At 36.6% G+C, this 72,089-nt stretch overlaps 4 protein-coding genes across 5 annotated transcripts; 2 read left to right on the top strand and 2 right to left on the bottom strand.

The window, feature by feature from the left end:
• The first annotated feature begins 29,506 nt into the window (after positions 1 to 29,506).
• On the top strand, positions 29,507 to 37,243 carry LOC110899478 (cellulose synthase-like protein G3). The gene is made up of 6 exons (XM_022146369.2): positions 29,507 to 30,132; positions 31,270 to 31,422; positions 33,082 to 33,207; positions 35,017 to 35,460; positions 35,924 to 36,271; positions 36,595 to 37,243. Exons 1-6 carry the CDS (start codon positions 29,551 to 29,553, stop codon positions 37,135 to 37,137), a joined length of 2,196 nt encoding a protein of 731 aa, XP_022002061.1. The 5' UTR covers positions 29,507 to 29,550; the 3' UTR covers positions 37,138 to 37,243.
• Positions 37,244 to 41,182: 3,939 nt separating this feature from the next.
• Positions 41,183 to 47,806, top strand: LOC110899479 (cellulose synthase-like protein G3). The gene is made up of 6 exons (XM_022146370.2): positions 41,183 to 41,786; positions 43,015 to 43,167; positions 44,018 to 44,143; positions 44,765 to 45,208; positions 45,800 to 46,147; positions 47,114 to 47,806. Exons 1-6 carry the CDS (start codon positions 41,205 to 41,207, stop codon positions 47,654 to 47,656), a joined length of 2,196 nt encoding a protein of 731 aa, XP_022002062.1. The 5' UTR covers positions 41,183 to 41,204; the 3' UTR covers positions 47,657 to 47,806.
• LOC110899481 (cytochrome c oxidase subunit 5C-2-like) lies at positions 47,789 to 51,154 on the bottom strand. 2 transcript variants are annotated; one of them, XM_035981587.1, is made up of 2 exons: positions 50,107 to 50,249; positions 47,789 to 48,291 (listed from the first exon to the last, which is right to left on the bottom strand). In XM_035981587.1, exon 2 carries the CDS (start codon positions 48,270 to 48,272, stop codon positions 48,075 to 48,077), a length of 198 nt encoding a protein of 65 aa, XP_035837480.1. In that variant the 5' UTR covers positions 48,273 to 48,291; positions 50,107 to 50,249; the 3' UTR covers positions 47,789 to 48,074. The 2 variants fall into 2 exon arrangements, with proteins under 2 accessions (XP_035837480.1, XP_022002063.1); XM_022146371.2 differs by lacking the exon at positions 50,107 to 50,249 and adding an exon at positions 51,034 to 51,154 and having other exon boundaries at positions 47,796 to 48,291.
• Positions 51,155 to 52,413: 1,259 nt separating this feature from the next.
• Positions 52,414 to 55,274, bottom strand: LOC110899482 (bidirectional sugar transporter SWEET4). The gene is made up of 5 exons (XM_022146372.2): positions 55,183 to 55,274; positions 54,944 to 54,980; positions 53,281 to 53,659; positions 53,068 to 53,187; positions 52,414 to 52,736 (listed from the first exon to the last, which is right to left on the bottom strand). Exons 1-5 carry the CDS (start codon positions 55,223 to 55,225, stop codon positions 52,578 to 52,580), a joined length of 738 nt encoding a protein of 245 aa, XP_022002064.1. The 5' UTR covers positions 55,226 to 55,274; the 3' UTR covers positions 52,414 to 52,577.
• Between the last annotated feature and the right edge of the window lie 16,815 nt (positions 55,275 to 72,089).

The raw sequence follows: 72,089 nt of genomic DNA, 5'->3' as shown, positions 1-72,089 counted from the left end.
AATGGTGATTTTAATTGTTGATGCACGGAATGTCTGTTGACTGCGTCTTCAAGAAGTCTGAAGTCAATATTGGTCAACAGGGGGTCAAAGTGTAAATATTGTGTTAAATAGGTGTTGGTCCGCTTATTTGTCAATGTTTCATTGTGGATCGCTTATGTGTCATAGTTAGGATCGCTTATGTGTCATAGTTAGGATCGCTTATGTGTCAGTATTGTACCAGGTCCGCTTATATGACCTGTCATATAAGCGAACCACTGAGTCTATATATAGGGGGTCATTTGAAGCGGTTCGTGTGTGTGTATGTGTGTGCTTAGGAGCCGAAACTCTGTCAAAATCTCATCAGAAAGCAATAAAAAGATAGGAATTGAAAGGATAAGCTGTTGTAACTTCATATATGTTGATTCCACCTTCATACATGAAGATGAGCTACTCTGACTGACTTTTCGGGTCAAAGAACGGTCCAACAAGTGGTATCAGAGCACAGGACGAGGAGTTCATACTACTACAGCATAGATCTACAGAAATTTCTCTTTTCTACTCACTTTCTCTCATACTTTTTCAGTTTCTAGTGGTTCCTACGGTTGAAATTGTCTGAAATTTGAGTATGACGTATAAAACACACTAATAACAAACCCTAGAAAGTTTTAGAGTGAAATTCGGACTAAAAATGGGTAAAACAGGCTAAAAACTAAGGTTCGCGTTTTCGAACATTCAGGATCGCTTTTCTAGACAAAATCTGTTAGGTTCGCTCGAAATTTAGCTTTAGGTTCGCTCGTAATAACCCAACTGATTCGCTCTTTTGGACAATTTTACAATCAGGATCGCTCGAACGGACACTATCTGGTCCGCTCGAAAGAAAACTTCTGGTTCGCTCATTCAACATTGATTGGTTCGCTCGAACGGACACTGTCTGGTCCGCTCGAACGATCATTATTGGGTTCGCTCATTGTGACAATTTCTGGTTCGCCTGTACGGTAGTTTGTGTTTTGGGTTCGCTTATTTGAACCTAATCAGTTCGCTTTTCTGTCATTTGTACAGATAGATCCGTTTTTGTGGTTTTGTTTTTCAAAAATCTCGAAAATTTTTCTAAGTGTTGGTTGATTTTGCAGGTACGATCAAAATGGATGATATGTTCTTGAATCCGTTCAGCGACATGTACGCATTCACGGGAAGTTCAGGAAACAATGATACGTCATCGAGCAGTACGAAAGAGAATCAACCAAAAGAGAAAAAGAAAGATGCTTGGGAGTCCGAAAGCGCATTTGGAATGTTTAACAAACCTCCTAAGTTGATGGCTATAGAAGATTACAGCAGGTGGGCAACAAAGTTCGAAGATTGGTTAATGGCATTCGCTTTTCCCAGCTGGAAGAGTATGAAAAACGGTTATGCTGAGGGAAAGAGGAATGGTGAAGCATTAAGAAATGCTGAAGAAATTGAAACTTTTGTAGCTGAACAAAAGTGTGTAGCTTTGTTGTTTCAATCAGTTCGGGAGGATATTATTTCTTTGATAGACTATGCCAATGCTAAAGATTTATGGGGAAAACTCGAAAAGAAGTGTCTTGGAAGCAAAGAGATTGTAAAAAACAAAACGAAACTGCTTAGGAAAGAGTTTGGCTGTCTTAAAAATGAATCAGTTTGCAAAATGATTGAAAGATTCGGTCATCTGAAGTTGGAGCTTGCACGACATAAGATCACGTATTCTGATGAAGAAATTGTTGATAAACTGTTTGATTCATTACCGGATGAAGTGGATTGGAGATATTATGCATTGATGTTGAAAAACACTATTGCTCCGGAAAATCTGACTCCAGATGTGGTGATTGAAAGACTTGAAAGCCATGAGCTAGAGTTGAAGAAAACATACAAAGTTAATCACTCATCTTATCAGCAAAATCTAGATCTGTACTATCCGAAAAGCTTGATGCCGAAAGCTACTTCTCCAAAAACTGCATTTTCTGCTGAGAATGTTTCTCTAGCAAGCAAAGAGGGTCAAAGCAGTCCAAGTAGCGGAAGCCACAGTGGTTACCACAGTGGATCTACGTCTTCTGCAAATCGTTCTGATGCGAAGTTTTCTTGCAATATTGCGATAGATCTGAAGAACGCACAGAATTTTGATGAAGAGTCGGCCAAGCAACAAATGGTTTTTCTGGCATCTGTGCTAGAGTCTTATGAAGGGTTGGTGGCTGGTAAAATCGGGAATACAAATCTGACAAAAGAAGATTACGATCAGATAGACCCCGAAGAAATGGAACTGATCGACATTCGTTGGGCAAGGGCAAGTGCAGTTCGACGTGCACAACGCTTCATGGAGATTACTGGGAGAAAAACAATCGGTGGTCCATCTACAAAGTTAGGGTTCGATAAATCCAATGTGACGTGCTTCAAGTGTAAGCAGAAGGGTCACTTCAAGCGTGAATGTAGAAACGCGTACGCTGATGAGTCCGAGAATCCGTTTAGAGACGATTATTACAAAAAGGCAATCTACCATCAAAATAAATCTGAGCCGCCTAGATTGAAGCAGTTTGAAGATAACAAAGAAAAATCAAGGGCTCTGGCTGTGATTTATGACGATGAGGGGTACGATTGGAGTAAAGAAGTTCTACCAGAAGATGATGCGGTGGGTTACGCATTCATGGCAAGTCATGATGAACCCATTCCGTGGAAAGATGATCGTACTGAGGAACAGAAGTATAAATATCGGAAGATGATTGCTGAAGCCAAGATCATCAGACTTTCTGGTATCTTTCTGGAGGCTAGAAGAGCAAACAGATGGGATCCAGATAGAGAGTGTTATCTTGATAGATATGGCAACATCGCGATTGATGACAAAACACTAGATATCGAAGCCATCATCAAGGAGTACAAAGAAGACGATGAATATTGGTAGCACAAGTGGTGGGGAACACCAACGTCAAAGATGATTGAAGAAGAAAAAGAGAAAGAGAGAAAGGAGAAAGAAGAGAAAGAGATGAAAGAAAAAGAAGAAATTGAGAAAGTAAAGCAGGTTGATACAGGCTTGATCGATACTACGCAGGAGTTGACATCTGAGAACCTGGGAAAGATGGCTGACAAAGTGCTGGCTGCAAAAGCACTCGAGGTAGATCCTATTTCTGTTACTAAGTCAAAGGATCAGGTCAGTCAAAAGACGTCAACGAATATGTCAGGTAACAAATTCGAGGGTAATGCTGACTGCAAAAATTGCACCAAGCAATGCAACTTTTGTAGCACTGTCACGTATCTAAACAGTGAGAAAATCAAGAATCTGACAACAAAGGTTAGAAAGGTTGAGGATCAGATTCTTGATCGTGACACAAACTTAAAAGTTTCAACTGAACGGGTAAATGAATTAACTACTGAATGTAAGAAAATTAAAGCTGAAAATGACAAGTTATTTCTTGAGAACCGTCAAATTTCTGAAAAAATTTGAAAAACTGAAAAGCATTGTCAAAGACAGTGATGATCGAAATGGAAAAACGTTTAAAGAAAATGAACATCTAAGAGCTGTTTTGAGACTAAAAGAAGAATCAATTAACAAACAATTGGATGAAATTGCTAAACTAAAACTTAAAGTTCAAGAAACTGAAATTGAAAATGAAAGAATTCAGTTAAAATTAAACAGCTATAGCTCAGCAAGCTTTGTTTTGCAGCATATTGTTCCCAAACCTATAGGGAAAAACAAAGCTGGTGAGGATGTGTTTTCTGATGGAACGGGTGTAGGGTTTCACAAAGTTCCACCGCCAATCTTAGACAATTACACGAAAAAGCAGTCTAGTTTGGTGGAAATTGAGGAAGAAAGTGATGTTAAACTTCCTGAGAACATTGATGTCATGTTTTCGTCTTCCAATGAAGAGGGTGTCCAAAATGATGTGGTGAAAAGTGTGGTAGACAAAGTGCTTAAACCGGATTGTGACACTTCTGAGGAGGATGGGTGTTTTCTAGACAAATACATTCCGAAGCAAAAGTCCAAAAACAACTTACATGATGAATCTGATCTTGTCATGTACAAGATGTCGGGATCGGATAAGTTGTTTTCGGATTCTGAGTTTCCATTAGAGAATGTTAATTTGAACAAATTGACAAATGTTTTCAAACTGGTCGAAGTCGAGTTGTCAGTAGTGAACGATCTAAGTCGAAAGAAAGAGAGGGTTTACAACAAGAAAACTGTTTATCCACCATGTTTTAACAATAATAACAGAAACAACTGGTTGAGTGGTTATCAGGGGGGTAAACCATATCAAAAAAGGAATGTTCCAAATAAAAAGTTTGTAGTAAAGAAAAAATTTGTGAACAGTTCAAGTTCACTTGCTGATGAAGAAAAGGAAATTTTTTCAAAATCAAACAAAGAATTTTTTGAGAAGCGAGCTTCGTAGGCTCAGTCTGAAGGCACGAGTCGGGTAACTGATACTCGTACTTGTTTTAGATGTGAACAGGTTGGTCATATTGCACGAAAGTGTACATATGTGAAGCCTAAGACTGAAGCTGTGAAGATTCAACAAAAGAAAGTTGATGAGAAGGGTAAAGCACTGATGAATGTTGAGAAGAAAGTTGTTGAGAAGAAAAATGTTAAAATTGACAACTTGAAAGTGAAAACTGAACCTGTAAAGAAGTCGGTAACTAAAAATGACACATTTTATAAAAAGGTTGCAGTAACTCAACAGATGTGGAAACCTAAAATTGAATCAAAAGTTGAGAAGAAAGTTTCAACTCCTGAGGTGAAAAAGGCTGAAGAATCAATTACGGTTGACTATGATGCAAATTTTCCACCTCTCAAGGCTGAAAATTTCAAAATTCAAATTTCAAAAGTCACGGTTACACCTAAGGCTGGTGAGGCCTGGGTGGACACCATGTTTGACTAATCAGTTTGAATTGCCGGAGCTTCCTGGTTCGCGAAGCATGAATCGGCATCTTTCTTGAAGTTGTTTAAATGATGATTTGTTATGTGCAGGATCTTCCAAAACTTGTATCCAGGTGGATAATGGATAGTGGAGCGTCAAGGCATATGACAGGGAAGACCGCATTGCTGTATGATGTGAATAACATTAATGGTGGTTACGTGGGTTTTGCGGGTAATCAAGGAGGAAGGATCATAGGTGAAGGAACGTTATCGAATGGCGTCATAACGTTTGAGAGAGTTAACTACATCGCTGAGTTGGAGAACAATCTACTGAGTATTTCTCAGATTTGTGACAGGATGTACACTACTCATTTCACCGACAAGGAATGTTTGATCTTGAAACCTGGGTTTGTGATACCTGAGGAATGGATCATCATGAGGGCACCAAGGGTCAACGATCTGTACGTGTTGGATATGAGTGTTGCTACAACTACCATAGGCCAGGCTCATTGCTTTGTGTCCAGAGCAACAGAGAAAGAATCAAGGTTATGGCACCGAAAGATGGGGCATATTCACTTAAGGAAAATGAATCATTTGGTGCATAACGATCTAGTGATAGGGGTGAATATTAAAGGTTTTCATCTGGAAGGGGAGTGCATAAGTTGTGTCAAAGGCAAACAGAAGAAAAAGTCACACCCTACAAAGCAAGTCAATTCAGTTTCGAGACCATTGGAACGACTTCATATGGATTTATTTGGTCCAGTGAACGTCAAGAGTATAACAGGAGATTCATACTGTCTGGTTGTGACTGATGACTACTCCAGATTTTCGTGGGTTATGTTTTTGAAATCAAAAGATGAAACATTTGATAGTTTGATGGTATTGTTTAAGAAGATTGAGAATCTGTACCAGAGACCGATTTGTAGAATTCAAAGTGACAATGGTACTGAGTTCAAAACAGTAAGATGGAAGAATACTGTGATGAAAGAGGTATACTGCATGAGTTTAGTGCTCCGTACACTCCTCAGCAGAATGGAGTTGCAGAACGCAAGAACCGGACGCTAATTGAGACAGCCAGAACGATGCTTGCAGATTCTAAATTACCAATTAATTTCTGGGGTGAAGCTGTTTCTGCTGCATGCTATACTCTTAACAGAGTTCTTACTGTAAAGAAGTTCAACAAGACGTGTTTTGAGCTACTCAATAAACGCAAGCCGAATTTGAAGTACCTAGAACCGTTTGGGTCACCCTGTACGGTGATAGAGTCTAATGGCAAGTTTGGTTCAAAGAGCTTTGAAGGAATATTTGTTGGATATTCAGGTCCTACTCGGCGTGTCTTTGTTCCAAGTGAAAAGCGTATTATTGAAGCAGCGAATGTTGAATGTCAGGGGTACACTATGCCGCCTCAGAATCCTGGTGATTCATGGCGTTATCATTATGACAAACTTTGGGAATCGTTTGACATGAGAGAAGAATCAGAGGAAGAGGAAGATTTCTTTGATGAGCTGGATATTTTACGAGAGTATGAATCGACACTCAGGTTTCCAGCAGAGTATTCTAGAAGACCTCGGGAGATTTCAAATGATGATGAAGCAGGTCCTAGCAATGCTGGTGAACATGATGATGAAGTTGCTCCTGGTAATCAGTCGGTGGTGAATGATGATCAAGTAGCTGAAAATATGCCAGTATTTGACCATGGTGATTCAGACCTTGAGGGGGAGCAAATCCAGTTGTCAAGTCAAACAAACCAAGTTGGTGAACAGGATGCAGAGCAGAATGTTACTAATCTGGAAGGAAATGTAGATGTTCCAGGCGAAGTGATGCCGCGAACTCTTTCGTATCATCTAGAGGAGTTGATTATAGGAGAATTGCAATCGGGCGTTCGTACAAGACGTTAAATTGACCAGGGCTTAACATGTTTTTATTCTACAGTAGCACCTTTACAAACTGAATTTTCATTAAGTTGCTTTATTTCGCAGGTCGAACCGAGAACCTACAAAGAGGCGCTTACTGAAGACTCTTGGGTCATAGCAATGCAAGAAGAGTTAGGACAGTTTGAGAAGTTAGGTGTGTGGAAGTTCGTGGATTTGCCGGAGGGTCAACAAAAAATCAATACAAAATGGGTTTTTAAATGTAAGAGGGACGACAGAGGAGTGGTTGTAAGGAACAAAGCTCGACTCTGTCACACCCCCAAAATCCACACGCGGAGTACTACCGCTTGGGAGCGTGACTGACCAGGATCAAGCCACCAATCATATTGAACAATATAAATAATTAAAGAAATTCATAAACCCAATTCAATACAATTGATGTTCCAACAAAACATAGTTTAAGTAGCGGAAGCATGTAAGTAACCCAACATAGTTATTAGTTTTAAATGTCATAATAGTTCAACATAGTAATCACGATCCTTGACCACAACGACCGCACCTCCAGTGCAAGCTCCATAAGTACCTAAGGACCTGCAAGGCATGTAACAGAGGATCAACAACTAGTTGAGCGAGTTCACAGTTAACAGTTCAGTAATAGTATAGTGTGAGTAGTAGTATGTTCGTTCGTTATGTCATGTATCGTATTAGTTTCCATCGCGGCCTCCCAGGCAGGTATGCGAAGATATTAGGGGATGTTCATCCCGAGTATCCTAGACTAGGTTTATCTGTATCGCGGCCTACCAGGCAGGTGTGCGAAGATTAGTAAATTCAGTTCGCGGCCTTCCAAAGGCAGGTGTGCGAAGTCAGTCATAATATCGCGGCCAACCCTTGGCAGGTGTGCGAAGATCAGTTCAATAAGTGTTACTAGTCTAGTCGTAGTTCTATCAGCGGAGTATGTACAATAGTTCATCAAATCCCATTCCCACCCGGGAACCCCATGCCTTGGCTGTGTGAACTCACCTTGGTTTGCTCGGTATGCTAGGTTATGCACTCACAAGTAATCAGTCAAGTCCTATTGTATGCACATGTAATAAATCAGTTTTTCGTTCGTAACAAATCTTGCACACAAATCTAATGTCACATTGTGTTTGGCAATTATTCATCATGCGGCATTTAAGTAGTCAGTCAAATCCATATAATTTCATACTTGACAGGATAAACAGGCAGTTAACATGCTCTACCAGGTTAACACATTAAACAGGGTTACAGGCATATCTTAACAGATGAAATCATGAGTTAACGTACAATGCATGGCCTCATATTAATCATACGCAAAATAGACAGGGCCTTGCCCTTCTTAAAACTCAGACAAGTGTGGGGGGGCTTCCCCTGTTTACAAGTCGGACAAAGAGATGGGCTCACAAAACTCGGACATGAGCTCCTCTTTGAAATCCGCACAAGTTAACACATTAATAAAGCTCGGACATGTTATCACATTAACAAAGCTCGGACATGAGGGGGTTTCCTCATGAAACTCGGACTAAGGCATCCTATACTACAAAACTCGGACTTCTCACATTCTTAAACAAAGTCGGACTTTACCCCCTATTTAATGAAACTCGGACCATGTGTTTTCTTTGCTTAAAATTCGGACAAAGGGGATGGGAGCATAAAACTCGGACCCTAAGGTAAAAACTCGGACCCCCTTTTGTTTGTTTTAAAGTTCGGACCACCCTTTCCAAGGGTTTAAGGTCGGACATGATGAATATGTATCAAAACTCGGACAAGTTACTAAATATAATACTCGGACTCTATGCTCCATTAATCAAACTTCGGACAAGGTTAAACACTTACAACTTCGGACCTCATGATTTGTTAAAGAGTTCGGACCATATTACATGTTAATAGTCGGACATATATCATTTAAAAGGAAACTCGGACCTTAAGTGTTTAACATAAAGTTCGGACATCTTGATGTTTAAGAAACTCGGACCATAAAGTCCTTTTAAAGGTCGGGCATGTTATTATATACCAAAGGTCGGACCCTGTAATGTGATACAAAGCTCGGACTATAGCATTTTTCACAAACTCAGACGGGCAAAAGTCATACAACAGATTATTCTAGTTCAACGTGATTGTATCAGTTACGTTTTCTACGTTCGTGCAACCCTAATTTCATTCATATCGATAACAGATTCTTAACAAATCAACCATTGCTTAAAAACAACAATCATCACAAGCATAATCTACCAAGTATACAACTAATCATCATCATAATCACAATTATCCAGAATTGAATCAAAATCACAGATCATTATATGAGGAACTAGGGTTTTTGTGAACACATAATCAAGAATCAAGAATTCATAACAATCAAACAATCAATTAGAGTTTACAAGTATTACAATGATCAATAACAATTACCTTGAATGATTTTAGAGAAGGAGAGGAATCAAGAGTGATGAATGCCTTGTGTCAATGATGGTGGTGATGAAGATTGCTAGGGGATTAGAGAATTGCAAGTACGTTTTTTTGTTTTGTGTAGTGATTAGTGAAAAGAGATTAGGGTTTAGTATCTCTAGGATTTCACTAATTACCCTCTACCTCCCTAAGTATCATATTTTACACATGTACACCATCTCATAACCATTTCCTAGTTTCACCACCAAGTTCACAATTAACAAACAACCATGCACAATCACACAATACGATTCATCGCATCCAAAACGTATACAATTTCATAGCAATCAATTGTGCACATAAACAGCTAAACAATACATGAACGTGCAATAAATGCGAAATAGAAATCTTGGAAATTCGAGTTGTCACATTATCCCCAACTTAAAAGAAATTTCGTCCCGAAATTTGGTACGCACTCACTGAGCTAGGTAAGCTGTATTGTTCACTGGTTTTCCTGGGGTGTCACAGACTCGTTGTTCAGGGCTTTAGTCAACAGGAGGGGATTGATTTTACCGAAGTCTATGCTCCTGTCGCACGACTAGAGGCTATCAGAATTTTCCTAGCATTTGCGTCCTGGAAAAATTTCAAAGTATATCAGTTGGATGTAAAATCAGCGTTTCTTTATGGGAAGGTCAAAGAGGAGGTTTATGTTGGTCAGCCGCCGGGCTTTACTGACCCAATCCACAAGAACAAAGTTTATCTGCTGGACAAAGCGTTGTGTGGTCTACATCAGGCGCCGAGAGCCTGGTACGAGACTTTGTCTCAACACCTACTCGCTAACCAGTTTTTATGCGGAAAAGTGGATACCACTCTCTTCACTAAAGTCGTTGATGGTCATCTTCTGATAGTACAGATTTATGTAGATGATATTATTTTTGGGTCAACAAATGAGAAATTGTGCAAAGATTTCAAACAGGTGATGAAGCAGAAATTTGAAATGTCATCAATGGGGGAGATGAAATTCTTTCTGGGTTTACAAGTTGAACAACTTCCTGAGGGAATTTTCATTCATCAAACGAAGTACGTACATGATATTCTAGAGAAATTTGGAATGTCAAGTTCTACTCCAGCTGCTACCCCACTTGCAACTAATCATGGGATTCACCCAGATCTCACTGGAGACAGGGTTGATGAGACACTTTATCGATCCATGATAGGTTCTTTAATGTACCTGACTGCTTCACGTCCTGACATTATGTACCCAACGTGCCTCGCAGCAAGATATCAGTCTAACCCGAGAGCATCGCATATGATTATTGTCAAAAGGATATTGCGTTACTTGAAGGGCACACCCACATTGGGGTTGTGGTATCCTCGCAAAGGCGATTTTATGCTCGAAGGGTATTCCGATTCGGATTTCGGATGCTGCAAAGTTAACACGAAATCAACGACAGCTGGATGCCAGTTCTTTGGTTCTAGATTGGTTACCTGGCAGTGTAAGAAACAAACGTCTGTGGCGTTATCTACATGTGAAGCGGAGTATGTTTCTGCTAGCAGTTGCTGCTCTCAGATCTTGTGGATACAGCAACAGATGCGCGACTACGGTTTGCAGTTTCTTAACACACCTCTGTTTGTTGATAATGAGGCCGCAATTAATATAACTAAGAATCCAGTACATCACGCTAAAACTAAACATATTGAAATTCGTCAACACTTTATTCGCGATTGCTTCGAGAAAAAGTTGATACGAATTGAGAAAATCCACACTGACGAACAAAAAGCTGATTTGCATACCAAAGCTTTTGATAAAAATCGATTTCAATATTTGTTAAAACTTAATGGTATGAAATTGCTTTCGGTGTCGGATGGAATTATGAGCGTTGATGAGAATACTGTTGCGGATGATGACGAGAAACAATCTGCAATGGTTTGTCGAATTTTTAGTTGTTTTGGTATTTAGGGGGAGTAGATATCTGTAAATTGATATGTTTCAGAAAATACAAAAACATGATAAAAATTCAAAATCAAAAAACAATATAAAATATGAAAAAGAGCTTGTGTATATAGGGAAAATGATAGTACATCAGTTTGACAGTTATCGTACGCTAAAGATTTGTATAGTATAAAGAGTTAAACAGTTTTACTGATGATTGGTTAATAAATTTTTTACACATTTAGTAGATTTATTTGGGATATAAACCTAAAATTTCAAACTTGCGAAATTTGTGGGAACACTACTTGGATATATAGGTAACCCCTAAAATCTCGTTTGAAAGGTTTCATATTCAGATATACTAGATTTTTCTACTATTTGATGTTTGGGGTATTATTCCAGGACTTCTGCTGAACGGTGGTTCTGACCTAGTCCTTGGATAATGCTTTGCCTGAAATGCTTGAAACAAAGCATTATAGCCCTCAGATTGATTAGACAATAAAATTGATGATCATCTGTGTTAGGACCGGTTTGACTCCGAAACGATTGCGTATGACACGTTCGACGTGCGGAAACCGTGAACGTGAATAACCGAAACACACGAGACGTACTATTAACGTGATTCTTTGATAGATCTGAAAAGATACAAGAACCGTGAATCACCTTTTGCCTTTCTCTCTCTACTTTCTCTCTCTAGCTTCTCTCTCTAACCTCTAAGCTCCAAAGATCAAAATGGCAAAAGTCCTAAACTAAAAGCCTAAGGCTTCTATTTATAGGCCAAAGGTGATAAGGAATCTTTCCTTATTTACAATAATGCCACCTTGCCTTTAGTAACAAGATATTACATTGTAAACACTATAGTTCTTCTGTTTCAGCTACGAACTGAGATGACGGAGGCGATAGACATTAATGTACCAACAGACTCCCCCTTGGATATTGCCGTAGTCAATCTCAAACATTCAGACTCGTAGCTTCTTTTCTTTCTCTCTCTTTAGCTTGAATAGAATCCCGATGGATCTATCTTCAGCTTCAGCTCCCCCTTTCAGTAAACTCTTCAGGCTCCCCCTTTCGTCAAGCTTTCGTGCTTTGGGATCGACACCTGGCTTTCCAGATACAAGCTCTTCCAGGAACGATACCTGGCTCCTTACACGCTTCCGTTGGAATTGAGCTCGTCTTCAGACTCCCCCTCAGACTCAGCTGTCAGGATCGTAGTCTGGTATAACATCTGCAACACTCATACGTTTATAAGTGACAATGTTTCGAAATTGTTCAGAAATCGTAATCTGGCTCTTTAAACTTTCTAAATCAAGATTCTGGCTTTAAGATATAATAATATGAATATATCCAGGATTATCTTGACACTCTCCCCCTATCAAAATGCTTTATAGATTTGACAGTGTTAAAGAATCCAAATCGAAAAACTGACTCTTTTAAGATTTTAACAATATGAGCATCCAAATCTTTCACGATTGATCATCCAAGTCCAAATTAATGACCTTGGAGATATCACAAACTGTTTTTGAATTTTGATTTTAATTTTAAAAACTTCAAGTTTCAAATTAATGAACTTGATTTATTTCCAGAAACATGATTAGCATACTTAGATCTTGAAACTTAGCACTCAGACATCGGTTGTCGAAAATAAAGCAGAAATCAAAATCTTTTTGTATTTTCCTGAAAGTATAAAGCAGTAAAGAAATATGTACAAACATATTTACAGACAATATTTTTGTTTGAGTTTGTGTAAGAAGATCATATCAGTTTTTTTTAAAACAAATCACTAGCACCGTTAAGCTTTAATCATTTTAAGTTCTAAACGATTCACCTCGATTAACGATATAGTTGTCCTCTTAAATTTTCACACAATTTTCAATCTATTCAGGATATGCTTTAGATGTTTTAGGAACTTAGCTCGATTTATGTGTCCCACCTCTTGAATATACTCCCGTATCCAGAATCTCAATATTCAGTCTTACAGGCAAGAGTACTACAATGATGTCTGTACATAAATTAGGGGTTTAATGCGAGAATTGAGGGATCTCAGGTCAGAACTTCCGTTCAGCAGAGAGATATCAATTTCGACTTTGCGGTGTGTCCCCTTCAGAGGATCTTTTAGCTTCAACAGATGATTATCAATTTTATTGTCTAATCACTGAGGGCTAGAATGCTATGTTTCAAGCATTTACTGCAAAGCATTATCCAAGGACTAGGTCAGAACTACCGTTCAGCAGAAGTCCCGGAATAATACCCCAGACATCATAGAGTATAAACACCTAGTATATCAGAATACGAGACCTTTCAAACGAGATTTCAGGGGTTACCTATATATCCAAGTAGTGTTCCCCACAAATTTCGCAAGCTTGAAATTTTAGGTTTATATCCCGAATAAATCTACTAAATGTACGAAAACCTATCGTCACATCATCAGTGAGACCATTTATCACATTTGACATTACATTTCTTTAGCGTGCTGTGATAGTCCACTGATGTACTATCATTTCCTCTTTTATCAACAAAAACTCAAATTTTTTGAATTTTATCATGTTTTTGGCTTTTCAAATTTTCTAATGTTTTTGGATTTTCTGACAATAATATCTCTTACTCCCCCTAAAATTCAAAACCATTTAAAGAAAATTTGACAACCTGATACTGATAGCTTTGTCTCGCCATCCATTTTCTGCTTCTCATACACTGATTTACAGAAAACATATTGTACCCCCATGATTTACAACACATTGATCTTTTACAGTTTGAAAACCGTTTTTCAATCTTGTGAAATTAATCATGTTTGTTCAGCCGTGAGGGTTTCGGCGTATTCAATCAGAACTTCCCCTGATAACAAACTATTTTCCCATTATGATTTCAAAACACTTAAGTTTGTTTTAATCAAAATGGTTTTTCCAGAAAATAAATTTTGTTTAATTCAGACACGGGGTTTATTCATCACCTTGTTCTTTCATTAATTAATTCGAAAGTTAAATCAAGTACAACTTAATGTCCTTGATAAAACATTTCTCAAGAAAGATGCCGATTCCTACTCCTCAATTACCAACCTGGGAGTTCCGGCAAATTCAAGTAACATATTTTTGAATTTTTGCATTTTTGACAAATTTAAAAACAAACATATTTTTTTGATTTTCAAATTTTTGACAAAATGAAAACATATTTTTGGTTTTTAAATTTTTAAATTTTTAGGGTTTATGAAAATATTGTTTATTTATGTACAGAAATCAAACAAACTCCCTGTTTAACCGTTACAGGGATCAGCAGCCTCCGGTGCCAGGCTGCTTCGTTTCTCCTTTGGTTGACATTCAGTTTTCTTCAGAAACACCTGCACATTCAAATTTTATCAAATACGACCCAATAATTTTTTTTTTTTTTTATTAAAGATGGATGCCGATTCATGCTTCGCGATAAAGGAAGCTCCGGCAGATCAAATTGTTCAATCAAACATTGTATCCACCCAAGCCTCATCAGCCTTGGGTGTAACCTTGACTCTAGCAATCTGAATTTTAAAGTTTTCAGCCTTAAGTGGTGGAAAATTTGCATCATAATCAATCGAAATTGACTCCTCAGCCTTTTTCACCTCATAAGTTGATCTTTCTGTTTCTGTTTTCGATTTCCAGATTTGTTTTTGTTTCTCATTTTTAACCAAATCAACATGTTTCTTAACACTCCATGTTTGACCTTTTGGAGTCCCACGTTTGTAAAAATGTGACTCTTTTTGAACATTTGGACTCTGAACAACATCTTTTGGTTTCCAAAATTGGTTTGGTTTTGTTGCATCAACAGTTGTTTTCCAACTTTGTGTTGTTCTAAGTTCGGGTGTCATTGGTTTCCAAGTTTGCTGTGAGTCAGCCTTTGACAATTTTGGCTTCCAAGTTTGCTTTGATTCAAACTTGGTTGACTTTTGATTCACAACTTCATATTTCTGTTTTTGAACATAAACAGACTTCTTTTTCGTCTCAACACCAACAGGTTTCAGATTTGGACATTTGCGAGCAAGATGTCCTGTTTGATCACATTTAAAACATGTTCTCTTTGAAACATCTTTGACCTGTTGTTGTTGCTTTTTCTGGGCCTGAAACTCTTCATTTGACTGTTGTCTAAATTTGAGTTCTTTCTCTTCTTCTGAACTTGTTCCGTGAACGAAGTTCATTTTTGCCTGAAAATTCGGAGTTTTATTTTTATTCCAATTTTGTTTCTTCTTATAACCCAACCCAGCCTTCATGTTTTTCTTCTTGTAACCAGGTTTGTTATAAAAAGTTTTGTGACCTTTACCAACAAATTTTGGAATTTCAGATTTTTCAATCTCAACCATCTTGAAAACTTTGTCAATCTTTTCTGAAATCACATTCTGAATCGGGAATACAACGTCTAAGAATAATTTGTCCGATCCAATCATGGTATAAACCAATCCCTTTGAATCATCATTCAAACTTTTCTCAGATTTTGTGTTCTTCAGATATGCATCATGAAGATTTCCTTCATCTTCATCATGTGATTCAGATTTACCTGTATGAACCGACTCTTCGGTCAAGACGCTTTCAACGACTTTACCTACCACCTCTGAATCATGAATATCATCAGATTTGGAATAGGTTATGTCAATGTTGTCTGGCAATTTGTCTACCATGTTAAAAGCTTTTTCGACCTTTTCCTCATCATAAAATGCAAACTTTTCCGGTGGTGGAACTTGATGAAACTCTGAGCCAATGCCTTTCTTGTTCTGCTCAGACTCACCATCACCCGGTTTTATATTGAAAATTCGTTCCAGCACATATGACGACACATGGTAACTTTTTAACTTGTTGTTTTCCTGTTCTAAATCAACAATCTGTTGCTTTAGCTTAGCAATATCTTCAATATATGAATTAACAACATCTTGTTTTATAGCATACATTCGTTTTAGCTCTTTTGTTGTTTCAGACATATAATTCATTCTAGATTGAGCATATTTCATTTCGTCTTTCACCTTTTCATATGACTCTTTTATAACCTCATATGATAATTTCATTGAATCATATTCCTTTTTCATTTCTTGACAAGCAATCTCTTTTTGTTCACATTTATTTGTCATTTTCAAAACGTTTTCTTTCAAAACCTCATTTTCCTTTTCTAATTTGTTACATTTTTCTGAAAGTTTTTCATCATTTTCTTGTAAAACTTTTTCTTTTTCTAACATTTCTTTGCATTTAATTTTGAAAATGTTTTCGAATTTTGTGAATTCAAGTTCTTTTATTCTGAACTGCTCATCTTTTTCTGTACAAGCTCTGCACGGTTCCATGCATTTCTTGCACTGTTCAAATGGTTTTAAGAATTCAGAATCAGAATGTACCTCAGTGTTTGGCACTTCGGTGTTTTCAGCTTCCTCTGGCTGCTTCATCTCATCATCATTCAACTTTTGTTCAACACTGACTTCTTCGCCAACATCACCAGCATCTAACTTGACATCCTTCATTTCTTCTTCTTCAATTTGCTGTTCTTCAACTTCTTTCACAGCTTCAACTTTTACAGCTTCTGTTTCGACTTCTTCAGCAACCTTCTTCAGATTAACTACCATCTCTTCAACACTCTTCTTCATTTTCTCTTCATCCCTTTTTCTCAAGCATGACAGCATAGCATATCGGATATCTTTCTCGTATTGTTTAACATATGCATCATCTTTCGTCACTCTTCTGTAATATTCAGCTCTCAACGGAACAGCAAAAAGAACATCATCAAAGATTATATCTTTCTTTGGAACAACTGGTTCTCCTTCTCTGTTGTAATAACACTCTCTCTTCTTGTCCCATCGTTTGTTGCTGACAGCATTCTCATATTCTTCCTGCATCTCATCCATTCTTCTGTAAACCACATCTCTTTCTTTATGTGTTTTCTCACTCAAGATCTCTTCTCGAGTTTTCTCTTTGTTCTCAATCTTTTCTTCATGATTTTTAGCAGGTTCTTTTTCTTCTTTAATTTCAGCAACATTCGCAAACTTTCTTGGTGCTGTCGTAGCTTTCCCATGAGCTGTTTTGCGAACAATATCATTTCGATCTTCTTCTGGACAAATTTGAGACCAATCATATCCTTCATCAGGATATATGACAGGACAAGCTCTTGAAGTTGTTTTTGGTCTATCTTCAATCAACTTTGGCTCTTCTCTGCTTCGATGGTAGATCGCCTTTTGATAATAATCATCATTGAAAGGACGTTCATTTCTTTCAGCAACTTCTGCATTCTTACACTCTCTTTTGAAATGACCCTTTTGCTTGCATTTGAAACAGGTCACTTTTGACTTGTCAAAACCGAGCTTTGTTGATGGACCACCAAGAGATTGTTTCCCAGTAATTTCCATGTATCTTTGAGCTCTCCGAATGCAGCTTGCTAAACACCAACGAATATCAATAAGCTCCATCTCCTCTGGATCAATCTGGTCGTAGTCTTCTTTCGTCAGTTCAGAATTACCAATTTTTCCAGCTATCAGACCTTCATATGATTCCAGGACAGATGCAAGAAAGCTCATTTGCTGCTTCGCTGCATTGATACTCATTGCTGGAGAATTTTTCAGTTTAAGAGCAATGTTGCATAAAATTTCATCTGTGTCTTCTGAATTTGTTTGTGAAGATGAATGATATCCAGAATGATGACTTGTTGACGTTGTTTGAGATTCATTCATCTTTTCACCAACGAATGCTGTTTTTGGTGAACCAACGCCCTTCTCTGAAAGTACACTACTTTTGTAATACAAGCCGACATTCTGTTGACGTGAAGACTCTGTCATCTTGCTTTGTTTCTGCAGCTCTAGATCATGACTCTCAATCTTTTCAAACAATGCATCAAGAGAAATTGTATCATATGAATCATCATTTTTCAAAATAAACACAAACATTTGCCACTGATCAACTCGTGGTAACGCTTCAATCACTTTATCGATGATTTCTTCTCTTGTTTTAGCAATTTCAAATCTTTCGAGTTCGATTTTTAGGTGACAGAATCTTTCTATCATTTGTCTCACCGATTCTCCTTTTAAACTATCAAAAAGATCAAATTCTTTTTTAATTAGCGCGATTTTGTTCTTTTTAATTTGTTTGCCACCCTCAGCTTTAATACGTAGAGCTTCCCAAACCGATTTGGATGTCCCGCTATGATTTAGTAATGCAAATATATCGTTTCTAATTGCTGACTGTATCAATGCGATCATCCTTTGTTCGGCGGCAAATTCTGCTCTGTCGTCTCTGGAGAATTTTTTGAACTGTAGATCTTCACCTTTATCATCTTTTGGCTTTTCGTATCCGTATTCTAGACAAAACCAACTTTCATGTGCATACGCTTTTGCCCAATTAATAAATCTTTCTTTCCACCAAGTGTAATCTTCAATGCTTTCAAGCGTTGGTGGTTTAGAATGCGTTCCGTAAAAGTTATCATGCTTGATGTTTTCATTGATTGCCTTCGTAATTGTTTTTGGTGTAACAGTTGTAACTTCGGATGATTCAGATGTGAATGCGTTGAAAAACGTGTTATAAAATTCCTCAGCCATGGTTCGAACTTTTTGAATTTCCTCGAATCACCTGAATGAATTACGTAAACAATCGATTAGTTCAAAGACTTTTAACAAACTTGATTTTGGAAACTAATTGATTTGATATGATTTAAAAAATTTTTATGATTCAAATCAATTCTAAAATATTTATTCAATTTGATTTTTGTCAACCGAATGGATGGGGATGGTTACTAGCCGATCGAGTAGTAATGGATGCTAGCCGATCGAGTAGGGAGGGATGCTAGCCGATCGAGTGGGAGGTGTTGCTAGCCGATCGGATAGAAAAGGTTACTGTTCGATCGAGTAGGAAGATATTGCTGTTCGAATGGGACTTTGCTAGCCGATCGAACAGCTGTTCGATCGAGTTACCTACTCGATTCACACAACCTTCTGTTCGATCGAGTAGGAAGTAGTGTTCACTCGGTTAGGGACAAATGCTGGCCGTTCGGTTAGCACTTGCTAGCCGATCGGTTAGGATTATTACTAAAAGCTTTAACACTTCTCAAAGACCTGCTATTCGATCGAATAGCTGTTCGAACCAATTTTAACCAGCTGTTCGATTGAATGACTTTCTAGCCGATCGAACAGCTGTTCGATTGAAGTGCACTAATATGCTGTTCGATCAAGAGTTTCTAGCCGATCGGATAACACTTTGCTAGCCGATCGGTTGGGAATGGATGCTGTTCGATCGAACAAAAAGGAGGTGAGTCCTATTCGTTCGGCTAGGTCAACAAGTCAACGTTTTAATGAATGTCTGAGGTTTCTATTCGATCGAACAGGAGGTGCTAGCCGTTCGATTAGGCCAACCGATCGAACAGCTGTTCGATTCAAAATTCCTGTTCGATCCAAAATTCCTGTTCGAGTGATAACTTCCTGTTCGAACCAAAATTCCTGTTCGAGTGATAACTTCCTGTTCGAACCAAAATTCCTGTTCGAGTGATAACTTCCTGTTCGAACCAAAATTCCTGTTCGAGTGATAACTTCCTGTTCGAACGGTTAGCACTTTGCTAGCCGTTCGACTAGCCTAACCGAACGGTTGGTCTACTCGATTCAAGTAGGACTTCTGCTGTTCGATCGAACAGAGTTTGACATCAACATGACGAACAGTTTCAGCTCAAACGAACACAAAATCACTGATTTCTCTCAAACGGCTTGGAATTTTGACCTGAAAATTTGTAGGATCATAGATCAGATATAGGCGCACAATCATATCAAAATTTCATCCAATTTCAACCGTAAAAACACTGTTAATTTTGCGATTTTCAGATAAAAACGTGAAGAACAAGAAAGTATGAAGAAATTTGACAAATCTGAGTAAATTCGACTCTGAATCTGAAGGATTTCTGTGCGTATTCGTGCGTTTGATCTGTGTAATCGAGCTCCTGCTCTGATACCACTTGTTAGGACCGGTTTGACTCCGAAACGATTGCGTATGACACGTTCGACGTGCGGAAACCGTGAACGTGAATAACCGAAACACACGAGACGTACTATTAACGTGATTCTTTGATAGATCTGAAAAGATACAAGAACCGTGAATCACCTTTTGCCTTTCTCTCTCTACTTTCTCTCTCTAGCTTCTCTCTCTAACCTCTAAGCTCCAAAGATCAAAATGGCAAAAGTCCTAAACTAAAAGCCTAAGGCTTCTATTTATAGGCCAAAGGTGATAAGGAATCTTTCCTTATTTACAATAATGCCACCTTGCCTTTAGTAACAAGATATTACATTGTAAACACTATAGTTCTTCTGTTTCAGCTACGAACTGAGATGACGGAGGCGATAGACATTAATGTACCAACAATCTGTTGTAGCTAAAAGATCCTCTAAAGGGGACACACTGCAAAGTCGAAACTGATATCTCTCTGCTGAACGGAAGTTCTGACCTGAGATCCCTTAGTTCTCGCATTCCCTAAATTATATACAGACATCATTTTAGTACAATTATCTGTAGATCTGAAGCTTGAAATTCTGGATACGGGAGTATATTCAAGAGGTGGGACACATAAATGAGCTAAGTTCTCTAAAACACTTAAATCGTATCCTGAATAGATTGAAAATTGTGTTGAGAATTTAGAGACTATCTCCGTAAAATGTTTAAGTCTGAGTATGAATTAAAGCTTAACGGTACTGATAACTTGCCAAATAACTGATATGATTCCCTGAGACGCTCATCAAAAATAAGTTTGTAAATAGTTTATTTTCTGCAATTTAAGTTTTCTGTTATTTTATTTCTTAGTTTAGATCATTTTAAAATCCAAAAAGATTTTATTTCTGCTTTATTTTAGACAAACCAAAGTAGAAAGTTGATTGTCTGATTCTAGAAAGATCAAGCAGATGCAGGAGATTCTGAGCTGAAGATTGAGGAGAGCTTACATTGTTTGAAAGTTTGTTTGTTTTCAATGTCACAAACAAGTTCATTAAGTTGATACTTGTTATTTTTAGAAAAAGTTTGAAATAATTTTACTATATCAGTGTGATTCGTCAAACAGATCAACCGGGGTCATTAAATTGAACTTGGTAGATTAATCAAGTATTCAGGGTCATTAACTTGAACTTGAAAACTTGAGTGGATTTCTAAAGCTGATTGAATTAGTGTTTATTGCTAGTAAAAGATAAATTGTAATGTTATTGGTTGAGTAACAGGTTTGGACTTTATTTCCCAACGGAGGCAAATTGTCAAAGCTTGAACCAGATATCTCAAGATTCCAGCATACTGAGAGGGAGAGTCTGTGAAAGGGGGAGTCTGGATCAACTGCTAAAGGGAAGATGGAAGTTAGAGCCAGGTGTTAATACTGGAACATGTGAAGAATGCTTATGAAGAAAAAAACAGAGTTGATGAAAAGACAAAGACTGAAGACTATGGATCTGATGTTATTAAAAGACTACGTCAACATCCAAGGGGGAGTCTGTTGATGCACGGAATGTCTGTTGACTGCGTCTTCAAGAAGTCTGAAGTCAATATTGGTCAACAGGGGGTCAAAGTGTAAATATTGTGTTAAATAGGTGTTGGTCCGCTTATTTGTCAATGTTTCATTGTGGATCGCTTATATGTCATAGTTAGGATCGCTTATGTGTCAGTATTGTACCAGGTCCGCTTATATGACCTGTCATATAAGCGAACCACTGAGTCTATATATAGGGGGTCATTTGAAGCGGTTCGTGTGTGTGTATGTGTGTGCTTAGGAGCCGAAACTCTGTCAAAATCTCATCAGAAAGCAATAAAAAATAGGAATTGAAAGGATAAGCTGTTGTAACTTCATATATGTTGATTCCGCCTTCATACATGAAGATGAGCTACTCTGACTGACTTTTCGGGTCAAAGAACGGTCCAACATTAATTCGCGAGGATTTTTCGAGGTTTCAAAGGTTAGGATTCGGATTTCAAAACGGATAGAATTTCTGGATACTCATTTTTGACGGATGTTACAGAGCTCGGTACTGACCGGTACCGGAACCGAAAGTACCGATACCGAAAATCCTCAAAAGTAGGTACCGGTACCGAATATACTCGGTACAGTATGGTTCGGTACCGGTACGGTACCGGTATTTGAGGGTAAAAACCAGTAAATACCAGTACCGAAAATGTCCAAAGTCGGTACCGATGTCGCAACCCCCGTCCCCTAACAAGCCAGGAATGGGCGGCCGCGACCAGTTTTAGTGGTATCGGTGTTTATCAGTTTGGCGGCGGAAATTACATCAGGACCGAAGTTAGGAAATATTTTATCAGAGTAAAATACCACACTTTTATAATATTAAACACGTGGGAATTCCCAAGTTTTCAGTACACACATTTTCATAGGAGGATTACAGTATAGTAACAAATTTTGTATACAAAACCCCAACATACCGACGATAATTGTAGAATACAAATACTCAATCACTGTTAAATACAATGTATAACATTTGAGGTTTTGTAAAACAGTTTGCAAAAAGGAGGATTACTCACATTGCTATCTTAGGGTTTTCCTTTGTAATTTCCTTGTGATTATCTATTAATTACAAAATGCACACGCATTAATATAATAACCCAATACTTACATTAGTAATACCCTCCACGAGACGGTATTCCAACGACTACATCGGGCAGAACCTCGACAGCCGTTACGGAACCCTAGATCAATGGGGCAGTGTATCTAATACCTAACCGGGGGTTATGATACTTACAACGAGGCAGAACTTCGCTAATTAGGGGTTATAATTCCCGGGAATTAATTTAGCTATACAGAATATTGAGAGGGAGAATGAAAATTTTGAACGATTTCAACTGAAACCGATCGACCCTATTTATAGTGTTGATAGAACACTTCCTCGTGCCCTGTGACGGACGAAGACAGGGTCTTCGCGGCCCGCGACATAGGTCGGATAGGCCCTAGCCTTGTCTGGTCACATGCATAGGCTCGACACGACGCTTCCACGTGGCAGCTCAGGGTGCTGCCTCGTCTATGAGCGCTCGCGGCCTGCGTAAGCCTCTGAAGGCTCTGTCGCGGCCCGCCAGGGACCAATAAAAATTGTTTTTAGTTAATTTAAATAAAAATAAAGGTATTTTGGGTCCTTTCTCGTATATGAGGTGTATTTAGGACGTATAGGGATATTTTAAATATATTAAGGGTGTTAGAAATATTTTGAGGGTTGTTATATCCTCCCCACATTGTTTTAGAACTCGTCCTCGAGGTCTACTGGAATAAGTGTGGATAATTCCTTTGCATCTCTGGTTCAAGCTCCCAAGTGTATTCTGGTCCTCTTTTGGAGTCCCATTTTACTTTGACCAGAACTAATCTCTTGTGTTTGAGATTCTTGACTTTTCTGTCTTCGATTTGTAGTGGTCTTTCTACAAACTTAAGCTTTTCATTTACCTCTATGTCCTTAAGAGGAACTACCAGTGATTCATCAGCTAAACACTTTTTGAGATTAGATACATGAAATACATCATGTATTCATGCCATTTCCTCTGGCAGTTGCAGCTGATAGGCTACAGATCCTATTCTTCTAATAATCTCAAAAGGTCCAACATACATGGGGCTTAGCTTTCCCCTCTTGATGAATCTTACCACTCATTTCCAAGGAGAGACTTTCAATAACACCTTGTCTCCTACCTGAAATTCTAACGGCTTTCGCCTGTTATCCACATAGCTCTTTTATCGATCACGTGCTGCTTTCAGTCGTTCTTTGACTTGAACAAACTTATCCGTTGTTTCTTGTACTATTTCAGGTCCAGATAGTTGCTTTTCTCCAATTTCTGCCCAACAGACTGGAGTTCGGCACTTTCGTCCATAAAGTGCTTCGAGTGGTGCAACATTGATACTAGTATGATAGCTATTGTTATAAGAAAATTCTATTAATGGCAGATGATCGTCCCAATTACTTCCGAAATCAATTACACAAGCTCTAAGCATATCTTCCATTGTCTGAACTGTCCTTTCGCTTTGCCTGTCCGTTTGAGGATGATAAGCGGTGCTTAGATTCAACTTAGTTCCAATTTCTTTTTGGAAACTTGTCCAAAAATGAGAGGTAAAACGGCTATCTCTATCAGAAACAATTGATAAAGGAATTCCGTGTAATGAAACTATTTCATTCGCATACAATTTAACTAATTGCTCCATACTGAAAGTTTCCTTCATTGGTAGGAAATGAGCTGACTTAGTTAGTCTGTCTACAATCACCCAGATTGTATCATTACCTTTTCTTGTTTTGGGTAATTTGGTAACAAAATCCATTGCTATCAATTCCCATTTCCACACCAGCATTTCTAATTGTTGCAATAAACCTGAAGGTTTCTGATGTTCAGCTTTAACTTGTGAACAAGTTAAACATTTAGAAACATATGATGCTATATCCTTCTTCATTCCTATCCACCAAAAATTCTTTCTCAAGTCCTGATACATCTTATCACTTCCAGGATGCATCGTATACTTAGACTTATGGGCTTCTTCTAATATACGATGGCGTAGGTCTCCTAATACATCTTATCACATCCTTTTCTTATGGAATCTCCAAATTCCATCAGTTCCTTGTTCTAATTCTTTAATCATTCCTTTCAACTTTTCAGTATCATCCTTGATTACTTATTCTTGTGCCTTTCTGACCTGTTCATTTAAATCTACCTGTAGGTTTAACTTAAGAGAACGCACTCTTTTTGGCTTTTCGTGATACTTTCGACTTAAAGCATCAACTACTACATTTGCTTTTCCTGCATGATACTGGATATTACAATCATAATCACTAAGAATTTCCATCCAGCGTCTCTGTCTCATATTTAATTCCTTTTTCCCGAAAACACACCTTAAACTCTTATGGTCGGTGAAACTGGTAAACTTACTATCATAAAGGTAATGTCTCCAAATCTTAAGGGCAAAAATTATGGCTCCTAATTCCAAATCATGAGTTGAATAATTTTCTTCATGATTCTTAAATTATCTAGATGCATAGGCTATAACCTTCTGACGTTGCATCAATACACATCCATAACCTAATTTAAAAGCGTCACAATAGACTACGAAGTCTTCAGTTCCTTCTGGTAACGCTAGTATGGGTGCGTTGATTAATCTTTGCTTAAGAATTCTAAAGGCTTCTTCTTGTTTTGATCCCCATTCAAACTTAACAGATTTACAGGTTAGCTTAGTTAAGGGAATGGCTATTCTAGAAAAATCTCGAATAAACCTTCTATAATAATCGGCCAATCCTAAGAAACTTCTAATCTCGGTTGGTGATTCAGGGGTTTTCCATACAGTAATTGCCACAATCTTTGTAGGATCCACATGAATTCCTTCATGATTGACTAAATGTCCAAGAAACCGCACTTCTTCTAACCAAAATTCACATTTTGAAAACTTAGCATGAAGCTTTTCTTTTCTTAATAAACTTAGAAGTGCGTGCAAATGCTTTGCATGTTCCTCTTTTCTCTTAGAATAAATGAGAATATCATTTATAAAGACAATTATGAATTTATCCAGATATGGTTTACATATTCGGTTCTTCATGTCTATAAATGCAGCTGGGGCATTGGTTAAACCAAATGGCATGACAGTAAATTCATAATGGCCATACCTTGTTCTGAAAGCGGTCTTAGGAATGTCCTCTTCCTGTACCTTTAATTGATGATATCCTAATCATAAATCAATTTTAGAGAAAAATCGAGCTCCTTGCAATTGATCAAACAAATCATCGATTCTCGGTAATGGGTACCGATTTTTAATCATGACTTTGTTCAATTCATGGTAGTCAATGCACATTCGCATCGATCCGTCTTACTTTTTAACGAATAAGATTGGTGCTTGGTTGAATAAATCCTTTCTCCAACAATTCGTCCAATTGTTTCTTTAATTCTTGCATTTTTGCTGGTGCCAAACGGTAGGATGCCTTGGCAATTGGTGCTGTTCCTGGTAGCAGATGGATTCTGATAACTTCTCAGTTTGGCGGTAACCCTGGTAATTCTTCTGGAAACACGTTTGGAAATTGAGATACTACTGGAATATCTTTCAGCTCTTTTCCTTTAGTGTTAGTGATTATGAAAATGAAGTACACTAATGATCCTTTTCTTACATAACTGGTTGTTTTCATTACAGAGATGAATTTCGTGGATCTAGATGGTTTATCTCCTTTAATTGTGATCTTTTCACCTTTTGGTGAACTTACTTGGATTGAGCTTTGATCACATAGAATACTGGCTTTATTGGATATTAAGCAATCCATTCCTAATACAACATCAAATCCTGCCAGATTCATTGGGTAAAGGTTTGCAATAAACTTTTGATTTAAAAATTCTATTCTTGCTCCCTGCAAGATTTTGGAAATCTTAATGGTTTCTCCACTTGCTGTTTCTACTAGATATTCTTGTGAGAGTTTAGTTAATGGTTGATTGAGAAGTTTGCAGAATGAAGTATTAATAAAACTTTGGTTTGCACCAGAGTCAAATAATACTTTAGCAAAAACATCATTAACTAAAAACGTACCGGCGATCACGTCCGGAATCATCTTTGCTTCTTCTGCAGTCAGAACAAATGCCCTAGCATTTTTAGTAGTCATGTTGTTCATGGCTGGAGCTAGTTTCGGACAGTTCGGCTTGATATGACCTTTTTCTCCACAGTTGAAGCATACTCCATTACTAGGTTTCTTCCTACAATCTTCTTCATTGTGTCCTGGCAATTTGCAGAAATTACAGTAGGTGGAGCATTTTCCTGAATGATTCTTCTTGCAGGCCTTACAGTAGGGTGCAGAGGTAGAACCTACGTTTCTCCCACGGTTGGAATTTCCATAGCGAAATTCCTGGGTAAGTCTTTGAGCTAGGTTTCTTCTCTGGCCCTCTTCTCGTGTACGCACTAATTCATCAGTCAAGGTGTTTGCTAGTTCTACAGCTTCTTCTATAGTTTGGGGTCTAGCTGCTTTGACTGCATGCCTAACTTCACTGATTTTTTTTTTACTTTTTAGATTTTTTATAATTGTTTTGACTTTTTAGAATTTTTTGAATTTTTTACAATTTTTTTATTTGTTTTACTTTACAGGATTTTTTTAAGAATTTTTACATTTTTTTTGATTTTTTAGATTTTTTTTAGATTTTTTTTTGATATTCTAGAATTTGTTTTTGACTTTTAGGATTTTTTTGACTTTTAGGATTTTTTTGACTTTTTAGAATATTTTGAATATTTTACAATTTTTTTATTTGCTTTAGTTTTTAGGATTTTTTTAGAATTTTATAATTTTTATGAATTTTGTAATTGTTTTTGATTTCTTAGAATTTTTTAATTTATTTAATAATTTATATTTTTTATTATTTTTTTGTATTTTTTATTTTATATTTTTTAATTTTATAGTTATTTTTTCATCTCATCTTTACCCAAACTTATATTAACCTAAACCCATTCTAACCAAACCCCATCTTGACCCAGTACCTTTCAACCCTTTTTTTAAAATACCCATATTGACATATACCCATTCTAACCCAAATCCATATTAACCTGGGGCGGACTTAAGGCTAGCCCAAGGTGGGTGGGCGGGCGGGCACACCCCTGGGAAAAAAAATTTAGTGCTATGTTCCGTCGAAAATCCCGTCCGCACCCCTTGAAATTTTTCGTCCGCACCCCCTTGGAATTTTTCGTCCGCACCCCTTAAGTAAAAAGTGTTATCAATTTATATTTTAACTTTTTTTAGTAAACTCTTATTTTTTTAAAAACACTACCTAAATTATATAACTTTTAATATCTAAATAACTAAACCCAAATACCCAATACCTTTAACTAGCCTACTACTAAGTCTTAGCCCAATAAACAAACCCAACAAATCAACTATATTTCAAACTAAACTAAAATAAACAAGCCCAAAACCCTTACTATTTTCTCCCGCTCTCTATCATCCCTACACGCACGCCAGCGATCAGAACATCAGCGACAACAAAAGCCGCATACCTCCGTAATCAGCAATCATACCACCGCCGATCGAACACAGGTAAGTTTCTTTGTTATTTTGATGATTTTTGGTGGGGTGGGACGGAACCGGTAGCCACTGGAAGTGAATTTTTGATGGCAGGAGGCATGTGTGCTTCGATATGTTATTTTGTGGTAGGTTATATATGTGTATTTTGTTAGTGATGATGATGATATTTTGTCTTTTTTGGTGGGTTATATACGATCAGAGCTGATGTTTCTTTTATTGGTGTATATGATGATTAGATGGTTTTTAGTATGATTTACATTTTGATTTCTAGGGCTTGAATACTTGATACGTTATATAATATGTTATGGAGCCATGAACTTATAGATCAATTTGTTTGTGATAGCCGATAGGAACCATGAGTAGGGACGTTATGACATGATTTCTCAAGAGGAAAGTTGATACATCTTCCGAATTCGTTGATGTGGATACTCTTTCTTCGGATCCTTATGATCGCAAGCCGATTGAATCGTATTTTACATGACCCGAACCGACCCGAACTGACCCGATACGAATCAATTTTTTTACTTATATAACTTGGGGCCTAAAAATTCTAAAAATGTTCCGTACCCCTATGAAAAAATTTCTAGGTCCGCTACTGATATTAACCCATTACCCAAATCCGTCCAGCTTGCCCCCACTACTCTAAGGTAGCGTTTGGTATGCAGGAATGAGAGGTGGAATGGAATGGATGATTACGAGGGAATGAAGAAAAGGGTGTTTGGTTGGTCAATGGAATGGAATCACCCATTCCAAAATGCATTCCATTCCCTCAAAATCATTCCTTCCACCCCCCATGTTTTTTTTCCATTCCATCCCCTCTTGCACCATTCATCAACAACACCACAACCCATCACCTTCGCCACAACCCACCACCACCACCACCCACCACCGACGCCACCGCCGCCACCCGCCACCACTTCACCCCGACAGCCACCGCCGCGGCCGCCACCCACTCGCCACCGTTATCACCCATAGCTGCGACCAACCGCTAACGACACTCGCCGCCGCCGCCCACCACCATCGTCGACGCCACCACCACCAACCGCCGCCGCCGCCACCAACCGCCACCTTTGCTGCCACCCACCACCAACAACCACCTTGCCACAACCACCACTCGTCGTCGCCGCCGCACCGCCACTCGCCGCCACCACCACCACCCATCGCCGACGCCGACACACCCACCGCCGCCACCTATAACCACCCACAATCACTTCCACCGACCACCACCACCACCATCACTCACCGTTGATTATATTACTCCGTTTTTCTTGCCTACCGAACAATACACAATAATAACTCATTCCATTCACACATAGTAACCAAACAAGATATGGAATGGTAATGATCCATTGCATTCCCTCGTCCATTCCATTACCTCGTCCATTCTACTCCTTTGCTCATTCCATTACCCCATACCAAACAGACCCTAAGAGTATACCACTAAGTTATCGGTAATCCTTAACCGACATGTGAATATCTCTTTATTTGTTTCTTATAAATAGAGACGACATCAAATAACATCTCCAAAGCTAAGGGGAAGAGATACTACTCCACGACCAAAATGGGGACACTTCTTCACACATACAAGCACATGCCATGCACTACTTTCAACCGTGTCTTTGCTATTATTTACACTTGTGCCATCCTTACCCTTATCTATCACCATATCCTCACCCTGATCCACCACTCCACCACCATCATCTCCGTCATCACCACCATCTCCCTCCTCATCGCCGATCTTATCCTCGCCTTCATGTGGGCCACCACCACCTCCTTTCGCCTCCGCCCCATCCTTCGACAAGTTTACCCTGAAAACCTAGAGAAAGTCCTTGACAAAAACGACTTTCCAGCCATAGACATATTCATATGCACCGCGGATCCCTACAAAGAGCCGCCTATTAACGTAGTTAACACCGCGTTGTCTCTTATGGCGTATGACTACCCTCCGGAGAAGATATCGGTGTATGTTTCGGATGATGGCGGCTCTGAGCTTACTCTTTTTGCTTTCATGGAGGCTGCAAAGTTTGCAGAGATTTGGCTTCCATTTTGTAGGGATAATAACATCATGGATAGGTGCCCAGAAGGATATTTTAGCTCCAACAACCATGAGAAGCTGGATGATCTTGAGATCGAGGAGATTAAGGTATAAACATCTAAATAACTTTTTATAATTTTCAAATACATCGAATAAGTATATTTCAAATAACATATGAAACGTAAATAAAGTATATTTTTAGCTTTAAAACAAATATATGTTTCTCTTCATGAATTACCACTAAGGGTGCCCGGGGCACAATCGGTGACCCCATGCGGGGACCGATTTCACCGAGCGGGGAGGTGCCGCCGGTCCAGCGGGGAGCCAAAAACGGGGAGGATGATCGGTGAGAGGCACCGAAGAGAGAGGAGGAGAGAGAAGGTGGGCCTCATTCAATCAACCATTGAAAAATTTTCTTTTTCTTTTTTTTTTTAATAAAAAACCAAGTCACCTAAGAGGGGAGTGCCGCCATCAATTTAGGGTGTGAGGGGAGTTTAAAAGGGGAGTTGACGTGGCACACGAGGATTTGTTATGCGTAAAAGAGAAGACTACCCTCTTAGGGGAGTGCCCCTTACATCCTAATTCCATATAACAGACAATGTGAGCCTAGCTCACTTGATAAAAAGATGCTTCTCCCTTAAAAGGGGTGATCTCATATTCAAACTTGAGAAAAAAAAAATTGTATTATTTATTGTAAAGTAGAGTAGAGTACCATTCACTTTTAAAAAAACTAATTCCAAATAACCAAGAGAAGATGAGATAAATGATTCACGGAGACATAAATATATAAAAATTCATATTTGAAGGTACGGATAAATATCGTAGTTAAATAAACTAAATGAATTGGACAATTCCTGCAACATGGGCAAGTGGATATTGTCCATTTGTTGATGTTTGTCAGGGGTTATTTTATATATACTAAAAAGCATCAAGTCATTACATCTTATAATTTTTTTTTTATAATTTAAATCAAGACATTTTGCAAATCGTAATTTCTAGAAAACCTTTTGATTTCTATTTCTTCGTCAAAATGTTTGCTGACCAAAAGGAAGTGTCATGTATATATTTTTCTATCATCCGTCTAATAGCATGATAGTTGTCTCTCACAAAAGTGATGTAAATTCAAATATTTGCAAGGACAATTTTGTCTCTCACAAAAGTTTGTTGTTTAAACAAAAATATATATATATATAGAACTTTTTTTACTATGGACTTAATTTAACACAATATATTTTGTTATCACAGGCTATGTATGAGAGTATGAAGATAAGGATCGAAAATGTTGTGGAGAGAGGTGAAATATGCCCCGATTACATTACCGATGAATCACAACGTCAAATTTTCAATAATTATCGAACTCCAGGGTTTAGTCGTGCAAACCATCCCGCCATTATTCAGGTTTCTTTTTTCTATTTCGGGGCTGTTTGGTAGCCTCTTAATGACCATTCAGATGTCACCTCTTAATGGTTTAAAACCTCTGAATGAATAAGAGGTAACCTCAAGTCTGAATGGTTAAGATGTAACATCTGAATGGTAAATCATCACATGTCACATTCTTCTACCTTCTCATTAGTAAAATTCTTAATGGTTCCATTCAGAAACAACCAAACAGCCCCTTAGAGGCTTAGATGCACAAGACATTTGAATATGTGCTTACTTAAGAGTCGTTGATTCAACTTCAAGTAGGCGTCCAAGTGTTATACTAATAGAACATTATTAATATGGGATAAAGGGTCTAACTAAGAATATTTTTTATAATATTGATAGGGATAGGGTGGGTAGGACGTCTCATAGTATAAATTCTACAATTATTTCCACGGAAATCATGAAATGAATTGATATGTTGATGATTGTCCTTTTGTTAGGTGGTTGAGGTGCAAATTCCAGTTTTTAACAGCCAATTGATAAGTACTACTTTTATGTTTTAATTATATGTAATTTTGGTGAGGTTTTTTTCAGGTGATTGGCTAGTTTCTTACTAACTATTTGAAAATGTTGTTGATGTAAAATTTGGTGTAGAATAAAGTATTGTTTGCCGTTCAAAAAAGAAAAAATAGCCAGTTTTTTTTTATTTTTGTTTTTGGTTTAACCGGCGTTAACATTAACTGGTTCGGTTAATAATCATGTTTTTTTCTCATTTTTTTCGGTTATCACTTTAACAGGTTTGGTTAATAATCGGGTTTTTCCATGTTAATTAACCGGTTTTCCCTGTATTTTTTTTTTCGGTTAACTGATAAATCGATAAAACCCGGTTAAAAAACGAGTCACACCTCTATAATATATAACCGGTTAATAACCATAACTGAAACTAGTTATTTTGTTACCAATTACGACTCCACTTAAAAAACGGTTCGTTTTTTCTAACGGATGTTTTTAGTGCACTTCTAGCTTATATTAAAAATTCTTGGTTCACACGCCCCTCTTTCATTTATAATTGCTCTAAGTGATATGTTACGTATAGAAATTTTAGTTAGTTTGTTATGCAACATAGTTTATTATGATGTTGTCATAATGGCTTTTGGATTTTAATAATCCTAAGTTTCATTGTTGCTAATAATCCCAACTTTAAAAATTCACTCTCTTAAGTTTCACCGTCACTAATAATCCCAACTTTAAAAATTCACTCCAATGATCCCAACTTGTAAGCATTTGGCCTCCATTGATCCTTTTCCAACATATGCATACTTAAATCATTTAAAGAGTCTGCAGGTGCAGTTGAATATAATAAGATTGCCAAATTCTTATATGTTATAAAATAATTAATGGGGCCAAATTTACAAGTTGCGATCGTTGAAAGAAACTTTTAAAGTTGAGATTATTATTGGTCAACAGGTGAAATTTAGGATTATTAAAATCTAATAACCCTAAAATTTAAAAACAAAATATCAATTGTGGACCCGTTACGAGTTCCACTGATTCTTCTTGTATGATGTTGTCACTTATAATTTTTTGTATCAAACAAAATGTTACGTCACTAAAATTCAATGCTAAAGACTGTGTCTCCATGTTATTGAGCCCAAATTTTGAATAATATTAATTATATATTCCGGTGATAAGGTATTGAAAGAGAGTGCCAAAGAAACAGATAACAAGGGTCAGTGGATGCCTAATCTTGTGTATGTTTCAAGAGAAAAAAACAAAAACTCCCCACATCATTTCAAGGCTGGTGCTCTCAATTCCTTGGTAAGACTCCAAAATTGTTTATCTTAGTTGTTTTGGTCTAATAATGGACCCAATATATTAGAATGGTATTCTTTCTTTGTCTCACTAGTCAAGTTGCTGATGATGGGTAACCAAACATGGTAAGTTTTCATGTAAAATGGAAAATCGTCATATTCTAATTATGTTATATATCTATAGTTAGGTCGTGGGGTATGGGGCGGGAGTTTGGGCGTGGGTTGGGGGTTGGGGGAAAACACCCAAGTCACCACCCCGGGTGGGCTTGGGTTGTGGCGTGGCCCCTTGGGGCTTGGCTTTCAAGCCGGGCGTGGGGCGGTATGGCGAAGCGAGCTGGCTTATTCTCATTGGGTCACCCGCCATGTCAGGCGGTTGTTTTAAAATTTTGAAATTTAAAATTCAAACTGGTCCCCCCCCCCCATCCCCCCATCTTCTATAACCGCCACCCGGGTCCCCCAAAGGCCCTATATATTGTAACCCCAACCCCACCGGTCCCCCATCCCACGAACCAAAACCCCACCCGCTACACCCACTGTCTTGAACCCGCTACCCCGCTGGTCCCCCCCCCCCCCCATCCCACGAACCCAACACCACTATGGCATCCTGGACCCGTCAAGAAGAAATGACACTCGTAACTAGCGTCGTCGACGCTATGAAGGGGCGGCCACCGGGCCAAACAAAATCTTGGGCGGAAGCATTCGCGGCCTACCGACATAACGTCGGTAAAGACCGCCACAACCTCAACGCGTGCCAACATAAATGGCGCGAGCTACGGCCCAAGCTCGAGCGTTTCAAGGCTTACTACGATGCGGTTCCCGGTGGCGAGTTAAGCCACGAGGACCGGGTGGCGGTGGCGAACATAGAGTTTCGAGGCAAGGAAAACAAGGCGTTCGACAAGATCGACTTTTTTGAAATTTTTTTAACGCTCTAGGTTTTTTTTTATTTTGTAATTTTTAGAAATTATGTAATTTTTAGGATTATGTAATTTTTAAAATTTTAATGAAGTTGTAGGTTTTTTTATAAATGTTGTGTGATTTTTTATAAATTTTTTGTATTTTTTTTTAAAAAACATTTATGCCACGCGGTGCACCTAACGCAAGCCTAACCCACGCCCCGCCATACCCCGCGGACACGTAACCTGGCAGTGGGCTGGCTCCCTTTACACGTGTCACCAAATGCCCAACCCAAGCCCCACCATACCCCACGGTCTTATGTCAGAACAATTTCATGCATATAGTCATGAGATACGTGAATCCTTGGTTGTGCATGTATTTTTTTCCTCCTAATCCCTAAATGTTTTCATATTATACACGAAGGGTAATACTGATAGGCGTATAGCAAGACATACACGGATCCATACGTGATGTGGTGTCATGTATCACATGTTTCAAGTCATTACTTCCGAGAAAAGCTTAATGTTTTCATTCTAGACGCGAATACTAATATTAATGTGCAAATAACAATGCATATGTGAATCCATACAAGATATGGTGTCATGTATCACGTATTTTAAGTCATTACCCCCTGACAAAAGTTTGACAAGGGAGTAAAAGTAGATACATGACTTGCAGTTGCGTATGTGATGTCTAAATGAGTGATTTGCTTAGGACATTACCATACAGGTATAATAATCTCAAAAAAATGCGACTTTTGTGATTGTCATTGATTAAATATCACATGACATGGAATTACGACATTATAAGAAAAGTGGCTTATTTTTGACAACGATGTTAAGTAATGTTAAAATATGTGCGATTTAATAATATGTATAATTTGGTGTTTGCCTAAATTTTGTTATTATTATTTGTTTTGAAGCTTCGAGTATCAGGTGTTATGACCAATGCCCCAATAGTTCTTACCCAGGATTGCGACATGTACTCTAATGATCCTCAAACACCAAAGAGGGCTTTGTGTTATATTTCTGACCCGTTAGCTCAACCCAAATTAGGATATGTCCAATTCCCTCAGCGTTATCATGGGCTCAACAAAGATGACATCTATGGTGGTGAGTTCTTGCGTTTATTTGTAGCGAATCCGGTTGGGATGGAGGGTTTACAAGGCCCTTCTTACGTTGGAAGTGGATGCTTCTTCCGCCGCCGGGTTTTCTTTGGAGGGCCCTCGTCGATGGTGCAACCAGAAATACAAGAACTAAGACCGGATCATGTGATGGAGAATCCCATTACCACACAAGCAGTTATAGAATTGGCCCATCATGTGGCTGTGTGCGACTATGAAAATGACACGAAGTGGGGATTCAAAGTGAGTACCATCCAAAAATTATTTTGTATGTTAACGAGTCAAGTTATTCGTGAGCCACTCAAGTTTGGCTCGCTAAGGAGTTGAACAGAGCCAAATTTAAGCGAGCATAACACCAAGCTCAAGCCTATAAACAAGCTTTTCTAATTAAAAAAAAATCTGGGCCTAAATGAACATTTTTTACCAAATATAATATCTTTTTCCAATATATAACTATGATGAAATTATATATTTATCAAGTAATTAAATAACTATTAAATAATAAACAAGTCGAGCCCAAACTAATATCAAGCATGACAAATTCCTAAGAATCTTAAAGCTTTGGACATACTTTTCGAGACGGGCTGAGATTGAGTTCGAATTCTGTTAAATTTTGGCTTTACTCGGCCTGTTTACATCCCCTAGTTTACATGTCATTCTTCACGTCAACGATAATTATTACTTGATTTTGTTTGTTTACATGTAGTTGGGTTTTCGGTACGGGTCCCTTGTGGAGGACTATTTCACAGGATATCGATTACAATGTGAAGGATGGGAGTCTATCTTTTGCCACCCGAGTAGGCCGGCATTTTTGGGCGATGTTCCAATCTCTCTCATCGATGCGGTAAGTCAAACAAAGAGATGGGCTATTGGGCTTCTTGAGGTTGCCTTCTCAAAATACACTCCGATGGTTTTTGGAGCCCGGTACATGGGGTTTGTTATGGGTTTATGCTACGCACACTATGCTTTTTGGCCCATTTTGTCCATTCCCATCACAATATACTCATTCCTCCCTCAAATTTCCCTTTTGAATGGAGTTTACATCTTCCCAAAGGTATTATTATTCTTCTTATCATTTTATAATACAATATCATAAGGTTTACATGATTAAATTCAGTTAAGTTTAGGGTTAAAATTGAACATGTAACAAATGTTTTTTTTGCCTTTAAAGTTTCATAATTGATCATTTTCTATTTTAATGTTGGTTTAGTTTAGTTAATCATGTTAACTATTCATATATAACCATAACTTTACCATAAAAATCGGTACCAAAACGTCATAACCAAACAATCTTTTTCTCATGGTTTGTTTTCTTGCTCGCTCCTACAATATCTATTTTTGTACATAGTCGAGCGCATTAACTTTTATCGACTGTAGGTGACCGATCCATGGTTCTTGTTATATGCTTTCCTATTTCTTGGAGCCTATGGTCAAGATTGTTACGACTTCATGTTGTTCAAAAGCACCTACAAGAGGTGGTGGAATGATCAAAGGATGTGGCTAGTAAGGGGACTCTCACCATACTCATTTGGTCTTGTGGAGTACATAATAAAACATTTAGGGATAGCCACACAAGGATTTAATGTAACAAGCAAAGTGCAAGATGATAATCAAATCAAGAGATATGATCAAGGTCTTATGGAGTTTGGAATTCACTCCCCAATGTTCATACCAATCATAACCGCGTCAATTGTCAACATCTTCTCGTTGATCATTGGGTTAATTCGTCTCTTGAACGTCTGGAGTTTGGAAAAGGTGTTTGTGCAACTATTTATTTCTGGTTTCGGGGTGTTCAACAGTTGGCCAGTTTATGAAGCTATGATTCTAAGGAGTGATAAAGGAAGAATTCCGTTTAAGAGCACGGTTATATCAATATGTTGGGCCTTGATTTTATGTGGCCTGGGTTCTTGCGTCCTATAAACTAAAATTATGTAATTAGTTGCGAGTATATAAGCTTTTTCATGTACAAATGTTGTTTAGGGCCAAACCACTTATATGATTAAATAAGGCTTCTACTATTCTTACATCCTTAAATCTTATTCACATGTATTTTTTCACTCTATACCTCTATATATGTTTCTGTATTTATAAAGTGAGATAGAGTGAAGGGATGTATAAGTATTAACTCCCTTATATAAAAAGGGAGTGAGATCAAGTGAAAACCATGATAAAAGGCATTTAATTAACCATTTTTCATTTTCAAAAGGGTATTATCGTAACTATACATCCTCCCCTTTTTTAATATTATTTCACAATTAAATCAACATACAGACAAAATCAATCCTTACCCCATACATGCAGTTTTTTTTAATTACAAAAACGTTTATTTACTATAAAATATATTTAAGTAAAAAAGGTATTCCAAACAAACATATTTTTTCTTGAATTGTAAATTTCTTTATTTCATATCATCTATGGTACTTAATCCCAAGACTTTCCTTCTCTCTCACCTAGGTGTTTAAAGGCGTTGCCTTTGCCAATGGATTGCCACCTCATTGGTCAAAAAAACATATTAATAAGCGATTTGTGATCCAGTTTATAAATAGAAGTTTTGAAAAATAATTTTATTTTAAACAATATAATTTAATAAGATTTTAATTTAAAATTTGTAATACGTATTAAAATTACATAATATGTCTACATATATGAAATCTATATCATTTTGTGGGTTCCAGTTTTACAGTTTTTGAATACCTATATGAAATCTACATTATTTTTGTGGGTTCCAGTTTTACAGTTTTTAAAATTAATTCGCACAAGGTAGAGTTAGCCTACAAATGGTATTTTTTTCTAAGACGCCTTATTATGAACCATTATGAATAGATGAGATTAATTAGTGACATTTTATATATCATGTGAACTGCTCATCAACAGTGATTATAATTAGACTTTTAATGGGCTTTTACATTCATATAGTAATTCCTAATCTTTATGTATTTTTTTTTTTCATTTTTTAGTAATATTTTATTTAATTTTATAGTAATAGTCATATATATTAGTTCAAACTCTTGATGAATTATTTAATATTTTAGTAATAAATAGTAATTGATAATATGTAAGTATTTTTTTTAAAGTTTTATTATTTATTATTCATTTTTTTAGGATGTTGTTTGAACGGTATGGATTGATTCAAATTGTCATGATATTGGTATCGATATTCATTTATTGTTGCAAACGAAATTGTATACATGAAAAAATTTTGAAACAGGAAACCATGCATAAAAATAAATATATGTACGGGTATCGACTTTGTTCATTCAGTTTATCAAAAGAAAAACAATAAAATATCGTGTTACCATAATCAATGTTGTTCATTCAGTTCACTATGGTAGCGACACGAGATTCGTTATAAAACAGAAAGCCATAAAAGTAAATATATACCGATACAGATGTCGTTTAGTCAGTTTCGGTTTAGTACGATACTGACATCCGTCGCGAAGCGCGGGAGAATCTCCCTAGTTTTTATAAATTATGTTCTAATTTTAAGATCTGTTTCTGTGTGAAACCCTTCCATAGTTAACTAAGACTATGGGGGTATGGGGCGTGAGTTGGGTACAAACGCCCACGTCATCACCCGGGTGGGCTTGGGTTTCGGCGTAGCCCTTTGGGCGGGGGTTTCAGCCCGGGCGTTGGGCGGGGTTACGAACATGACATGGCGGAACCTCGTTGGCCAAGAGCACTAGCCCTTTGAAATTGGCTTCTTTTCCACGCCACCCCAGCCACACCCCACTATACCCTTTTGAAATTGGTTTTTGGTCTTGGGTGCCCCATACCCCACGTGTCGTACCATTGCCCCAACCCACGCCCCACCATACCCCACGGTCTAGATACTTAACAAGTTAACAACTAGATGATAGCTATTAAACCTTCCATTGCTAACTAAATACTTAGCAAGTTAACAACTAAATGATAGCTATTAAATAATTAAAAATTAACTTAAAATACATGAACAATCATGTTATGATAGGATTGTGAGACGAGGCATAAGGGCAAATCCTACCGATGTTAGATATCAGAGGAACTTGGGGAACCAGACTGGTTGAAGATCCTTGAGGGGCACGGTGAATAACACCATCATACACGAAGAGATTGAGGATGTTGGTACGGTGAATAACACCATCATACACGAAGAGACCATTCATTGGTAAGAAAAAAATTCATAAAAACGGTGGCACCCTTAGGATTAGAAAATGCCCAAGGACAGATGATCCCTTAGGATTAGACAAAATGTTGGGCCTGGGCAATCCTTCCCCTTCAATCAACTTTGGGTCTTTGTGTCACACCCACGTCGATGGTGAAAACATAGGGATAGGGCGATCACATATCATCACACAATCTGTTTTAAGAGAATTGCAAAATGCATTCAAATAATGTCTCACGATATACGACGACAACCAAAGTAGTGCACAAAGAAACATCGACTTGTTCATGTGTTCAAAAAATCAAAACCAATGCAACCAAAGAAAGTAATGTCAAAAAGTGATGAATTTCTCATGATAGCTAAAATGCAGGGCTCGACAAAGCATTTATACAGTTAAGCTTCAAGTATTTCCATTACCTATACCACATGAATAAAACATGCACTAGTACAAAGTTGAGCTTTAGACGGGGTTCAGTTTTTTTTAAGACGCGGATAATGATTAGCATACCATCAAAACCCTAACACTGAGCTTCCAAGGAAAATTGCAATTGCAGCCCCCATTTCCTTGTTCGTGTGGGAAGAAAAGGAGTCTGAGGAGATAGGGAATATTGTCAGAAAATTTAGAAGATTATTAATTCATTATCATAAGGCCATCCGTAGTCATAAAGCCCCTTGTGGGGCGTTATGCGACACGTGTCGTGCCACGTCACACGGGGGCTTTATGGGGCGTTATATCACTAGAGTCCGTAGTCATAAAGCCCCTACCCATCATTACCTAATTCTTAATTTTCAATTTTATTAATTAATTAAAAAAACCTTTCTTTATTCTGATTGGTTAACATTTGAAAAGCAAACAACATAACGCCGCGATATCTATAGCGCTTCCCTCATTTTTTTGCCCCATATCGCCGCCCGTCGCGGTGTGCTAGGCGTTATGGGGCGTTATGGCCCACATAAAGCACCTCATGGCGCCCCATTACAGATAACCTAATATGTAGATGCTGATTTTGTTCTATTTGCTTTTTTCGTCGATTATATTTGTAATAATAACTTTGTTCTTTTTACCTTTTTTTAGATGTGGCACGAAAGGAGAGAGGCTATGGATGGTGATATTGAATTTTGCTGAAGACGTTGATGCCAAATTTTTTTTCGTGAGTTAGGTATTTCATTGGCTTTTCTTTATATATAAATTTAGGAATTTTATGTAATTTATTTATGGAATCGTATGTAGTTTATGGAATTTAGGGGCTGTTTGGAAGCCTCTGAATGGTCGTTAAGAGGTTACCTCTTAATGGAACCATTAAGAATTTTAACAATGAGAAAGTAGAAGAATGTGACATGTGATGATTTACCATTCAGAGGTTACCTCTTAACCATTCAGACTTGAGGTTACCTCTTATTCATTCAGAGGATTTAAACCATTAAGAGGTAGCATCTGAATGGTTATTAAGAAGAGGCTACCAAACAGCCCGTTAATGTAGTTTGTTATAGATTTAGCAATGAATTGTAATTTGAACGGTTTGTTACCGAATTGAATATGTACTGGGTTGATTTGAAATGGTTCGAATTGGTTTATTAGGATTTTTTTTCCACCTAACAATTATAAGACGCAGTTTATTATATGAATTGAATAATTTTTTTGAAATGTATTTTTGATCAAAAGATAAAATCTAAATCACCCATTTTAATGCTCATTTTGGAGTAGTGATGCACTTTTAGGAAAAAGTGAGTACTAAATCTGAAATTTGGGTAAATCTACACAACATCCGTCTACTTTAAATATATTGACAACATTAAATTCTCCAAAGCTAAAGCTAAGAGAAAGACATACTACTCCACGACCGAAATGGGAACACTTCTTAACACATACCAACAAATGCCATGCACTACTTTCAACCGTATGTTTGCGATAATTTACAGTTTTGCCATCCTCGCCCTTATCTATCACCATTTCCTCACCCTGATCCACCACTCCACCGCCTTCATCTCCGTCGTCACCGCCACCTCCCTCCTGATCTCCGATCTTATCCTCGCCTTCATGTGGGCCACCACCACCTCCTTCCGCCTCCGCCCTATCCTCCGACAAGTTTACCCCGAAAACTTAGAGAAAGTCCTCCGCAAACAAGACTTTCCAGCCATAGACATATTCATATGCACCGCGGATCCCTACAAAGAGCCACCTATTAACGTCGTTAACACCGCGTTGTCTCTTATGGCTTATGACTACCCTCCGGAGAAGATGTCGGTGTATGTTTCGGATGATGGCGGTTCTGAGCTTACTCTTTTTGCTTTCATGGAGGCTGCAAAGTTTGCAGAGATTTGGCTTCCATTTTGTAGGGATAGTAACATCATGGATAGACGTCCAGAAGCTTATTTTAACTCCAATAACCATGGGAAGCTGGATGAGCATGAGATCGAGGAGATTAAGGTAACAACATCTAAATAACTTTGAGAAGACACTATCATCAAATTAATGTGAAATAAACAATGTTAATTATTTTTTTTTTTCAGGGAAAATTACTTTTTAAGTACCTTTATGTTTTATGGGTTTTAACCTTTATAAATCAAAATGTTTAACGCTCAGGGTCCCTAGAGCCACTTTTCTTAACCATTTAAGTACAAATAATCTTGACGTGCCAGGGGGTTAGCTCACTTTGTAGAGGCTCCTGCCACTTAGTCGTTGGTCTTGTGTTCAATCCCAAGCAAGGGTGATTTCTTTGTAAATACAGAAGTTTGAGAGAGTAACATTAGCCATTAAAAAAATTAAAAAAAAATAATCTTGACGTGTTTAAATTCTTCTCGTTTTATATTTATATTGTATATATGTGTATGTATTTACTTATACGTTTAATACAAAATTAATCTAAAAAAAGAATTTCAAAAAGTGAAACATTTGTATTTTTTGCTTTTAGCGTAATATTTAAGGTGGTTATGTAACCGCTTACACTATTGTTTTGTTCCTTGGTATATCTACCAATAAGATATAAAAAGTAGAGGTGCAAACGAGACGAGCGGGTCGTGAGTTGTTTGTGATTGGTTTGAGAAAAAGCTCGAAAGGAGTCGAGTTTATCGAGCCCGAGCCAAGCTTGAGCCTAAAATAAAGCTCGTTTATTTATCGAGCCCGAGCTCGAGTCTGGCATGTGAAGCTCGCTAGGCTCGTCTAGCCTTAGTGTATGTAATGTTAGTTTTTGTTAATATTTAATGTCGTTTACCCCTTATTTAAAATTGTCTAGTAAACGAGCCGAACCGAGCTTATTTAAACTTGTTTTCGAACAGAGCCTGAATCTAAAATAACCTTGTTTAATAAACAAGTCCGAGCCCGACCTTCACTTATCGAGCTTGCGAATCTAAATGAGTCTATCATTTATATTGTTTTTTAATATATTAATTAATGGATAAACGAGCCAAGCTCCAGCTTGAAAAACTACCAACGATCCAAGCTCAAGATTCAAAAACAAAGCTCGAACCAAGCTCAAGCTCTCATAAGTTAATCGAGCTTTAGCTCAAGCCTAGTCAAACTCAAGCTCAGCTTGACTCGTTTGCACCCTATTAAAAAGCATTAAGTCACTAGATTCTGTAGGAGAAGGGTCATATTTATAGTTTCTTTTTTCTTATCATTGTGGTAATTTGACAAGAATAATATTTCGTTATCATAGTCTATTTATGAGAGTATGAAGAAAAGAATCAAGAGTGTTGTGGAGAGAGGTGAAATATGCCTTGACTACATTACGGATGAACAACAACGTCAAATTATCAACAAGTATCGGACCCCAGGGTTTGGTCGCGTAAACCATCCCACCATCATACAGGTTTATCTTTTCTCAATCTCAATATTCAAACAATCATTGATTCAACTACACATCCAAGCACGCTATTTTAATGAAACTGTTTGATACAACGGTTAAGAAATCACACAAAATGTATCAAAAATAATAACATAATTTCTACAATTATTTTAGGAAAAATATTAAAAATAAATTAATATGTGTCGACGATTGTCGTTCTGGATTTAAAAATACGTCTATGACTTAATAATCATGAGTTCACGGGTTCTTTTTTCGCCTACTGTAGGCGAAATGGAATTTGTCTTTCTAAGACCATGGGTAATGGTTAATGCCCTACATAGGACATTTTTCGTCACACCAGCATCATAATGCCCCCTTCATAAAATGTGTAACGGTTAATGCCTCTTAATATCCATTTCATTCAATGCTTTATATTTTTTTCTCCTCTTTGAGCATTATTGTAGAAATGTCTCTCCCTTTTCCTTCAACTATAATGCCTAGAGGATGGTGATATGAGCATTATTAAACTTTTTCATGCCCCTATAATGCCTATTACACATGACGTAAGTGATATGTTACATACAACATTTTTTATGACAGTTAAAATGGAATTTGTCTCTCAAGTGATATATTACATACAATATTTTTAATAAGTTTGTTTGCACATAGTTGTTTGTTATGAGCATTATAAGCATCACTTTTAAATACAAAATAGCAATCATTCATGTGTTCCAACCGCCACTAATTCATGAATTATTTTGTCACATATGGTAATGTCTCTATCAAAACAGCACGTCATCAAAGTTTAATGAAATAACTTTGCATAGACCAATTAAATTTCGACTAATTTATGTTAATATAATTTGTTGATAAGGTATTAAAAGAGAGTGCAAAAGAAGTAGACAACAAGGGTCAATTGATGCCAAATCTTGTATATGTCTCAAGAGAAAAAAACAAAAACTTCCCACACCGTTTCAAGGCTGGGGCTCTCAATTCCTTGGTAAGACTCCAAAACTCTCGATTTTATTAAGGAATGATTTGAAACGCAAAAAGATTCAACTTAAATGTCAATATAATAATTAATTTAGGGAAAATCACTAACATAGTCATTGTCTACACTCACTAAATTAATTTGGTGTGTTAACTTTCCTAACACGTGTATTTATGAGATACGTAAAATGTCGGTGTCTACATTTTTATTCACCTAAACCTTAATTATTTGTATTGTATATGCGACTAACAATACATAAGGATATGCAATTATGCATATAATAGTATACACGCGAATCTATATGTGACATCGCGTCATGTATCACATTATTTTAAGTACATTATTGATGGGAAAAAGTCTGACATGTGAGTGATTGTAGATATGTGACTTTTAGCCACATATCCCATGGCTAAATGAGTTTTTATTTCTATCAAGTCTATGAACACACTCCGACAAATTGTTACTTTCAAGATTTTCTTTTTAGTTAATACCACGTGATATGAATTCGCGAGCTTATAAGAAAAGTGGACTATTCTCCAAATATGACGTTATGTAATCATATATTATGTGTGATTTATTCTTACATGCAGTTTGGTTTACTTAAGTTTTTCATTATATTTTGTTTTGAAGCTTCGAGTATCGGCTGTTATGACCAATGCCCCTATAGTTCTTACTCAAGATTGTGACATGTATTCTAATGATCCTCAAACACTTAAGAGGGTGTTGTGTTATATTTCTGATCCGTTAACTCGGCCCAGATTAGGATATGTCCAATTCCCTCAACGTTATCATGGGGTCAACAAAGATGACACCTATGGTGGTGAAGTATTGCGTTTATTTGTAGTGAACGCGGTTGGGATGGATGGTTTACAAGGCCCTAATAATTTTGGAAGCGGGTGCTTCTTCCTTCGTCGGGCTTTCTTTGGAGGGCCCACATCCATGTTGCAACCAGAAATACAAGAACTAAGACCGGATCACGTGGTGAAGAAGCCAATTACCGCACCACCAGTTATAGAATTGGCTCACCATGTGGCTGGATGCAACTATGAAAACGACACCAAGTGGGGTTTCCAAGTAAGCATGTCCCAAACATGATTTTGTTTGTTATTTATGGTTACTAGGATGCAACTAAGGTGAGTCCTTCGTCTCACTAGCTAAAAGCTCGAATCAAGCCAATTTAAATGTGCTTGGGTCTAAAAATATAATCATTTAATAAATGAGCCCGATCTCGAGCTTTACATAATCATTTAACACAATAAATATAATATTTTTTTAATTAACACAACAAATATATATTATGTGTCAAATATTATATACAAGTATGGAAAAAGATTAAATATTATGCATTGTGTTAAAGATATAAAATTCATAGTTATTATTATGTATGAAAGGTTACATATTTTTATAAGTTCTATTAATTAATTAATTAATTAATTAATTAGTAATAATAAAGAGTCGAGCATCAACTAAAACTGAGCTTGAAAAACTTATTACAAACCAAGCTTGATCTTTGGGTATGAAATTTGAAACACGCATAGCTAGAGCTATGTTACGCGAAACAAATTGGATTCAAGCCAAAACTCGTTTACATCTATAGGTCACATTATATGAAACGACGTGGATGATGATTATGACACTTATTTAATTTTGTTTGCTTACATGTAGATGGGATTTATGTATGGGTCACTAGTAGAGGACTATTTCACTGGATATCGATTACAATGTGAAGGATGGAAGTCTATCTTTTGTCACCCGAGGAGACCGGCCTTTTTGGGCGATGTTCCAATCTGTCTCAACGATGCAGTCAGTCAAACAAAGAGATGGGTTATTGGGCTTCTTGAAGTCAACTTCTCAAAATACAGCCCAATGGTTTTTGGAGCCCAATGCATGGGCTTTGTTATGGGTTTATGCTATGCACATTCTGGTTTATGGGCCATTTTGTCTATTCCCATCATAATATACTCTTTCCTTCCTCAAATTGCCCTTTTAAATGGAGTTTACATATTCCCAGAGGTATTATTCTTTTATCAAATTTTAATGCAATATGCATCTACCGGTTCGCTTCAGTTCAGTTCGTTTATAGGCTAATACTTAAGATGTAACGCCTATTCTGGGCTTCACACTTCATATAGTGGCAAGGAGTTGACTACAAAGTCCAAATTTCCTACAAAGTGTGAAAGTCACAAGACATCAAAATGTCAGCCATAAAACACACCCAAAAGTCCAAAACATACAAATAACAAAATGAAGATTACTAAAACATCATATATGTCGGTTGTGTTTTGTGGTTTGGATGAAAAGGCTCTAATTATCGAATGACAAACATTATTATGTTTTATGTTAATTAGCATGTTGTGTTTTATATTCATAGTTCGACGATTGTGTGTTTGAAGTTTTTATGGACTATTATGGTTTGAAAATGGTGTTTTAGTAGTCTTCACTGTGTTATTTGTGAGTTTTAAGTGTGTTTTATGGCTGAAATTATAGTGTTATATGACTTTTTACACTTTTTAAGAAATTTAGACTTTGTAGCCGAACCCCACCCTCATATAGTAATGTTTCTATTTGAAAATGTCTTTTGTTTAATTCGGTTAACCGTTAGCTTTGGATTTGGGTTGATTTAACTTAATTTTAGTTAATGAATCTAGTTATATCTTGGGTCAAATAGATTGTTAGGAAATTTTTTAACTTCTCTAGGAGGGAGAATAAGCGACAACTTATATGTTATTTGCAACAAAATTTTCCGACATATAACATTCTATTAAAACTTATATGTTTTAATGACGGTTCAGTTTAGTTAGTTTGGTTATTTCTTCACAAATAACTATAAACGAACCATGGAGTAACCGGACCAACGGTTTTTCAGGTGGTTCAGTTATTTTAGTTCGATTATTCGTTATGATTTGGATTTTCAACTCAACCCTATTAAGTGTCAAGTTTTTGTACATAGCCGAGCCTGTTAACATTTGCCGGTTGTAGGTCACGGATCCATGGTTCTTGTTGTACGTTTTCCTCTTTCTTGGAGCCTATGGTCAAGATTGTTACGACTTCATCTTATTCGATAGCACATACAAGAGATGGTGGAATGATCAAAGGATGTGGTTGATAAAGGGACTCTCATCTTACCCATTTGGGCTTGTGGAGTACATAATCAAACAATTAGGGATAGCCACACAGGGATTCAATGTAACAAGCAAAGTGCAAGATGATGAACAAACCAAGAGGTATGATCAAGGTCTCATGGAGTTTGGGAGTCACTCCCCGTTGTTCGTACCTTTCACAACTGCGTCGATTGTCAACCTATTCGCGTTGATCTTTGGGATGATTCGTCTCTTGAACGACTCCAGTTTGGAAAAGTTGTCTGCGCAAATGTTTATTGCTGGTTTCGGGGTGTTGAACAGTTGGCCGGTTTACGAAGCTATGATACTAAGGAGTGACGAAGGAAAGATGCCGGTTAAAACCATCTTTATATCAATCTGTTTTGCGTTGGTTTTATGTGGCGGAGCTTTTATCGTACTATAAACCATAGTTCATGCTGCGAGTAGTGTACGATATTTCATGTATAAGCATCAAAATATCACATTAGTGTTTGAATTCAAAACCAACAAAACTTGAAGCAAGCACGCAGTATGTTGATACGATTAAGCAATAAAATGTGAGATTTAGAAAGCACATTGTGCCTTGATTGCTGAAGAGCACTTGACCACTAAACCGTCAAAGATCAAAGCATGACAATAACCATTTACATCTCAAACCGGCTGACCAGCTTGGTTTGGAAAGAGAAACTTAATACCATTGATAAATCAACAAGCAGCGGTCCAACATGTTATTTTAACAAATGAGCAAGTTAGAACTCGGCTTCAATGCTATTCTTTTATGATTTTTATAAAACGAAATTAACCATCTCTGATTAATGATGAGGAAACTGACATGGCAATGATCATTGTTCTTCTTCTACGACCACACTGATCTCACCCTTTTCGAGCAAGTCATAAAAGGCCCTTGTTTTTCTCTGCTCGTTCCAGTGGTGCATCTTCCATAAACCACCGGCAGCTAACCCAAGCACCGCCCCGATAACCAGCTCCTTCACCACGCTAGGGCCTTTCAAGACTGGGTGAGCAACCCTACCACCGCCCATTGTGCTTTTTAGTTAAAACCTGCAAATTATTAATGACATTTGAAGCGAATAAATTAAAAGGATCATATGCACAAAACAACTTCTTGAAGCTTCAAAGTACATACTGTGTTGCTGTAAGTAGTAGAGGTTGCAGTCTCAACCTATTTACTTAAAAATGAGAGGACTCTTATTGGAAGTTGATACTAATTAGTTTGAATGTGAAAGAATCAAGAAAGTTTAAGAGGCCAAACCAAGCGATCTAGTTAGTTTAATTAAGGGGCTGTTTGTTTACCTCTTAATGGGGCTCTTAATGGTTCAGACATCTTACTGGTTCAGCACTTAATGGTTCAGACTATTTGTTTCGCGAGCAGATGTCTGAATGGTTCAGACATTTGCCTCTGAATGGTTAAGACCTATAATATGAATTGGTCAGACATTTGCCTCTGAACGGTTAAGCATTATATTGGCTCTTAATGGTTCAGACCTCTTAATGGTTTAGCACTTAATGGTTCAGACCTCTTAATGGTTCAGACCTCCTCTTACTGGTTCAGCACTTAACCATTCAGAAGTTGCCAAACAGCCCCTAAGAGTTTTAAAGGGTTTTGAGTCTTGGTAGGATTAGGATCGGTTATAGTATAAATAGGGAGATTGTGATCGGTAATTTGTAAGCTTATAATTTCCAGTTTCAAAGAAACAAAAGAGTCAAACAATTTGTTCAAGTTTCAGAGTTTGGGGCCGAATTTCCAACAGACATGTGATGTGTTTATCTCAAACAGGTCAAATGAGTCAAAAAATAAACTGTTTAAGAGGGATATGTGTCGAACATGTCAAACAGGTTGAACGAATCATTATTAGTCAAAGAGTTAGATTATTTTTTTATAATCATAATTGCTTCATTAGTTATGTTTTGAAAAATTGATAAAAAACCGTGTGTGGGGTCTTCTTTCTTACTCCGTAGCTTCAAAATTGGATTTCAAACTATGATCTTGAATGTCAAACAAGGTACCCCTATTTCGAAATCGATAATTAATACATTAATGAATGATGGCATGCTAACAAACTTAAAAACATTTATAAAATGTTTCCCTATTTGATCATGAATGAGCTCAGAAGTGACACAATGTGCAGAATATACAGTAATATAAAGTCTAATGTGCAGAACACCTTCAAATCTGAACATTTTGGGTCAAGTGAAAAACTTAAAATACATGGAGAGTTGAAGATGCCATACATACACATTTTTGAACAATAAAGAGTTAGCAAAGACAAATAGTATAGGACCGGTCTTCTTGGTTTAAAAAAGCGGGAAGCGCACAAAAGCGATGAGGTCTAAAAAAGCTTTTTTTAAAGCGAAGCGCAAAAGCGGTGAGCTTTTCGTACGCCTCAGCCTGCGCCTTAGGTCGATTTTCCCCTAAAAAGCGCGCCTCAGCTGTGCTTCTTGTACATAGTGCGCCTTATGTCACACAAGGCGATTCAGCTTGCGCCTAGATGCGCTTCGCGCTTAAGGCGCGCTTTTTAAAACCAAGACGGTCTTTCAAAAGAATAGTAAGATCGATAAAAACAGTCCGTGCAAGATGTATAAAGAGACAAGCAGGCATAGTCATGCAAAAGCCAAATAGTAAAGTCTATAGAAAAGCAAAAGAGTGCCTTACGGTTTTTGTTACTACATGCGTCGGGAACAAACAAAGATATGCACATGACAAGTTTTGAAGAAAACGTTTGAAAAGACGCTAAATAACATTATTTGAGGTATATGAAGCATGTAAAGGAATCATCATCATCATCATACTCAGTAAATCCCACAAATAGCAAAGCTAAGGCAGGGTCTGAGAAGGGTAAATGTAGACAGCCTTACCTCTACCACGTAGGAATAGAGAGGCTGCTTCCATTGAGACCCCCAGCTCGATTGTAGTTTCGTATCAAGCCTGGGAACTAAGGCACATAACACTCAGCAATGAAGACAAAGGCCGATAGTGCATGTACTCCCTTGTCTTTCAGCTGTCAACGCCACCACATGATGCATGATTAACCATCCGCCGCTTTTAACGTTATTTTCACGAAATTAGTAAAATAAGTAAATAACGTTAAAGTTTGTACCATTTCACTTTTGCCCGCCGAGCGCCCACACGTATATACATTATATGAGCACACTGCAAGCAGGGCAAGGCATGTAAAGGAAATAATAAATTCAAAAAAAAGTGATCCATTTATAAGGAATTAGCCGAAGAACGATGAATTCATACTCAAGACTTCAGTTCCTTACAGCTTGCATCAGGCTTCGGTTTTATTCTAATCGGCTAGTTTATCACAGAAGACTTTCTGTTATCGTACATTATTTCAAGCATTAAAAAAACGAAAAAAAAACCTCATTATCGAATAGTCAACCTCTAGACTAGTTAGGTATTCTATATTTCCAAATTAAAATCTGTCACAATTACAAGCAGTTAATACATATTAAGATTTCAAAACAGCTGTTAATGAAATTATTCGATTCACGTAATACCTATTTTTTAATTTCATAACTTATCTAAAATCAATTTAATTAATACATAACACGATTAGAAATGAGTGAACGGTAATCAATCGAGTATAACTATCAACGCCGGAAATATAGAATACCTAACTAGTCAAGATATCGAGATAATTGTCACAAAAAAAAGCAAATTACAGAAGCAGATTGAAAGGTGAAACATCAAGCGTGTGCAAATCTACGATTTATAGGGATCTGACAGTTTGTGATTAAAATCTAGAGAGAGAAACATAGAGATGGTGGAAAGTTTACCGGAGACGACGACCAGTTGACCTTTTCTTCACCGTTCGCTTGCCCTGCAGATGCGCCTTGTTCAGTGAAAGTGGTTTTTGGATTTTGGTAAGTTTCGCTTCTTATAAGTAGGTTGTAAAAGAGCCGGGCCGAGCGGCTCGTCATGTTTGTTTTTATGAAACTCAAGCTCGACTCATCATGTTTTTATGTAGCTTGAGCTCGGTTTGGTTCGATCCTATTTATTTGAGCTTAAGCTCGGCTCGCGAGTAAAACCAAAACTCGATATTGGTTTGAGAACAACCTCAAACGAGCTAAAAGCTTGGCTCGAGCTCAATTCAGTATCACTTAAACGAGTCAAAGCTTGGCTCGCCAATGTTATCTTCATCATTATTATATTGTATATACAAAACTAAAATTTTGTTTGAGCTCGCAAGCCGAAACGAGCTATGTATTTCAGGCTGGGGCTCGATAACTAAAGGAGCTCTACTTCATACTCGAGCTCGAGCTCGATAACCAATTTCATGTAAGAGGTTATTAAACCAATTACAAAATAATCCGGTTCATTTTCAAGAGCGGTTTGGCTTGTGTTTGCGAACTGGTTTTTTGCCCACCTCTAGGCTCTAGATGTAGTGCCATATGACTCAACATCTGGCCCAACTCAAAAAATGCTAGATACGAATCAGTGGCGGATTCAGAAATTTTTTCCAAGATGTTCACTTTTTTAAGTGTTTCAATATCATATGTCCTAACATAAAAAACACGGGTCAGTTCAATGGTTCGGGTAGGGTAAAGTTCATCATATAATAAAAATACGATACAATAATTAAAAAAACCATTGTCATGATAAATTTAAAAATATATAATATAACTAAGATGGTCTTTACGGATAAAACCGAGCTTAACATTATAGGATACAACATAAACTTTATACAAAATTTGTTAATCAATATTTCACCTCAGAGATGATAAGTAATTAAGTACCCTAATTCAATTTCAAGTTGCAAATCTTCATTCCATTTTGTTTAGTTGATTATAAATGTATATAAAGCTGTATAAGTTAGATGAAAAAGAAAGAGAGAATAAGTATTTTTAGTTGCATATCTAAAGCCTAATTCGTATTTTTAGTTAACAAAACAGACTAAGTTGACTCGCACTCGAGATGTCCAGTTTATTAAGCACACGCTGAACCAGTTTACCAATCTATAGAATTGGTTATAGGGTTCCCCTACAAAATACTAAAGGGTTCCTGAAGAAATTTTCATATAATTAACATTTAACACTATAAATTACGAGCCAAACGGGTTCCTGAGAACCCCCTAATTAGCTTTAAATCCGCCCATGGATACGATTTAATAAGTAGTAATGAGCATAGGAATTTCAAACTTGTAGCAACAAAACTCGTTTGAGACAAATGGAAAACATATGTTTCTAACCGAAGCTATCTTAAAGCTACAAGTCAACAATGTCGTTTTTAAGTTTCTTTTCATAACTTGAACCGGTAGTGCTACACTGCAATTGCTACATGTACATGCAAAATATTGCATCAAATTTTCTATGGATATTTATCATGGACCCTTTGCGGGTCCAACAGATTGGCCCATCTCATCTAAGCCCATCTCATTAGTTGCCTTCCTCTCAGCCAATTGTCGTTTTGTTGACTGGTAAAAGGTAGCATAGAGTATCAACTGGGCTGCCCCCAATAGTGATCCAAGCCCATTAGGTATCTGCCATAAACGTATAACAAATTTTTTGGCTTGAAAATTGAAATTAAAAAAAAAATCATTGCAGTTCATAAATAATTTAAAAAATAACATTACAAATTTTGATGATTTTTGATATGTGATAACAACTGAAAAAATACTAACAATTTTGGCAAAAGCTTTTTGTCTAGCACTTTTTCTAGTCACACTTGTATCGTAAGGTTGTACTGTATACAATAGTATAATATCATACTACACAATGAGTTATACAGTGCAACCCTACAATGCCACTAAGACGAACATGTAAGAGAAAATAACATATTTTAACTCGTTTTTGAGGTAGATAGCAACTTACAACAATGTAGGGATCAAAGCGAATGAGCGCGTAAACTGTCCAGCTTACGCCGTTGAGTAACGAAAATAACGACAAGAAAAATGGCATAAATTCCACGCTTTTGGTTGTTATCACAAGTTTCTACATCACAAACACATACCAAAATTCACATATTACCTAAAATCATACCAATCATTAGTTCAATTTCATAAACATATAGTAAGGTGGACATACCATAACAGATAAAGGAGCTGCATACATCATAATATTCCCAACAATGGCAATGGGACCAACAATATCGGACCGGACCTTGGTGGTGTGAGCGACGGTCAAGGCCAGGAGTGATAGAATGGTCAGGAACACTAGTTCCGCGAGCATTATGAGCTGTACCTTGATTCTCTGCTTGCGGTTGGAGTAGATTAGAAAGAGGAGCAAGTATATGGTCTCGATCAAGAAGCCTGCCGCGTTGACCGTGACCAGCAACAAGCTGTGAGGATGGACCATTGGAAGTCCATACAACACCCATATCCCACAGTTCACAAATGTGACTAAGTATGGCACAGGAGAGAATTGCTCAACCGCTCCTTTTTTCACTATTTGTATAAATGTTGGCCTGAAATATTTTCAACCATGAGCCTGACTTTTTGGACAATTTTGGGGGTGTAATATTTATTTTATAAGAACTTAGAGTTCTATTTCTAAAGGTTAGTTTTTTAAACCTGAGCTAGACTCGTTTATAATTTATTAGTTAAATATTTTCAACTAATCCAGGAACTTTAGAACAAACTTTGGAGTCGGCTCGTTTACAATTTAAGCCATGCTCGAGCTCACTATATTTAAAAGAGTTTGAGTTCGGCTCGTTTATTATCTATTAGTTAAATATATTCAACCAATCATGAGTTAGACTTTAGGTTGTAATAAGCCGTTCTTGAGCTTCTCGAGATAGGCTCGTTACAAAATGAGTCGACCTTAAACGAACTCGAGCCTAAAAATAAACTTGTTTAATAAATGAGCCTATTGTTTATATAACTTGTTTAAACAATAGGCTCATTTAATATAACTCTTATGTAATATACTTGTATTTGGGGTTATCTTGGGAACTCTAAATAACTATACAAACCAAGGAAAAACCAATTAAAATGAACTTTTGTTTTATACAACCCTCTTGTTATTGAAATACAACTTCAGAAAAAATGACTCGTTGAATAATTCATCTTTCCTTGAAAATCTCTCTTAATAAATCTTTTATATATATGCAAAATAAAACAAATTTACACGTGTAAATGGCAAACTCACACACATGTAAAAAAACTATTTATGAATACATGTAAATTTATATTCTAATATTGTGTTTTAATAATTATGACAAGTGTAAAAAAATTTAACTTGTATGATTTTTGACAAATTTCTTACGATTCTCACAAAATATACGTGTTCTCATTTTAACATTACCCTATGCTACCCTATACTAGTATAACAATTATAATTATATACAAAATTATGATCAAAATAATTGAATTATATATACACACACATACGATGTTATGTAAAACCTTTTTAATCATAAACATAAATATATTTAAAAATACTTTATAGAAAGTGTATAAGTTGATTAATAAGTGACAAATGAGTCACGTCCGAGCTTAGCTACTGCATTCGAGCTTTAGAAATAAAGCTCGAAATGAGCTCGGTCCGAGCTCTCATAAGCTAAATTAGCCTGAGCGATCGTAAGTTAAACGAGCTAAAGCTCTCGCAGTTTAAACAAGCCGATCTCACTACCACCACCTTTTAGAAGGGGGTAGAACTATAATATATACACGTAACACGTTTACATACATCATATACGTGTAGGTGTATACGTGTGTAGTTACGAAGGTAGTATGCAGGTAAAACTTACACAGGAGATAAAAACAAGACGAGAGCAGTCACATTTCCTGAATTTAACAACAACAATTTAAGTCAAATATATAAAATTAACATAAAAAATGCATATTAAAAACATTGATCAATAATAGATTTCTAACTATGCACAAACAAAATGCAATGGGTAAGTGACTTGATATTGAAATGTTAAGAACGGTCAAGAACATATAGTGGAATGGAATAGTGTGTGCGCGTGCACGCATGTTTACTCACCGATGATACCGAATGCTGTTTGAGCTAAATCTGCAGAAACCATGATGAAGAACAAATTAATTAGTAGAGAGAGAAGGTGGGAGTATGATATAGAGTTGCTGCAGGTATAAATAGAGAAAGCAGGAGTGATGATATGGTGTTCGTTTTGTGAATAGAAGAAACTTTCATTTAAATTTTTTTTACAAATAATTCGTGGGTTTTTTAGTATTTATATTTCTTATATAACTTTCAACATTATCTCAGAATTTTTTACCTGTGTTCGGCCCTTAAGATTAACCTTCATAAATCGAACTTATATGGGTTGGGGGTGGAGAATGGTGAAATCAAGGAGATAGCTAATGTGATTGGGTGCAATTCTGATGACATGCCGCTATCGTACTTGGGTATCATTGTGGGGGCCAATATGAATAGAATCAACAATTGGGCTCCAATTGTTGAAATTTTCGATAAAAGGTTATCGATTTGAAAAGCTAAAACTATGTCTATAGGGGGAAGACTTACTTTGATTAACTCAGTCCTAGAGGGCCTCCCTATATATTATTTTTCTTAATTTAAAGCTCCGATTGGTATGATTAAGAAGCTTGAAGCTAAGATGAGAAAATTTCTTTAGGTAGGCTCTAATGATAAGAACAAAATGAACTGGGTGGCATGGGACTGGGTCACTTGGCCCAAGAAAAAAGGAGGGTTGGGTATTAACAGACTCAAAGAAGTCAATGAGGCACTCCTCTATAAGTGGGGTTGGAGATACAAAGTCGAAAATCAAAATCTGTAGAGGAGAGTGGTGAAAGCGTGTCACAATAAAAACAATCAAAGAAGCTTTCTTCCTTTAAACGGTAATTACGCGGGATGCCGGACTAACATTGTTAAATTGATATCCAAAATGAAATTAAATGCCGGGTGATTTTGGGAAAAGTGGGGGTGGGGCCGATATCCATTTTTGGTTAGATACCAGGTTGGGTGATCTTTCTTTCATGGAAAGATGGCCACACCTTTTTGTTTTGGAATCATATAAATCTTGCAGGGTTTTAGAGAGAATTGGACCAGGACAAGGAATTAAAGGATACTCTTGGAACTGGGTTAGACTTCCTGTGTCGGAGACTGAGCTTAAGGAGTGGCAGGAATGCCAAGAAGTTATCAGCATGGTTAGATTGTCAAAAGATAGGGACTCTTGGATTTGGAAGGTTGACAGAAGGAAGGTTTTTCGGTGAATTCTATTAAGAAGACATTAATTTTTGATAGGGGAAGCAACCACCCCCCAAATTTAGAGTGGTGCAAATGTGTTCCAATCAAATGTAATATTATGGCTTGGCGAGGTAACTTGGACAGGCTTGCAAGCAGAGTCAATTTGAGAAGAAGGAATGTGGAGATATCTTCGGTTATGTGCCTTTTCTACAACGAGCATGAGGAAACGACGGGTCATCTGTTTACAGCATGTTCGGTGGCTATTCGGGTGTGGGTGACGATCAATGCCTGGTGTAACATTCCACCGATATACGCTTTCGAATTCAAAGATTTAATGGATACACAAAATTCTTTTCAGGGTGGGAAAAAGATGAAGAAGATTGTCAGGGGGTTGGTTATTATCTCATGTTGGTGTATTTGGAAAAGCATGAACGAATTGTTTTCAATCAAATCAAAAGAAGCCCTCAAGATATATTGATAGAGATTAAGTCGAGAGGTCTTGGGTGGTTAAAGAATAAATTTTCTTGTAAATATATTAATTGGAAAGAGTGGTGTAATTATCCTATGTATGTGTTTTAATTTGTTCATTTGCCCATTTAGGTCGGGGGTATTGTTTTTGTAGTGGCCTTTTGTCCGTTTGGGTCGGAGGTTTGTTTTAATAAAGTTTATTTTTCAAAAAAATAAATAAATAAAGGAATGTAGTAATGCTATATGTGGTATCTGCACCTTTAATCTTATGAGTTTTATTTTTATTTTTTTAATTTAATTTATAAATATCACTTAAACTTATCTTAATCCCTATTATATTATAATAAATGTTTTAAAAATATCATTAAATCTCTTCTCCTAATATTATATATATATATATCTTCATTATAATATATATTATAAACATATATATTTTTACTAGATTATAATAACGTGTATTACACAATATGAATAATAAAAACTATTTATTTGCAAAACACAACAAGACAAGTAGATGTATCTTATAATCATTTCACAAACTTGCAATGTTTTGCTCATAGGAATTAATACTCAACATGCTTTTAAAGTGCTTAATCATTATTTTTTTAGAAAGCTTTATAATTATTTTTACATCATGTAATTAAACATTGATAACATATTTTTATGAGTAATTTTTATAACTCATAAGTTTATTATCCTTTGTTTTGTAACACAATATTATAATATACAACTCTTAACTAACATCTAACTCAGTCTGCCGTCCCTTGACAAACTATTAATTTTTTTCTTATCTATAAGTACAAAGAGAAGAGAAAACAGGCAGTTGGCTGATACTTTCTTATTGGTTCAGTCAAATTACGATTTTTCCTGTTTAAGTTTACAATTTTGTTATTAGTTTGTTTTCTTCTCCTAGCCAAATTACGATTTTATCCTCAGCTCAAATTTATAGTTTTGTCATTGTTTTTGTTTTTTTTTCCTGTCAAATTACGATTTTTCCCCAGTATAAAATTCGTTTTAGTCTTTTTTTTTTTAAACAAAACAATGGCAGTGTTTTGTTTTAATTGGTTGGCTCGATATAATTTTTATTCATGCCAAGCGGTAGTTTTTCCGTAGTTTAAGTTTTTTTTAGCAAAAGTATGATAGTGTTATTGGTTTTATTTGGTTGATGCGATGTAATTTTTTTAGATCGTGTTATGAGTAGAGTACAAGTAACCGAAACACAAACGTACATTTTACGAGAGAGAAATATTCAGCTTAGTGCCCCGCAATGTGGGCATGCTGCTGTCACTCTCCTATTGGTCCAAGTGTATTACGATTTTACTACAATTCAAAATTACGAATTTCCCCTGTTCAAAGTTACGATTTTGCCCATGGTTAAAAATTAAAGTATTGCCATCACTTTAGTTTTTTGAAAATTACGCTTTTACCCTATCCCAAAGTTACAATTTTGCCCAAGTTAAAATTTACAGTATTGCCATCGTTTTAGTTTTTTAAAAGGTGTGTGGAGGAATAGTGCCAAGCTTCTGTATAGCACTCCCCTATTGGCTCGGGTATGGTACAATTTTACCCCAGTTCAAAATTACGAATTTGCCCCTAATCAAAATTACGATTTTACCCCTGGTTCAAAATTATAGCATTGTCATCGCTTTAGCTTTTGGCAAATTACGATTTTACCCCAGTCAAAAATTACAGATTTTCCGTCAGTTCAAAATTACAGAATTACCATCGTTTTAGTTTTTTTAGCAAAACTATAGAGGTGTTTTGTTTTAATTGGTTGACTCGCTTTAGTATTGCCATCGCTTTAGCTTTTAGCAAATTACGATTTTACCCTAGCCCAAAGTTACAATTTTGCCCCTAGTTAAAATTTACAGTATTGTCATCGTTTTAGTTTTTTTGAGGTGTGTTGGGGAATAGCGTCGTGCTGCTGCATGGCACTCCCCATTGGCCCGGGTATGTTACGATTTTACCCCAGTTCAAAATTACAAATTGGCCTATGTTCAAAATTACGAATTTTCCGATGGTTCAAAATTATAGTATTGCCATCGCTTTAGCTTTTGTCAAATTACGATTTTACCCTAGTCAAAAATTACAAATTTATCGTCAGTTCAAAATTAAATAATTACCATCGTTTTAGTTTTTTTAGCAAAACTACGGATGTGTTTTGTTTTAATTAGTTGACTCGATATGATTTTTTATTCGTGTCAAAGAGTTGTCTAACACTCGCTCATTAGTCCTAACAAATTACAGTTTTGCCTCAAGCTCAAATTTATGGTTTTCCATTCGTTTTAGTTATTTTTCTAGCAAAACTATGGTGGTGTTTTTTTTTTTAATTTGTTGAGAAATATTCGGCCTACCACCCCGTAACGGAGACGGGGTACCGACTAGTTATATATATAAAGTTCATGTTGGGTATGTTTGGCAAAAGTAGCTAGTAGCTGGAAGCTGGTAGCTGGTGGCTGGAAGCTAGTAGCTATAGCTGGTAGCTAGTAGCGGTAGCTTTTTAAATATATTTAGTGTTTGATAGAGTAGCTGGAGCTTTTAATAAAATGTATAAAATGACCAAAATTGACAAAACTAAAAATTTAGAAAGTTGGTGCATTAAAAAGTTCCTTATTTTTAGTGGTTAAAATAATCATTTTTTCCCTAAAAGCTTGTAACTCCTTCTAAACACTAACTTCAAGCTCCAAACCTAAAAGTTTAAAGCTCATTCAACCAAACAAGACTTTTTATTGAGTATGAGTTTTTTCTTAAAAGATTAAAGCTAGAAGCTGCTAAAAGCTCTTAAAAACTCTATGCCAAACATACCCGTTATGTTCAAGCGCATGGTATTAGTCTTCATTGTTTATTTATTATCATTATTTTTGCTTGATTACAATTCTTATTATCTAGCTATGCAATTTTGGCTTGATTGTAATTCTTATTATCTAGCTACTATGCTAGGGAACTTAAACCAAGATGATGGTGTAGACGATCTAACAGTTATGTTAGGAAAAGTCTTCTTTTTCTTTGTATAAAGTGCGACTCACAAATTTATCAATGAGTAAATTCTATATCACCGCCGAAAATCCATCAAAATATACATAATTGGGTTTAAATCCTCACTGCATGGTTGAGAGGAACTCACAATGTCATTAGGTCAAAGACCTCTTGACTGTAAAAAATGTATTCCTAATAAATATTATATTATTATTATATTTATAAACTTGACGTGTAACAAGATAAAAAAAAATGTCATTAACTTTTTTAATTAGGGATGAGCAAAATGGACCCGGTACCGAATTTACCGAACCGGGTACCTTTTCGGTACCGACTTTTGACATTTTCGGTACCGGTCCGGTACGGTACCGGTATTTACCGGTTTTTACTCTTAAATACCGGTACCGAACCGTACCGGGTATACTCGGTACCGGTACCGGTACCCACTTTTGAGGAATTTCGGTACCGGTACTTTCGGTTCCGGTACCGAGCTCATCCCTATTTTTAATGATAATGCTTACTTATCAATTTAATCTTAAATTACTCCTTGCTCGGGATTGAACTTATATCCTCTCATTAAGAGACAAGAGTAAGAGTCTCTGCCAAGTGGGCTAGCCCCACATTGGCAATTGAGAAGCTATGATCATACTTTATTGTATTAACTATTTGATTAAAACCAGTGGCAGATCTAGAAAATCTGCATAGGGATAACGTTTAAAAAAAAGGGCAACGAAATCGAAAAAACGTCAAATTTTTCCAAAATTATCTGTAACATTGGAGCGTCAAAAGACGAGGGTTACCCCTTGTAACACCATAGGTCCGCCCCTGATTAAAACACATTCTAACATTATTAATTATACAATGGATGTTTACTATAGTTATAGTTATAATCGTTAGAGCATTTACACCTTATCCTCTATATAATTTTCATCTTTAGATTTTAAAGAATAACTAGAATTACGACCCGCCGCAATGCAGCGGGAATTCTTTAGTTATAACTAAGTCGATTTAGGACGCGCAGGTTATGTTGAACCTGTCAAACGGGAAAAAATAGACAATGTAAAAACGTTCACCCACACACGTACGTTGCGTCGTGTTAACTCGCAAAATTTAGAATCAAATGTAAAAACGTTAAACCAAAGACGCACGTTGCGATGTGTTAAGTCACAAAATTTAGAACGAAGCATAAAGAGAAAATTTTGCAGAAAATGAAAACTATAAAGGACCAAAGTTGAAAGCAAAAAAAGTTGCGAGGATAGATTGCAAAAGATAAAAAGTTTTGTGTTAAAAGTAAAAAACAAATAGTTTTGGGTTAAAAGTAATTTATGAAATACTTTTGTGTTAAAAGTAAAAAACAAATAGTTTTGGGTTAAAAGTAATTTATGAAATACTTTTGTGTGAAAAGTAAAAAAAAAATCAAATTTTTTCATGTAAAACCCCCAAAGCGAATGTTACAACACATAAGTAAAAAAACGAAACTGGTTAAATCGCAAAAGATGAAACTTTTAAATTAGAAGTGAAAAATCAAATTAATCAAAGGGGTTAAATTGTATAAGATGGAAACTTCTGAATTAGAAGTGAAAAATCAAATTAATTAAAGGAGTTAAATTACCAAAGATTAAAACTTTAAACTCAAATTGTCAAAGATTAAAACTTTAGGGTTAAAAAGGAAACAAATATTATCAAAGATTAAAACTTTAAACTCAAATTGTCAAAGATTAAAACTTTAAACTCAAATTGTCAAAGATTAAAACTTTAGGGTTAAAAAGAAAACAAATATTAAAACTTTAAACTTAACTTGTCAAAGATTGAAAATGTAGGGTTAAAAAGAAAAAAATCCAATTTTTTTTTTTAGAAACTCCCAAAACCATTGTTACAACTATCATATGCATTAACTATTTGCTTTTAATAAGGTTTTAATTTACAGAAATCATTCTAAACACTATTCCATCCCATTTTTTCTATAATAAAAAAAACAATTTAGAGAAAACAAAAGCAAATCTCTATATATTCAAGCTCAAATCCAAGCATTTCTAACTTATTGTAAGTGTATTAGAAAGAGAACAAAAATAATAAAATAAATGTATGTGTGTAAAATTAAGATAAAGATGAAGAATGGGATGTATAATATTTAAAAAAAATTTGGTTAATAATATCATAACTAGGGTGGAGATATGATAGAAAGTTTATTTGGCTAAGACCGGAGGGAATGGGGCTCGTCCCTTGGCCCGTCCCCATGTCGCCGCCCCATCTTCCCACCCCCTTGCTCCGGCGCCGGGCCAGGCCCGTGAAAACCGGCCGCTCGGAGCCGATCTCGACGCCCCTCCTTCCCTCACACACTCATATACATACATACATACATACATACATACATACATACATACATACATACATACATACATACATACATACATACATACATACATACATACATACATACATACATACATACATACATACATACATACATACATACATACATACATACATACATACATACATACATACATACATACATACATACATACATACACATATATATATATAGGGGTTCATCCCCTACCCCTAGATCCATCCCCTCCAAGCTGAGCCTACGTGGCGGCCCATCCCCTTGGGGATGAGGCTCCCCATACCCACTAGTCTAAGAAGGCTAGGAAGTGATTTTGACCATCCATTTAGTTAACAAAGGGCTAAGATTAAATCAGAGAAATTGAAGGGAAGAAAAGAGGCGCGTGAGTTTGTTTAGGGGTATTCTAGTCAATCCAAGGCAATAGTTTCTCTCCTCCAATCCCCCCCCCCATTTTTAAACGTTAATAACTCTTTCATACGACATTATTTTTTTATAAAAATTTCACCAAAAAACGAGCGTTTTTTTGTCTTTAAAACGAGTATACTATTGCTATATTTTCGAGATTTTTTTTCTAAAACCCAGTTGCGTAAAACGCAATGGAAAAACACAGTTGCGTAAAACGCATTGGAAAAAGCCTAAAAAATGACATTTTTCTAAAACGCAATGCACCAAAAACACAAAGAAATGTCTTACTTGTAAAACGCAATGGCCAGAAAACATAAATAAATGTCTTATTTCTAAAACGCAATAGCCTAAAAACTCAAAAGAAAATGTACTTTCTAAAACGCAATGGACTAAAAACACATAAAATGTGTTTTACCTAAAACGCAATGCACCAAAAACACAAACAAATGTCTTATTGAAAACACTTAAAATGTCTGTTTTCTAAAACGCAATGGACTGAAAACACATAAAAAGTGTTTTACCTAAAACGCAATGCACCAAAAACACAAAGAAATGTCTTATTGTAAAACGCAATGGCCAGAAAACACTTAAAAATGTCTCATTCTAAAACGCAATTGCCTAAAAAACAAAAGAAAGTGTTCTCTGTAAAACGCAATGGACTGAAAACACCTAAAAATGTGTTTTTACCTAAAACACAATGACTAAAAACACTTCAAGAATGTGTTTTTCTAAAACGCAATGGCCAGAAAACACATAAAAATGTTTTAGTTCTAAAATGCAATTGCCTAAAAACACCAAAGAAAGTGTTCTCTTTAAAACGCATTGAACCAGGGCAATAGTTTTGTATGTGCTGTGAATTGTCTCTGCTGTGAATTGTCTGAACCAATGCAGTTTACGAATGCAGTTTTCCAGAGGCAATTTACAGAAAATTAAATTTTCTGATGCATTTTTATTAAAGCAATTGTCTGAACCAACCCTAGCTAGGGGCTCTGCCCTTTGGAGCCCGCCAGGGGCTGCCCCCGGACCCCCGCCAACATAGTAAAACGCAATGACTAAATGAAAAACCCAGATCGTAAAAATGAAATTAAAAAATTTCTTACATGGATCGAAGTGATTTCTTCAACAATTGACGAATTTTGAATGATTGAAACACGTATCAGCGCTCAAATCGAATGGATCGAGTGATTATCTTCAAAATCACCGGAAAACGAGATTTTGTATGAAATTAAACTGGGTTTTCTTAAAAAAAAGCTGAAGAACACGTTGATCGGGTGTTTGAATCATTGATTGGTGACGAAAATCGCACTATAATGTAGTGACTATTGAGATAGAAAGTGAAGAAATGGTTGAAGATGGTGGGTTTTGAAAATAACGGGTTTTGAAGTTACTGGGTTTTGAAAAGGAAGAAGAAATGATAAGATTGACTAAAATACCCTTTCTCTTTATTTTAAATTTTGCCACATGTCCTAATCCTATTGTTTCCTATCATTCCTAGCCAAAATAAACTTTTTATTTGATCCCCACCCATCATAACTATGCATAATGAGATCTTAATTTTGTGTGTTTAGGAAATGAAAGGATCAGAACAACCGGGGGTTTAGCTAAACTTTTAAATAGGCGGTTGCCCATCTTAACTTGTTAATTGATATGCGTATGTGGGAGACGAGAACAATTCCATCTTTATTAAGAACTCGTTATTGAAGGTAAGTTGCATCTAGTTTACATGCTATTTTTATACGTTGAACACTATTCTTTTGTTTTGAAGACTTGTTATAAGATTTTAAGAGTTGTACTTTTACTTTTGTAAGTTAATAATTCAGATTTAACAACCAATACATTTGTAATGCTAACTTATTTTTATAGAAAAATGAATGATTAATGGCATTGTGTAAGTTGAATTGGAAAGCAAAAGTATTTCCTCAATTGTAATGACATTGCACATTTTGATTCGAGCAGTTGTTAGTGGAGCACTCGAGCAAGTTACCAAATCAAATTTTGGGTGTTCCATTTTTTTTAATATATATTCCTTCTTAGTGGTATATGTCTATTTATATTATTAATGCAATTACTTTAACCACTTTTAACCATGTCCATTTGTTTTAATTAATGCAATTACTTTAACCTCTTTTAACCAATCTGTTTTTTTTTTCAATTACTAAGAAAAATTATGCATCCACCGCTACTTGGACACGAGATAAAGAGTTGTTAACGTCCACCGACTAAATCAGCATAAGATAAAGAGATGTTAACATCAATTAGTAACCATCAATCCACTTTTATGTATTATTATTGACAAATTGATTTAAATAGAAAGAATCCTACTACAAATATACCAGGTGAAGTAATTATACGGGTCAGTTATCGCATGATCACATCAGTCACTTTTGTGTCAAATGATGTCATCATTCGTGCGGTATGGCATGGAAAGTTGTCATACGAATTGTACAACTATATCAATAGTCACATTAGTCGTTTAGTCAATAAGACTAGGTGTAGTGGATTCACGCCCAAGTCCACATGACATCAATAGATTGGCTGGAAAACTAATTTCTCGCTCATATCCACATATACGAGACTTATATATTGACGTTGAAACTATAAAAAGAAATGGACTTTTTAAGGTTTTTCATGAGGTCTGTATTCAACTAAACATTATCCTAAAGGTCTTTGTAATTACTATTCTATAAAACACTAAGAAAACTAAGTTTATGGGTTGATGGAATAGTTACTTGTCAATTATTTAAACAAAAAAAAAATAGAAAGAAAGAATTACACACGCTCTTTGGCCCATTCAGTTTGAAATATGCGAAAACACCAAGAATTTGTATCATATAATTAGAAAGTTGTATGTGCACATCCTCACTAAAACAAACCTCATGTTACCTTTATGACAACTTTATACTATTTGACATAATTTATTATAACTACTGGAATTCTACCATGCATTGCGGCGGAAATTCAATCGGTATCTGTTTGATAACTACGGTACTGACATTCGAAATAGTAATCGAAAGAAAAAACCCAAAAACCAAGGCTATGATATGCCCAAATGATATCGACACGTATTTTATATTGATCGAAAACGATTTAGCTTAATACAGTAAAAAGATTTACATCAAACGTCTTGTGTGGGTGTTCCTTAGCAAAATGGGGTGATAGAATGAAAACATAAACATTTTTGAAAACCGTAAAAGCATCAATGTTTTTTTGAACGACAAACGACTTTATATCTATATATAAAGAGTCAGCAAGCTGCTGGAAAGCATTACACTCGGAAAAAAACAAAACAAACTACAAAAGACCGGGAACATCAAAATCAATCCAAATTTCCCACGCCAAGCTAGGAAGTTTGGAGCGATGTTTAATCCATAAGTATGAGTCTTCCTTAATTTAACCTACCATGTCAATGACTCATATGAAGTTCCCCTCAAAAACCTTTTGGTTTCTCGCATGCCAAATCCTCCAAAAAGGCGCCTTTACAATTGTGTTCACCAGTTTCTTCCACTTTTTTGATCTAGGAGTATTCTCCATAACATCGAGAAGCGCCCGAACTGAGGTAACATTACTCGGCATTGGGACTTTAATCCAAACAAAGATGTTCCATCAGACCGCTCTCGCCCAAATACATTTTACAAAATTATGGTCGGAGTCTTCGATACCATATCCCCACCGGTCACATAACGCATCCGGTAAAGGCACCTCTCTTTGTCTAAGCTCAACTTTAGCAGGAACTCTCCCCATACTTGCTCTCTAGGTGAGAAAATTGCTTTTTGAAGTAGCCCATGCATTTCATTGTAGTTGATAATGGCTCGATTCCGTCATTCCTTGGGCTATTATTTGTTGTCTAACCACTGGGTCTCGGCTCAGTGGCCACCGACACCCATTTAATGTCTCTTGAGGCCTCCCATTACGTGGAGGTCGTGTGTCACACCCCAACCGATGGCGGAATCATTGGGGCGCGGCACTGAGCGAAACAGATTGTCCAAAAGTTTCCATAGCAACTATAATTACCAATTATTTAAGTAACACGTCCCATACCATGTCATAAATGATAACATAATTATTACAGACAAAATCTAGTCAAATTGTTCTGTTCCGACAACTCAGATTTCATAATACAAACAATTGTTTATTGGTTTCTAGACCATTCCTAGCCTCGATTTCACAGCAAGCAAAGTATACAAGCATCCAAAGCACCTGTCACATACGTTAACGTAAAAGTCAATACACATAGTGTAAAGGTGAGCATACATGTTTAATAGATATAGTAGAGTTCGTAATCGTTACGCATAACCAGCACGTACACAGTGTAAAATGAGGCATGTTAGTTATCGACATGAATCTATCGATACCAATGACTGCGGGTTGACTGCCCAAGGTAGTTCTTAATGCATGATCACCACTGTGACCTGTCACGACCCTCGGCCCGGTTTGACCCGTTCCAAGAGCCGCGGGACAGAAATACTGCGGTACTTTATTTTATTGTGAGTTTAGCAGCGAAAATTTTATTTACAGGATCGTCTAAGTTAAAATTTTTCCCGATTATTTTATTTCACAATTCGGGATAAAACCCCGATAATTTACAATCACAAGGTTTTTACTGATAAAACATATTTCTTTATTTTTATATTGAGCCACTATCTTAAGCTTGAAATGCTTCCCTTGCATTTTTCCTGAATTACAGCAGATCACCTGAAACATGTTTGAAAAAGATTTTGTCAGCGGGGAAATACTGAGTGAATTATTCTAGTTACTGAAAATAACACATTTGTTATAATTTACAGTGGTAAGATCTTTTACAATGTTTCTGATATCAACCAACTACCCACAGTACTTTACCACTCGACCCATTAACCCACCTGTCCAATGGTGTCTGTGATTATGGTCATATCACCCAATGGCTGCCCCAATGGTGACGATTATCAAGTAATGTGCACAATACCCCACATACCGGCTGTAACTTGGTGATTACATAAACTTAATCACTGTAATTATAATTCTGAAAATAATTTGGAGTATTGTAAAACAGTTAACAACTCACAAACTGTGAGAAAAGAGTTTATAAAAGAAGAATAACTCACATTGCAGATTTAGTACTGACAGAATATGATTTTAGCCCTGTTAACCTAATTTCAACAATAATGCACACAAAACAGGGTTAGTGATCAATACAGCAGTTACGATAACTCACGAGATCAAATTCTCACAATGAACGATAAAGTGCAATACTTCAACTCATTTATCGAATTAATGACAAACGACAAAGTATAATACTTCAACTCATTTATCGAATTAACGACAAACGACAAAGTATAACCCAATGTGGGCGGCACTTAGACATTCTTTGGATATATTGATCCCGGAAAACGAATCGTAATAGCGATCGAGTAATTACCCTGTTCCGCGGCAGCACCTCGTGAACAGTGGGTGTTTAATTGTGGTATAATGGTTCTAATTCGACGTACATACAGTATTTGAGTGTGGTTTTAACTTCTCTGTGCTACTGCCAAGGTCGGCTATTTATAGTAAAAATTTGGATTCGCTTACGGACCGTATGACTAAACCCTTACGGTCCGTAAGGCAAGCTGGTAGGCTTACGGTCCGTAAGGACTAACCCTTACGGTCCGTAAGGGAGCGGCCTAGCTTGTAGACTAGCCTTCTCAGTGGTATAGGTCTGCTGAATCATTCACAATCAAAATTCCATAATTTACAACGCAAATTTGAAGATAAATATCATTTAGGGTTTAACCCCCCCTGAGTTTTAGGGGCCCTGATCCTGATTCCGATTATTCCGGAAATTTCAAGGTTAGTGCCAAATCACTTGGGTGTCTCAATTAGGGTTTCCCTATTGACTAATTATCATTCTAATTATTAAATTTTAATGGGAGTTGTTACATCCTCCCCACCTTAGGAAAAATCTCGTCCTCGAGATTCACTGGAATAGATGAGGATACTTGCGCTTCATTTCTGACTCCAGTTCCCAAGTATATTCCGGTCCTCTCTTGGAATTCCATTTGACTTTCACCAGTACAAGTCGCTTGTGTTTGAGAAATTTGACTTTCCGGTCTTCTATTTGTAAAGGTTTTTCTATGAATTTCAACTTTTCATTCACCTTTATATCTTGAAGAGGTACTACCAGAGATTCGTCTGATAAACATTTCTTGAGGTTGGATACATGAAATACATCATGTACTCCAGCTAGTTCTTCTGGTAGTTGTAAACGATAAGCGACTGGTCCGATTCATTGAATCACTGGAAATGGTCCAACATATCTGGGACTCAGTTTTCCTTTCTTACCGAATCTTACAACTCCTTTCCAAGGAGATACTTTTAGCAGTACTTTGTCTCCTATTTGGAATTCAAGTGGTTTGCGACGATTGTCTGCATAGCTTTTCTGGCGATCTCTTGCTGTTTTCAATCTTTCCTTGATTTGAGTTATTTTGTCTGTGGTTTCTTGCACAATTTCCGGACCTGATAATTGACTTTCTCCTATTTCCGCCCAACATACGGGTGTTCTGCACTTGCGTCCATACAGTGCTTCGAATGGAGCGGCTTCAATACTTGAGTGAAAACTATTGTTATAGGAGAATTCAATTAATGGTAAATGGTTATCCCAATTACCTCCAAAGTCAATTACACATGCTCGGAGCATGTCTTCTAGAGTTTGGATCGTTCTTTCACTTTGTCCATCGGTTTGTGGATGATAGGCCGTACTTAAATTGAGTCGGGTTCCTATTGATTCTTGGAAACTTGTCCAGAAACGGGAAGTGAAACGACTATCTCTATCTGATACAATGGAGAGCGGGACTCCATGTAAGGATACTATTTCATCTACATACAGCTTGGCTAATCTTTCCATGCTAAAGGTTTCTTTTATTGGTAGAAAATGAGCTGATTTGGTTAATCGGTCCACAATTACCCAAATTGCATCATTACCTTTTCTGGTTTTGGGTAACTTAGTAACAAAGTCCATTGTTATGAGTTCCCATTTCCATACAGGCATTTCTAACTGTTGTAATAAACCTGAGGGTTTCTGGTGTTCGGCTTTAACTTGTGAACAGGTTAAACACTTAGATACGTATTCGGCTATATCCTTCTTCATTCCTATCCCCCAGAAATTCTTTCTTAAATCTTGGTACATCTTATTGTTTCCTGGGTGTATCGTATACCTAGATTTATGGGCTTCTTCTAAGATTTTTGATCTTAAATTTCCTTGTTTAGGTACCCAAATTCGGTTTCTGTGGAATTTCCAGATTCCATCATTTCCTTGTTCCAATTCTTTTAGATAACCTTTCATTCCTTCGGCATCGTCCTTGATTGCCATTTTCTGGATTTCCTTCACTTGTTCCCTTAAATCTACTTGTAGATTTATTCTAAGAGCACGGACTCGCCTTTGCTTTTCATGATATTTACGACTTAAAGCATCTGCTACTACGTTAGCCTTTCCTTCGTGATATTGAATATTACAGTCGTAATCACTCAAGACTTCCATCCATCTTCTTTGCCTCATGTTTAACTCTTTTTGCCCAAATATATATCTTAAACTCTTATGATCTGTATAAACAGTAAACTTACTTCCATACAGATAATGTCTCCAAATCTTAAGGGCAAAAACTATGGCTCCTAGTTCTAAATCATGAGTCGTATAGTTTTCTTCGTGCTTTTTCAATTGTCTGGAGGCATACGCAATTATCTTCTTGCGTTGCATTAACACACATCCGTATCCTAATTTTTAAGCATCGCAATATACTTCAAAATCTTCTGGTCCTTCTGGTAAGGCTAAGATTGGCGCATTGGTTAATTTCTATTTTAGGATTCTGAAGGCTTCCTCTTGTTTAGGTCCCCACTCAAACTTAGTGGCTTTACAGGTTAGCTTAGTTAATGGTACAGCTATCTTGGAAAAATCCTTAATAAACCGTCTATAATAACCGGCTAAACCTATAAAACTTCTAATTTCCATTGCAGTTTACCTTCCAGTGGGTAATTGCTTCTATCTTAGCAGGATCTACGTGAATACCTTCGTGATTCACCATATGTCCTAAGAATTGCACTTCTTGTAGCCAAAATTCACACTTTGAGAATTTAGCGTACAACTTTTCTTTTCTTAGCAAAGTTAAGAGTACATGCAAGTACTGATAATGCTCGACTTGAATTTTGGAATAAATGAGTATATCGTCAATGAACACGATCACAAACTTATCCAAATATGGTTTACAAATCCTGTTCATCATGTCCATGAATGCAGCTGGGCATTTGTTAATCCGAAGGGCATGACTGTAAACTCATAATGACCATACCTAGTTCTGAAAGCAGTTTTAGGTATGTCCTCCTCTTGTACTTTCAACTGATGATATCCGGATCTTAAGTCTATTTTAGAGAAATACCTAGCTCCTTGTAATTGATCGAAAAGATCATCAATCCTAGGTAATGGGTATCGATTCTTAATTGTAACCTTATTTAATTCTCTATAATCAATACATATTCTCATTGATCCATCTTTCTTTTTCACAAATAACACTGGTGCACCCCAAGGGGATGAACTAGGTTGTATGAATCCTTTGCTTAATAATTCATCTAATTGCTTTTTCAATTCTAGCATTTCGGTAGGAGCTAATCGATAAGGTGCCTTGGCTATCGGTGTAGTTCCTGGAATTAGATGAATCCTAAATTCCACCTCTCTATCTGGTCGTAACCCAGGTAAATCATCTGGAAATACATCTGGGTATTCTGAGACTACAGGGATTTCCTTAAGTTCTTTTCCTTTAGTACAAATGATTACTGAAATCATATATACTATTCCATGTTTCCGTTCATAATTAGCAACTTTCATTACTGATATGAACTTCAGTGGCTTTCGAGGTTTATCTCCTGTAATTGTGATAACTTCTCCGGTAGGCGTTTGGATTTCTATAGAATTCCTATCACAAATGATTTGAGCATGGTTGGCTATTAACCAATCCATTCCTAACACAACATCAAACTCGGCTAATTTCATAGGTAATAGGTTTGCAACAAATTTATGACCTGAGAGTTCTATTTCTACTTTTTGCAAAACCTGATTAATTTCTACTGAATTCCCATCTGCAGTTTCAACGGTAAAAATTTTCCTAACGGTAGTCATTGGTAACTTAAGAGCTTGACAGAATGAAGTATTTATAAAACTTTGGTTTGCACCAGAGTCAAATAATACTTTTGCATATACGTTGTGAACTAAAAACGTACCGGCTATCACATCCGGAATGAGCTCGGCTTCTTGAGTAGTTAGCTGGAAAGCTCTGGCATTCTTTTTAACAGTTCCTTCAACTGGTTTGCCCTTGTTATCGGTGATTCTGTTCAGTTTAGGACATTCGGTTTTGTAATGTCCTGTTTCCCCACAGTGAAAACAGGTTACAGTTTTCTTCTTACAGTTTTCTTCACTATGGCCTACAGATTTGCAGAAGTTACAAATTGCATTGCATTTTCCAAAATGTTTCCTTCTGCAATTTCTGCAAAATGGTGGGGTTGAGAATTGTCTTGCTCCTTTCTT

The sequence above is a fragment of the Helianthus annuus genome, chromosome 13 (genome assembly GCF_002127325.2).
Source record: "Helianthus annuus cultivar XRQ/B chromosome 13, HanXRQr2.0-SUNRISE, whole genome shotgun sequence".
Classification (NCBI taxonomy): domain Eukaryota; kingdom Viridiplantae; phylum Streptophyta; class Magnoliopsida; order Asterales; family Asteraceae; genus Helianthus; species Helianthus annuus.
This window is presented reverse-complemented; position numbering and strand designations above follow the sequence as displayed.

Bases quoted from the DNA above. Each gene is read 5' to 3' on its own strand.
- LOC110899478 (XM_022146369.2), top strand. From the start codon at position 29,551: ATGGGGACACTTCTTCACACATACAAGCACATGCCATGCACTACTTTC. The intron at 31,423-33,081 runs GTTTCTTTTTTC...TCCGGTGATAAG, and splicing joins ACCATCCCGCCATTATTCAG to GTATTGAAAGAGAGTGCCAA. The intron at 33,208-35,016 runs GTAAGACTCCAA...TTTGTTTTGAAG, and splicing joins CTGGTGCTCTCAATTCCTTG to CTTCGAGTATCAGGTGTTAT.
- LOC110899479 (XM_022146370.2), top strand. From the start codon at position 41,205: ATGGGAACACTTCTTAACACATACCAACAAATGCCATGCACTACTTTC. The intron at 44,144-44,764 runs GTAAGACTCCAA...TTTGTTTTGAAG, and splicing joins CTGGGGCTCTCAATTCCTTG to CTTCGAGTATCGGCTGTTAT. The intron at 46,148-47,113 runs GTATTATTCTTT...TGCCGGTTGTAG, and splicing joins GAGTTTACATATTCCCAGAG to GTCACGGATCCATGGTTCTT.
- LOC110899481 (XM_022146371.2), bottom strand. From the start codon at position 48,272: ATGGGCGGTGGTAGGGTTGCTCACCCAGTCTTGAAAGGCCCTAGCGTG.
- LOC110899482 (XM_022146372.2), bottom strand. From the start codon at position 55,225: ATGGTTTCTGCAGATTTAGCTCAAACAGCATTCGGTATCATCG. The intron at 53,660-54,943 runs GTAAGTTTTACC...AAAATATTTCAG, and splicing joins GTCTTGTTTTTATCTCCTGT to GCCAACATTTATACAAATAG. The intron at 53,188-53,280 runs GTATGTCCACCT...TTTGTGATGTAG, and splicing joins CAGCTCCTTTATCTGTTATG to AAACTTGTGATAACAACCAA.